At 37.5% G+C, this 72,089-nt stretch overlaps 1 long non-coding RNA gene across 1 annotated transcript; it reads right to left on the minus strand.

Moving 5' to 3' along the window:
- Positions 1-13,931: 13,931 nt before the first annotated feature.
- Positions 13,932-30,545, minus strand: LOC120319472. Its single transcript, XR_005559769.1, has 3 exons — positions 30,424-30,545; positions 15,140-15,227; positions 13,932-14,192 (listed from the first exon to the last, which is right to left on the minus strand). It is a non-coding gene; the product is annotated as an uncharacterized LOC120319472 (long non-coding RNA).
- Between the last annotated feature and the right edge of the window lie 41,544 nt (positions 30,546-72,089).

Genomic DNA, 72,089 nt, shown 5'->3' on the forward strand with positions numbered 1-72,089 from the left:
GTAGCTGGTCCAATCAAAAGATGTACAAAAGAGATGGTTTGGGACTTAGTTACTCGGCTATAAATTCACAGATTTTCTGGAGGAAAATTTAAACTAAACAGCGGGGACAGGGAGTTAATTGATACGGAACAACCCTGTCCCCGGCAATTTAAAAAGTATAGGGCTATCAGTGCATGTAGCACAGATGTGTGTGTGGACAAGAATACCAACCTTGCTACCAATCAAATTGAAGCCTCTAATAGCGAGTGCCATATAAAGTGCACTAACCAAATAGGTGGTAAGACAATAGGGGAACTCAGGCACCACACAGGTTATGTAGAAAGGAAACACAGGGCCACCCACAAAGGACTCAAATGGTTATACACCAATGCACAGAGTATGAACAGCAAACAGGGTGAACTAGAAATTCAGGTTAATGAGGGCAGATACGATATTGTTGCCATTACGGAAACATGGTGGGATGAAACTCACACATGGAACACATAGCTAGAGGGATTTAAATTATTTAAAAGAAACAGACCAAATAAAAGAGGAGGTAGAGTTGCTCTCTATATAAGAAATAACTACATCTCCACAGAAATAGAGTACAACAATGATAAAAACTGTCTTCAATGCATTTGGGTCAATATAAAAGGGGAGGGGGAAATGACATTGCCATAGGTGTATACTACAGACCACCCAACCAAACAGAGGAAATAGATGAACTTTTTGCTAGTCAGCTAACTAAGGTATGTAGGAAGCACATCACAATAGTAATGGGGGACTTTAACTACCCTGACATCAACTGGGAGACAAACTCCGCACCAAGTGGAAGATCAAACAGGTTCCTGGCAAACCTAGCAGACAACTTTGTCTCCCAAAAAAGTAGAGAAGGGAACTAGGGGATTAGCCATTTTGGATCTAATTCTCACTAACAGAGATGAAATGATAGACGGTGTTGAAGCCATAGGAACCCGGGGAGGAAGTGATCATGCAATATTAGAATTCAACATTATAGAAGCACAACCAATAGAACACAGTCAAACTAGAGTCTTGGACTTCAAGAGAGCTAATTTCAATAAACTTAGAGAGGGCTTAGGAAGGATTCCACGGATGAGAATCCTCAAGGGAAAACAACTCAAGAAGCTTGGGAAATTTTGAAAAATGAGATAATAAAAGCACAGTCTAGCACAATACCAACAAAGAGGAAAAACAACAGTTCTCAAAAGAAACCAGCATGGCTGCATAAAGAACTCTCTGACAAACTGAAAGATAAAAAGGACAAGTATAGAAAGTGGAAAGAGGGGAACATAACTAAGTAAGAATATCAGCAAATAGCCCGAGCCTGCAAAGATGAAGTGAAGAAAGCCAAGGCTCAAAATGAACTAAGGCTTGCGACCAAAGTCAAAAATAACAAAAAAAGCTTCTTTCAACATGTAAAAAACAAGAAAAAAGTGAAGGAAATGATTGGTCCATTAGTGGGTGGAAGTGGCAAGAAGGTGACAAGCAACAGCGAAAAGCAGAACTATTTAACTCATTTTTTGCGTCTGTCTTTACACAAAGGGAAAAAACAGACCAACCTATCAAAAATAGTGCCATAAAAAACAAAACAGAAACACAAGTTAAGATAGGCAAGAAAATCGTTAGGGAGCACCTGTCCAGCCTAGATGGGTTCAAATCGCCAGGACCAGATGGATTACACCCCAGAGTTCTCAAGGAACTGGCAGATGTGATATCGGAGCCACTGAACTATATTTTTCAAAGATCCTGGAACACCACCAGAGGACTGGAAAAGAGCTGATGTAGTTCCCATCCTCAAAAAAGGAAAAAAAATGGATCCAGGAAATTACAGACCTATCAGCCTGACCTCAATACCTGGGAAGATCCTGGAAAAGATAATCAAACAACGAATCAACGAACACCTAGAGGCAAACAAAGTCATTACTAAAAGCCAACATGGGTTTGTCAAAAATAGATCATGCCAGACAAATCTTATTGCATTCTTTGACCAAGTGACAAAATTAGTGGATCAGAGGAATGCTGTGGACATAATTTACTTGGACTTCAGTAAGGCATTTGATAAAGTAGATCACAACCTACTACTTGACAAGATAGAAAAATGTGGGGTAGACAGAACCACCACCAGATGGATCCGTAGCTGGCTGACCGGCCGTACTCAGCGAGTGGTCCTCAATGGAACTGCATCTATATGGAGGGAAGTTGTGTAGTGGGGTGCCCCAGGCTCTGTTCTGGGCCCAGTACTCTTCAACATCTTCATCAACGATTTGGATGAAGGGATAGATGGGGAACTCATCAAATTTGCAGATGACACCAAGCTGGCAGGAATAGCCAACACTCCAGAAGACAGGCTTCAGATACAGAAGGATCTGGACAGACTTGAACACTGGGCACTAACTAACAAAATGAAATTCAATGGTGAAAAAAGCAAGGTTCTACATTTAGGCAAGAAAAACCAAATGCACAAGTACAGCATAGGTGGCACCATGCTCAATAGTAGTAACTGTGAGAGGGACCTCGGAGTCCTAGTAGACAATCACTTAAATATGAGCCAGCAGTGTGCTGCAGCTGCCAAAAAGGCCAACACAGTGCTAGGCTGCATTAACAGAGGGATAGAATCAAGATCACGTGAAGTATTAATACCACTCTTCAATGCCTTGGTAAGGCCACACTTGGAATACTGCATCCAGTTTTGGTCACCACGATGTAAAAAAGATGTTGAGACTCTAGAAAGAGTACAGAGAAGAGCAACAAAGATGATTAGGGGACTGGAGGCTAAAACATATAAGGAACGGTTGCGAGAATTGGGTATGTCTAGTTTAACGAAGAGAAGGACAAGGGGGGACATTATAGCAGTATTCCAATATCTCAGGGGCTGCCATAAAGAAGAGGGAATTAAGCTATTTTCCAAAGCACCTGAAGGCAGGACAAGAAGCAACGGGTGGAAACTAATCAAGGAGAGAAGCAACCTAGAACTAAGGAGAAACTTCCTGACAGTGAGAACAATTAATCAGTGGAACAGCTTGCCTCCAGAAGCAGTAAATGCTCCAACACTGGAAGTTTTTAAGAAGAGACTGGACAGCCATTTGTCCGAAATGGTTTAGGGTTTCCTGCCCGAGCAGGGGGTTGGACTAGATGACCTCCAAGGTCCCTTCCAACTTTACTACTATATATATATATATATATATATATATACAACCAAAGACATATATATATATATATATATATATATATATATATATATATATATATGTGTGTGTGTGTGTGTGTGTGTGTATATATATATATATATATATATATATATATATATATATATATATATATATGTAGGTCTTTGGTTGTTCGGGTTTTCTCCCGCGTAAAATTGGAAGTGTCTTGGCGACGTTTCGACGAAGTCCCATTCGTCATCTTCAGGCTGGTGTTTTCAGCTTCGTGCTTCGAGCAGCAATGTGTGGTCTTAGCTGTTTCTTCCTTTTAACTGCCAGTGGGGGTATGAACTGATTGGGTGGGAGCTTGGCTGTGTTCTGATTGGGTGGAGGTGTGTTCTGATTGGTTAGGGGCGTGGCTGTGCTCTGATTGGCTGGGGGGTTGGCTGTGCTCTGATTGGCTGGGGGGTTGGCTGTGCTCTGATTGGCTGGGGGAGTGTTATGTTTGGTTGTGCTCAGGTTAGTCTGAGTTGCAGAGGGGTTTAAGATTTTGGGCTGCCTTGCTATTTTTTGGCTTCGCGTTTGTGGTCGTGCCTCATTTTCATGGAGGGTGTCAGTTTGCTTCGTGTATGGATTGGAGGGCTTTGAAGTGGCTAATGATGCAGCTCTGGTCTGGCTTCTGGTTTGTGGTCGTGCCTCATCATCGGTGTGGCTTTGGGTTTGCGTTTTGCGTGGATGTGTGGTGGTGACATCCTGTGTGGTTTTTGTGAGTGTGGGTCTGGTATCATTTTTTGTATTAGGGAGTCGTTTGTCAATAAGGGCGGGTTTCCAAATGGCTGGTAGGCGGGAGGTATCATCTCGCTTGTTCATGCTGTGTGGGCGTTTTTCTATCTCGATGGCTTCTCTGATTATTCTGTTATTAAAATGTTCACTTTTGGCAATGGTTCTGGTATTTTTAAAGTCAATTTCATGTCCTGTGGCTTTAAGGTGTTGGACCAGGGAAGATGTTGGTTCCTCTTTTTTGACTGAGTTCTTATGTTCTTCAATGCGTGCACTTATTCTTCTGTTGGTTTGTCCGATGTATGTGGTGGGACAAGTGGTGCATGGGATTTCGTATACTCCTTGATTTTCTAATTCAATTTTATCTTTGGGGTTTCTAAGGATGGTGGATATTTTTCTGTTTGTGCAGAATGCTGTTTTGATGTTGTGTTTATGGAGGATCTTACTGATTCTGTCTGTGGTGCCTTTTATGTATGGGAGGAGGGCTTTGCCGTTTTCTTGTTCTTCGTCTTGGATTTTAGTGGGGGTTTCTTTTTGGATTAGGTTTGTAATCTTATTTCTTTGGAATCCATTGGATGTTAGTACATTGGTGAGAGTGTGTAGTTCAGTTTTTAGGTGTTGTTCGTCAGCTAAGCGTTTTGTTCTGGAGATGAGTGTCTTGGCTACAGAGTTGATCTGTGCTGGGTGGTGGTGTGAGAGAGCGTGCAGATAGCGGTTTGTGTGTGTTTTCTTCTGGTAGATGGTGTGTCCTAGGGAGCCATTGGATTTCTTGTAGACTAAGACATCCAGGAAGGGAAGTTGGTTGTTAGCTTCTGTTTCCATGGTGAACTGTATTTTGGGGTGTAGGCTGTTGAGGTGTGTGAGGAAGTTGTCCAGTTTTTCTTTCCCATGTGGCCAGATTATGAAGGTGTCGTCTACGTATCTGAGCCAGAGTTTGGGTTTGTGATCCGATTTTTCTAGAGCTTGGGTTTCAAAGTGTTCCATGTAGAGGTTATGAACACATCTGACTACCAAACCAAATTAACCAACCTACTCCAAGACTCCACATACAAACCCCTAAATACAGATCCCACCACCTACCTGGAAAAAACCACCAGATCCAAAATAAAAGCCTCCCCATTAGCGAAGAGATCCAGCAAAGAATCATTCCCAGAGAGAAATCATCCAGATGCCCCAAACTCTATGGTCTCCCCAAGATACACAAGGAAGGAATCCCACTCAGACCTATAGTCAGCTCCATAGGCTCACCTCTACAAAACCTAGCCAAATTTCTCGCCAAACAACTACAGCCCTATGCAGAATCCATCACCTCACACGTAAAAAACTCATTCCAGTTTATAGAGATCATAAAGAAACAAAACTTACAGCCCAGCGACCTACTAGTGAGCTTCGATGTCATATCCCTCTTCACCCAAGTGCCTATCAAAGAAGCCTTGACAGCTATCCAAAACAAATATAACCCCCCCAAACACATCTTAGATCTGACCAACCACTGCCTATCCAACACATACTTCATCTATAATGGACAAAAATACAAACAAACAGAAGGAGCACCCATGGGATCACCCCTCTCACCTGTCATTGCCAACCTCTACATGGAACACTTTGAAACCCAAGCTCTAGAAAAATCTGGATCACAAACCCAAACTCTGGCTCAGATACGTAGACGACACCTTCATAATCTGGCCACATGGGAAAGAAAAACTGGACAACTTCCTCACACACCTCAACAGCCTACACCCCAAAATACAGTTCACCATGGAAACAGAAGCTAACAACCAACTTCCCTTCCTGGATGTCTTAGTCTACAAGAAATCCAATGGCTCCCTAGGACACACCATCTACCAGAAGAAAACACACACAAACCGCTATCTGCACGCTCTCTCACACCACCACCCAGCACAGATCAACTCTGTAGCCAAGACACTCATCTCCAGAACAAAACGCTTAGCTGACGAACAACACCTAAAACCCGAACTACACACTCTCACCAATGTACTAACATCCAATGGATTCCATAGAAATAAGATTACAAACCTAATCCAAAAAGAAACCCCCACTAAAATCCAAGACAAAGAACAAGAAAACGGCAAAGCCCTCCTCCCATACATAAAAGGCACCACAGACAGAATCAGTAAGATCCTCCATAAACACAACATCACAACAGCATTCTGCACAAACAGAAAAATATCCACCATCCTTAGAAACCCCAAAGATAAAATTGAATTAGAAAATCAAGGAGTATACGAAATCCCATGCACCACTTGTCCCACCACATACATCGGACAAACCAACAGAATAATAAGTGCACGCATTGAAGAACATAAGAACTCAGTCAAAAAAGAGGAACCAACATCTTCCCTAGTCCAACACCTTAAAGCTACAGGACATGAAATTGACTTTAAAAATACCAGAACCATTGCCAAAAGTGAACATTTTAATAACAGAATAATCAGAGAAGCCATCGAGATAGAAAAACGCCCACACAGCATGAACAAGCGAGATGATACCTCCCGCCTACCAGCCATTTGGAAACCCGCCCTTATTGACAAACGACTCCCTAATACAAAAAATGATACCAGACCCACACTCACAAAAACCAAACAGGATGTCACCACCACACATCCACGCAAAACGCAAACCCAAAGCCACACCGATGATGAGGCACGACCACAAACCAGAAGCCAGACCAGAGCTGCATCATTAGCCCCTTCAAAGCCCTCCAATCCATACACGAAGCAAACTGACACCCTCCATGAAAATGAGGCACGACCACAAACGCGAAGCCAAAAAATAGCAAGGCAGCCAAAAATCTTAAACCCCTCTGCAACTCAGACTAACCTGAGCACAACCAAACATAACACTCCCCCAGCCAATCAGAGCACAACCAACCCCCCAGCCAATCAGAGCACAGCCAACCCCCCAGCCAATCAGAGCACAGCCACGCCCCTAACCAATCAGAACACACCTCCACCCAATCAGAACACAGCCAAGCTCCCACCCAATCAGTTCATACCCCCACGGGCAGTTAAAAGGAAGAAACAGCTAAGACCACCCATTGCTGCTCGAAGCACGAAGCTGAAAACACCAGCCTGAAGATGACGAATGGGACTTCGTCGAAACGTCGCCAAGACACTTCCAATTTTACGCGGGAGAAAACCCGAACAACCAAAGACCTACATACAAACACCCGCGAAAACCTCAGAACACATATATATATATATATATATATATATATATATATATATATATATATATATATATATATATATATATATATAAATGACCCTCTACATGTCTGCTCAGGTTTCAGAAGCATGTTTTACTGAGTTCAGTGTGAGCTATTCACAGGTAAATGTAAAACAACAACAACAACAACAACAAAAACAGTTCTCAACATTCCTAGCTGAAATTGCTTTGGCTGACACTGTTGCAGGTTGGTGCCTCTGTGTTTTGTTTGCTTCAGGCTGTATCTAATTAGATGTTACACTTAGCAAAATATTACAGAAAGGCCAGGCCTCCATAGCTGTTTAATTGGCTTTGAGGCTAAGACCACTGAAGGACCACCAAAATACTAAAAGTAAAATAGCATTAATAACAGAGTATATTTCTCAAGGTGTCTAATTTAGCAGAAATGGCAAAGATTTCCGCTTATTTGAAGGACTATTCACAAGAAAGATATATTTTGGTTTGGAGAAGATGGATAGATTATATTCAGAATAAATATGAGACAAAAAGTGTTATCTAGTTTATGAGTAAATCTCAAATTATTACTAATAGTTTAATATGGTAGAATTTATATTACTCTTAGTTTTATGGTTTAATTATATTATTATTTTTGTATTTAATTTGTTAATATTTACTTTGAAAAGGAGTTAAAGCATGTTATGGATTTGAATATTTGTATAGTTAGGTAATGTTAGTTAGACTATGATTGTTTATTTGTAACCCTGTAATCAGCTCTGGGAAGTGGGGGAGGGGTGGAGGCGTGGGAGGGATTTGGGATATATATTGTATAAAATTTTTAAAACTTTTAATAAAAAAAAATAACAGTATATTTGTAGCTCAGGGTTGAAGTGAAAGGTTCTTGGTGTTCTCTGAGCTTCGTTGTTTTCTTGCAGACATTTAATTACCCATACTTGGTAAACATCATCAGTACTGAAATGAAATGAAATGTCTGCAAGAAAACAACCAAGCTCAAAGAACACCGAGGACCCCTAAAATAGCATTATTAGTTTGATAAATTCTATAAGTAAAAGCTCTGCTTCCTTTGTGAATCTACTTTGATGGATATTCAATCAAAGAACTACACTGAAACTTTGCATAGCCCTATTCAGTGTATCTACTAAATCTGGCATATTTTGGTCACCATCTTTCACTATTCTTTTAGCTTTGCTATTCCCCCAGATCATCCCCAGAAGAGTTTTGATTCAGCACAACTGAATGGTAGCCAAATTGGCCCAGTAGGATACTGTGATGACTATTGCAATGATGATAAGAAACAAAACATGGAAATGGAGCAGCAAACTCATTAGTGAATATACATTCTTTGGAAAGGAGGTTGAATCAAGAGCCTAGGCACAATGTGAATAGCAAACCTGAAATCTATGTGGATTTAATATAGATTCAACATTAAGCTGCTGTAGGATAGATTCACCAGCTCTGGACTGCAAAGATAGCAGCCAAAAAAAAAAAAAACTTTTTAAATCTATTTTTTGTCATCTAGGAGGCCCTCATTCTAGTTTGTTTGGTTCATTTTAGTTCAGTCCTATAACGTATGAAGAGATAAAAGCAATATTTTGGAACAAAATGCAAGAGTCTCAAGCTTCTATAAAAATTATAGATGAGTTATATCTTTGGGTTTTCATTCTTTTCTATATTTCTTATCAATATCTCAATTGGAATCCTGTGGTAAAGCTTGGAAACCTTGCTTAAACACATATACATAGAGCTTTATTAAATACTTGGCTTAGACCAGTGGTTCTCAACCTGTGGGTCGGGACCCCATTTGGGGTCAAATGACCATTTCACGGGGGTCGCCAAACAATGCAGTCCGCCATTTTTTTCCCCTTTTCCTTAGCTGTGCTACTCCCTTTTATTCTATTGGCTTTTGAAAGCCAATAGAATAGACTCTCTTGAATAGAGTCTAATTCTATTGGCTTTCAAAAGCCAATAGGAATTGTCCAGGCTGTCTCTGCCCTGTTGAGCCCACCAAAAGTCCCGTTCTGCAAACGGTGCTGCACCAGTTGAGTAGTCCTCGACTTACGACCGGGTGGGGGTCACGGCATTAAAAAGGTTGAGAACCACTGGCTTAGACTGATCTTCATTTTAATATCAAATAAAACATTTCTTTCTCAATGTTGCATAACAAAAAATGCTAAATACAGCAACTGAACTGTCAAGAAAAAGGAACATAACTTTAAGGAATATTTTCAATGGTCAATAGAAAATAGGAGTATATTGTGTCAGTCAATCTCTTCTTTTATTCTTACTATTTACAGTCTTCTGTATTTAGTGAACTGCAAATTCAGGAACTGAGATAACAGAAGACTAATGTGATACTTATGCTGATGCTAAATTAAATAATTCTTCCTAAAACAAAATAAGACATTGCTGTCTTTCAGGTTGAAAGATGAGTGAATTAAAAGAAAGCTATTTACATTCTGAAATTCGTTGTCAACTGGTAACCTTGATCATTCTATGTTAGCTCACACTTAGAAAGAGCATCTAGAATAAAGTTTGATTAACTAGAAACAACTTCGCAAATGTAGCCCAAAGGAGAACTAATAGCCCGTAATTACAAAAGTAAACCTAAAAAAGGAACAGATAGAAAGTCCAACTTGATGTAAAAGTTTTATATAGACAAAAATAAGCAAGTTGATAATACATTAGACCAATCAAGGAACATACAATATGTAGGGGAAAAAAAGAACCTTTTCTTTTTACAGCCCTGTAATCCCTTAATTTGAGGTAAACTCAGGGTGACAGGATGGAGCTGAGCGTTTACTGGCCAGATGCCCTTCCTGGCACCATGCGGAGTTCACAGTAGATAAGGAAAGAAATTCAATTGAGATTGAACTCTCAACCTTCCTAGAATTCAACATTGATAGTTATACATATCATATTTAGCAGTTGATTAATGTAATGGTTTTATAATTTTGCTGCAATAAAGCTACTCACTGAAGCCTTCTAGAGGTAGGAATATATTCTATAACATTTTTTCTTGTTATTCAAGAGAAGGACAGTGCTATAATATTTTCATTGTTATGTGAACCACCAGCGAAACAATTGACCTATGGCTGAATTTGCATCTAGCAATTCCATTTCCTATTCACCTATTGCTTTTCAGGTATTTTATTTATACAACCTATGTCCGTTACTATTCCCCCCTTCCCCATTCCTAAGACATCCCAATTTCTACAGTAACTTCATGCAACACATTGATCCTGCTTTCCTGGAGCAGCTGGTTCTTTCTCCAGAAGTCCTACTGATCAGCAGCAGCAGCAGTAGCAGGAGGAGGAAAGCACACACCCATTGCTGTGAGAGGTTGTGGATGGCTCTCTACCACAGACTTCCCACAGTAGCCATCAGAACATGGAAGATTTATTTCTTCTTTCTGTATGAGCTTGGATCAACCCAGACACATTTCACCTGAAACTCCCAATAATTATGAAAATGCACACATTTTCCTGTCCTTTGCTTTTGGCCCTCAAATGCCACCCATGCCCCTTTTATGTTCCTCAGTCCTACCTTCTCAGCTGGAGAAAGAGAGAATTCAAGGTGGGATTTACAGTATTTTGGAGAGAAAGCAACAAATTTTTGTCTCTGATTTAATAGAAGGAATACCCAGGAATACAAACATTTGAGAATGACTGAAAATGTCAGTGCACTTCCATTTCGTCACTTGTTCCACTTGAAAGACCCATACAATGCTAAGCCTTTTACTTGCTCTCCAGTCTTCCAAGCCACTTACAGAGCCTTCAGTCTCTGAAGGATAAGGTGACTGCTTATCCTCTGAAGGATTAGGTGCATTCACCTAGTCAGAACTAAACACTCTAATACTAGATCAGGTCATTTCTAAAATAAATATCAGATAGAAATCACATCTCCAACTCAAAGATATTTGCTTGAGGGAACAAAAAAAGATGTGCAGAAAACTTATAGGGTGATTGTTTTACAAGTAGGCATATTAGATGCAAAGCATTTCTTGGAATACTTTTATGATGGCTTCATAGTTTTGCCACAATGAAAATATACTCTGCATAAGAGAGATATAACAGATATTTAAAAATTCTTGCCTTATATGAATGTTACTTTTCATCAGGTCTATGACCTTAATGTGATATTATGACAACTAGATTCCTATCCTCTTGCATATGGACTAGGGTAATCCAAAATGGAATATATTGACATGAGGACAAGAAAGAATGTGTCAGCCATAGATTCAGGGTTGTAACAGGACTTAAACATCTAACCTTGGACCAAGGCCTGAGTAAGTTAGCACCAGTAATTGATTTGGAAGGAACAATTACAAAATCCATTTCCATTATTTTTTTCCTTTAAGATCTCTCTTAAGACATTATTTTCTGAGGAATTCTGAATGCAAATTAAGAGGAATTATTCAGTAAACCTCTGTTAGCTTTATTCCATTGTAAAAGGAAAAACAGCAACAACATAAAGCTCAGAGATGACCAAGAAAAATAAAGGTAAAAGTACTGGTATTGCCTGCCTCCTGGAGATATCAATATTGTTAATATCAACTATTTATTTATTTGTTTGTTTAACATGCCACTAATCTCCCTCTGCAAAGCAAATTCTGTTAATTTCTTCTGGTGCTCAAGTACTGAAGCAAAAGGGTTAATGAAAATGATAGCCCGAAGCCATGAAAAGTTTATTGTTCCTGATTCATGTCATGTATTGGATCTGTGCCATCTCATATCCAATTATTTAAATAGAGTATATTTTCCTATTATATATTTAGAAATTCTGCTGGCTGACCAGTTGCTTTCTCTCTTGCCTTTCGTAAATATTTATTGGATTTCTTTCAATATCCAGCCTCTTGGTTTTGAACTCTGAAATGATCAATGTACTTTTTGATGCATAATTGATTGTTGCTGTGAGAGATGTGATCAAGGAATCTTGGATACAGTGCAGGACTGTCACAAAATTGTTGAGATTTATAAAAGCAAAATTCCTGATTCATTATTAGTGGATTTCATGTAAAATGAAAGAGATCTTCAGAAAAGATGCATTATTAAAGAACTCAGTTGCTATGAGCCTTTTTAGTTCTCAATACTTTCTATGGTAATTTTATTAGACATTAAAATTAAAAAGATAAAAACTAATACAAACTAAGAAAAAGAAATGAAAAAACTAGAAAGTACAGAAAATAAAAAATACAAAAAAGAAAAATAAGAATATAGTAAGGAAAAGGAAAGGACTATATAATAAATGACTTTCTCCTTTATCACAAGTATACATAATTTTAGTAACTTTCCATCTTCCCTTAAAATATAACAAATTATCTCTTTTCCCATATTTCAATTATTATTAATATTATAAACAAATCCACAAAAGCTTGTCATTCAGCCCTAGTCAGCAAAAGTCTATTAAGGGTTACCATGGATAACAACATATCTATTGTAAATTTGATCAAATAAACCAACTTTATACTCTTTCCTTTTGCTTCTAATAATCTCAATCTTTAATCCCTTCAAATAATGTCCTAAAACAGTGATGGCGATCCTTTTAGAGACCGAGTGCCCAAACTGCAACCCAAAACCCATTTATGCATCATCGAGTGCTGGGTGGGTGTGGCCCATTGGCTGGGTGTGCCCAATTGGGTGGGTGTGGCCCATTGGGTGGGCATGGCTGCAGTGGTAATGGAAGACTGGGTGGGACTTAAAAAGTTCAATTAATCAATTCCAACTTTGCAAGATCTTTTTTTTCCTGAAAGAAGTTGAAATTGACTGATTGAACTTTTTTTTTTTTTGCACACGGCGGCGGAGGCCTAAAGTGAAAAGGTTTTATAAAACCCAGCTGAAGGCCTAAGACTGGGGCGATGGCGCACATGCCCACAGAGAGGCTCTGAGTGCCTCCTATGGCACCCGTGCCATAGGTTTGCCACCACTGTCCTAGAACTTGATTTTTTATTATTTTTTTTTCCTTTGCTTCTTCTCACAAAATTCTTTAAGACTTTAACAAATCTTTTATATTTTTTCCAATATAAGAAATTGCTCAGGTTTCTTTCTCTCCTACTTCTCTTTTATCTTTCTCTCTCTCTCTTTCATCCATATAAACACACACAAATCCCTTTTAATTATTAACACATCAGCCAATTTTATTTGTATATTCAATGCAGTATCATTTAACATATCATTTTTGTAGCCTGTCATTTCTAACATGCTGGTCTGTGACCAAATAAAGATTTGATTGATAGTCTGTCATTTCCAAATTGACTTTTTAAATCTGGTCAGTCTCAATCTTATTTGATAAAACGTGTTCCTCTTCCGTAACATTTTTAAACACAGTCTATGTATAATGGCAGCCACTCTTAAAATTAACTTCTGAGCAAACTGTTCACAAATATTTCTCAATATGTCCAGTATTAAGTATTTTGTTCCATTCTGTATTAATAAGTCAAATTTAAGTGTTCTTCTTCAATAATTGCAATGTTTAGTTCCTTCTGGTGTCCTCTAGGGGAAAGTCCAAACTTCAAAGTCCCATTCTAACTTTTTAAAAATAAATAAATAAATAAATAGACATTTAAAATTACAGGATTTTCCTACAGGAAATATTCTTATAATTTCAAAAAAATATTTAAAATCTGACTGCTTAGTTAATTTGTAACATTCCTAAATCAATGTTCTAATAACTCATTTGCAATTTATTAAAAGAAATGTTAATCCAAAGGTGTCTAATAGTTGAAACAGTTAACAGTTAAAGCAGCTGATAAGAAATTTCCAAAAGTGATTAGAAAAGGTAGTATACAAACCCAGTATTCTTTTAAAGATGCCAACCATATTTTGAGCAAGATGGCTATTCCCTCATTTGCCAGACCTCTAAATCCACCAGAAATTACTGCCTTGTAGTCTCCTTACAAGGAGCAACTATCTGGAGGTCATGAACAAATCCTCTTCTTGTTCTGAGAAGAATTCCAAATAGCTGATCCACTTGTTGGCTTTTCATTCCACCACGATCATCACCTTTGTTCTCATTGGAGCCATCTTCAGTTCACCATTTCTTCCTTAGAAGTTTAAATGTTCTATACTTTTTTATGGAACCGTTGATAACAATTTATTAGAATGATATATATATATATATATATATATATATATATATATATATATATATATAGAGAGAGAGAGAGAGAGAGAGAGAGAGAGAGAGAGAGAGAGAGAGAGAGAGAGAGAGAATAAGCATTCAGCAGCCAACTGCATCCTAATTTTAGATCATCAAGTAAATCTCTTGTACATAAAATCCTATATTTAAAATATTTTTGAATTATACATTTTTATTTAAGAGGATAAACTGTGAATAAAACTCAAAATATATTTTGAAATATGATGCAAATCCACAGGATAGCGAAGTAAATATATAAAGCTCAAGATACAAAGATGATTGCATTGTATTGGCCGTCAGTAAAAAAAATAAACACTGCCACAAGAGTGGAGATTCACAGTCTATGGCCCCAGGCTGATTTTGGTCTCCTAGTTATGGGGATTCCTCCAGATGATGGCCTTCATAAAATATAGCTCAAAAGCTAGATTATCTCCTGTTTGAAAGAAGATGCTCATGAAGATTAATTTTAATCCAGTGTGTTTTATTTTTCTGATGTTGAGGAAATATTATTTTGCTTTGTGTCTTATTATTTCTTGTGGAGCTGTCAAAAATCATGGGGAGCTGATTATAAACAATAGTCTAAAAAAGTTAAAAAAATTATAGTGCCACAATCATTGATTGAACAATTCCAAAGGATGTGATCACTGTTTCATCAGAGTCTTTATTTTTACTGAATCTCCTGACTCTCTCTTGGAGGCCCACTGCAGTTGGTTATGGCTTTTTTTTCTGAGATGTCTTTTAATTCTGGTATGGGAGAGCTACTTGTTCTGATCATCACTACTCTTAATATAAGTTTGGCACCTCATGAATCCACCCTCTTTGCACGAGCTTTTAACAGTGGTATTTTGTAATGTTGTTTATGTATATTGTACTACCTTATTGATTAACTGCTGCTGAGTGCTATTTTTCCTGTTCATACTGTTGCACAGGAGATTGTTACTTCTTGCTGTGTACTTTAGACTCCTGTGAAAATGAAAAACAAAAACAAAACAAAAAAACCCAGATAATAAATATTGGAAATAAATAATTTTATGGTGCAAAACCGGCCAGCATTCCAAAGCTGAAATCTCAAAGCTTTTCTGCCTTAATTTGACTCTCCAGTTATTTCTTCCCTGCCACTTATAATGGCCTTGATTTAAAAATAAAAGAGAAAACAAAGCAAATGCAAATCTAGATCCTCTTAATTCCTAAATCATGCTGTGCCAAATGCATTCTAAAAGCACCTTCTAATTAGGAGGCTCACAGAGCCCTAAAACTCGGCTAAGATGCAGAGATCTTCAGAGTAAGGACTGGAAGGCTCTTTGTCTGGAAACTGACACAGCTGATTCACCCAGCAGATCTATCCTACCCAAATAATACAAAGCAGCCAACAAGTTCCAAGGGGGAGGCATCATTTTCAGGTAGGTTTCACAATGGATCATTCCAGCCTTCCCAATCGATTTTGCACGCAAATTCTGCATTGTGCAGCTGCCAGGACTGTCACTCAATAACCCATTCAGAAAGAAAGAGGTCCAAATCAGAAACGAATACAGCCAGCAAGGGCACTTTATAAATAGCAAAGGACATGTATTATAATGGTTTTCTCTCTCTGGAATTGTTCATCAGTAGTTGAACAGTTTCTCAGATGGTATCAAGAGATACCTACTTTCCACTTAACAGAAAAAAAAAACTTTTAGCACCAGGTTTCATAAGCAATTTATCTCTCCGTCTCTCTCCCCAAATGTATTTTGTTTTACTTAGAAATATTTGGCAATCAGGTAGATGATATTTTTCAAAAGCCACCCAACATCCAACTACATGTGACTGCTGAATAGTCTGAGTTCATTAAAAAAAAAAGGTGTTTGTTTGCTGTGGGAGGCATTGCTAAAGAGAAACTTTGAGACAGGGGGGCAAAAGATAAAACAGCTTTGCAAATGAGTTACTGAGAACATTGCCAGCACACTGACCATGCTTGTGTGATGTTTTACTCTGGGACCTCTTCACGGGATTCTGATGTCTCACAATATGACATCTTGGTAATACACTGAATATGCATTATTTAAAGAGCCTATACCACCTCTGATATGCCTTTGCTCACGTTGGGCTCCACAGGTATCCACCAAAGCTTTACAAAGCTTGAGGGTTTTGCCACGTGCACTGCAAGTTCAAATCTGTTTAAAGAAGAAGATCGTAGCATAGCAACTCCAGAGTTCTTTGGCATCACACAAGGCGAGAAAACTTTAAGTCTACTTTCACTGACTTCTAGTTTGGAAGAACATTAAAGGCCAGCCAGTCTGCCATTGTTTTTAACAACTTGGCATGCCAGCAAGAAGTACAATCAATACTGTAGTTATTGAGTAATTATGGGATATGCCCAGAAATATAAACATTGGGGTATTTCAGTAAGAGCTAATAAGTAATAATGGCACTTGATGAAAAAGGAGATAATCAGAAAACAAAACAATCATAATGTAGCTGACTGGCAACAAAATGATTGTGGCCAGGAATCAAAACCACTCTAATCAAATGCAATTATCAAAATAGTTGCTTAAAAGTGGAATCTAACAGCATAACTCTAAAGAGTGATATCCCATTTTCTGCTTCCTTTTTAGCCCCATTCTTCAATAGTCAATGAATGGCCATTTATATGCTAATCTTCACAGAAACAGTTTTTCCCACTCAAAGTCTTAATTTCTGTTTAGTGATAAGTAATAGGGAAGCCTAATTTGCACTAGAAAAGTTAAACTTTTGTAATGCACACATTGCTCAATAGAGCTATTATTTAGCAGGTGCCAGGATAACAGATGCCACTTATGCATGAAGTGTTAGATACTCTGCACACAAAAGAGAGTCTGTCTTGCATCTGCTGTATAAAATGGCTACAAATTCCCCGGTAAGCTCTCCCATCTGAGAGATAAAACCTCCCACTAATATGGTCAAGTTCTATAACAGAACTACTTACAGTGTCCTAGAGAATCTGATGGTCTGGCTAAGGTGGCCACTGCTTCAGTGCAGCTTAGCCTACTGTAACTAATTGATATCCTATATTGTTCTAGCAGCAATGTCAAAGCAATGTGATGATCCGGTATCATCATTCAAAGTGCTCATTTGGGAAAGGAGGCAGGGAAGCTTTCAGAAGCAGGATAGGTGATACATTGTCTTTATTGTCCAGTAGGAATCTGCTCTGGTGCTGAATTCCATCAATGAGGTTCTCCTAAGTGTCCTTCCATTGTCAGAACTGTGCATAGCAAGAATATACCAGGCAAAACTACCACAACTTTGTTTTTGTTGGCATTCTGTTGAGCCGTGAAAACATTTTTGTGCCTGGTTATTTCCATGCTTGCTCCTGGGGAGGAAAGCTATAGCAAATCTAGACAGCATACTAAAAAGCAGAGACATCACCCTGCCAACAAAAGTGCGTATAGTCCAGGCCATGGTTTTCCCAGTTGCAATGTATGGCTGTGAAAGTTGGACCATAAGAAAGGCTGAGCGCCAAAGAATTGAGGCCTTTGAACTATGGTGCTGGAGAAGACTCCTGCGAGTCCCTTGGACTGCAAGGCGTTCAAACCGGTCAGTCCTAGAAGAGATCAACCCCGACTGCTCTTTAGAAGGCCAGATCCTGAAGTTGAAACTCAAATACTTTGGCCACCTAATGAGAAGGAAGGACTCACTGGAGAAGGGCTTAATGCTGGGAAAGATTGAGGGCAATAGAAGAAGGGGACGACAGAGAATGAGATGGCTTGATGGAGTCACTGAAGCAGTAGGTGTGAACTTAAATGGACTCCAGAAAATGGTAGAGGACAGGAAGACCTGGAGGAACATTGTCCATGGGGTCGCGATGGGTCAGACACGACTTCGCAATTAACAACAACAATAAATTTCCATGCTAGTGACTCACATCATTTCACAGCATCACACTGTCCTATTGAAGCACATATAAAGCACATCCTTATTGCTATTTATTATTATGGCACAAGGATGGTTGAACAACTATAGAAGACATTCCAAATTACTAGTGAGAAATTACTGCTCTGTGACTAGTGTTTACTCTAACTCACCTCCTCCCTCTCTTTTCCAAAGTTTACTATGTATCTAGTATACTAGTAAGTTTTCCCAGATCCTTCAAATCGTGGCCTGTGGAATGTCAATCTTCAGGCATTGAGAAATGTATTAATTCCTGGTGCATCCAGCTAATTTTTATTGATCTTGAAAGCTAAAATAGGATTTGATCTGTATTTGGAAGGATTAAAGTGTATTGGGAGAAAAAAAAATGTCCTGAAAGAAGTCAGTGTTAAACTACAGGCAGTTCTATGAACTCACCAGGAACCAAGCTCTAAATCTAGAGAGTTCACTTATTAATTCCAGGAAAAGACTGAAACAAATTCTGCACCTAAATAAATAAATAAAAAGTTTACATAGTCTCGTTGTATGTATAGAATATCACTTCTCAGCCTGTTTCTCATTCACTTCAAGGGAAAAAGCAATGTTTGGATGTGGAGACTGAGTGTGCCACTGGATATGCTAATTATCATGCACCCCACCTTAAGATTGGGAAAGGACAGATTAGACAGCTTCTTATACTATTAAATTAACAATCAAGCAAACAAATTCATATAAGAATATAAGCAGTAAGGTAGCTGTTTGCAAACAAGAGTTTTCGAGGGCACACAAGAAACACAACTATGCTAAATTATTCAGAAATTCCATTTTAAATTTTTAGTCTAAAGGTTCATCTTTTTTCCTGCCAGTGAATTTTGTAATGACATGCTTTTATCAGGAACAAAAAAGGTGACATTTACAAATAAATAAATGATACTGTGATGCAAAAATCAGGTATTCAACTCTTCCATGACATTCAAGAGGCAGAGATAGCATTCATAAACTTTCAAGCTTCACTGTTACTTATCTCTATTTTAAAATAGTATTTTTTCCCAGTCAATCTATGTTTTGACCGGTCAGATTTCTTGATGGTCAGCATGCATTGAAAAGAAAAGATACACTGGCAGTTCATATAGATTAAATGCTTTTTTGTCATTTATTTCAAGCCCTACATCCAGACTGAATTGTATGTGTTCTGGGAGAAACTCATATTATGAAAGAAGCAGAAGGTCTATCCAGAGAAGGAGAGCAAAAAGAAGAACAAGGAAATTTGGTTCCCAGGCCCAAGGTCTGCTTGTCATGCATTAAAAACAAGGTGTTAACATGGGATAAGATGCTCTCCCCAAACTTGCTCACAAACCTAGGGCAACATCTTTACACACATTATGTACTATGATGTGTTTCCTGAGATTGCCTACTATTTTTCCTGCTATTATATAATAATCCTAGCTTCAAATGGATCCAATATGTCTATTGGCTTTTATGTAAAGCTAGGAGACAAATGTTTGTCAAGTCAACAGACAGCCAACAATTCAGATTTACTTGATTTACTTAGTTTAGTTTAATTAACATTCAAGTATAAAAATTGAATTCCTTTGTGGCTTAGATGAAAATGTGGATCAATCCTGTTCTGACCAAGGAGCAAAATCATTTTATAACTACAAGATTGATATTTTTTTCCTATATCTCCTCCCTTCCAGGAAAAAAAAAACTCTGCATAATTGATAAAAGATGAATCGAACTAGGAAGGATTGATGTTATTGCTGAAGGCAGCATCAGAGATTGAGTACCCATTTGGCTTTTCAGAAGGCCTGATGAGTCATCCCACATAAATGAAGTTTGTGATATGTAATGAAAAGCTTTTTATCCTCACTGCAATCAAATTAGCAGGTACTTTGAAGGCGGAATGCTTGATGTTACCTCTCATTTGTTTCAGATCAGGGATATTTTAGGAGAGGCTTTGGCTCCTATTTGGGTGCTGAAGGTATTAGATCAAGGTCACCTCTGGAAAATAATGAGTGAGAACTCAGTTATAAACATGCAAACCGAAAAATATCATCAGTTTGCTTCACTGCCTAAAAGTAATAGAGCATTTCCCCCAAATTGGTCATTCTCTTTTTCTGAGAATAATGTTCATCTGCCCTGTTTTAAATAATAGGATAAAATATGTTTGTGGGAGACTGTGATGGGGAAGAGGAAGGTTAAGAAAAGTAATCTTCTTCCATTAAGGCAGAAAAAAATCAGGCTGCCTTACAGCTTTTGTCACTGAAGGCTGCAAAAGCATGGGATTATGTAGATAAATGGGTTCTGCCTTCATGGTTATCAGAGCCAATCTGCAAAAAAAGACTGCATCTGAATTAGCAAGGATAATTATGGGTGCTTTGAGAGTAGAGTTCACATCTGTAGGAGGAGCAGATGCAGTAAGCTGCAACCTAACCTTCCCTGACCTCTGCAGATATAACAGGTAAGGGGGCTTCCTTCCCCACAGTCCTCATATATGGGCTAGCACATAAGCCCCAGTCCATCTACTCCCATCATTTACTGTGTTTCCCTGAAAATAAGACAGGTCTTATTTTATTTTATTTTTTTGCCTCCAAAAGAGGCACCAGTTCTTATTTTTGGTGTTTGTGGGGGTGTCTTTTCTACTCACCTCTGGCACCGACAGCCCTGCCCAGCTGTCCCCTTCTTCTGCAGCTCAGGATAGAGCTTGGAGTTAGGTCTTTCCAGGAGGCCACTGCAGATGAGAACCAAGCAATGGATTGAACCCATAGCTCGGATATTGGCTGCAGAGCCCTTGCAGAACTGAGCTATGGATTGAATTGATAGCTCGGTTCTTAGCTGCAGTGGCCTTCTGGAAAGGCCTGTAAAATGTAGGCCTGGGGACGCCTCAGAAGAAGTGGGCCGGCCAGGAGAGGCCTGGCTGCAAGGTAAGTGGGTGCGGAGTGCATGGGGCAGTTCCACTCCCCACCCTCACCCTGGCTTGATTTTTAGATTTGTATCTTGCCCCCAAACTAGGGCTTATTTTTGGGTTGGGCTTATATTAGGCCCACCCCCCAAAATCAAGCTAGGGTTTATTTTCGGGGTAGATCTTACTTTTAGGGAAACAAAGTAGAAAAGTGATTCATTCCATTTCATGGAGAAAACAGTAGGGTTTGCAAAACTTTACATCTGAAGACTGAAATATGTTTTGGAGCAGAAAAAGAACTTAGGCAATCCTTGCCTTCAAGTCATCTTTTCCTATGGTTGCAGAGCTTCCTCCTGCTGCTGCAATATAAACAGAGTTTCTCAAACCACACAACTTTAAGATGTTTGGACCTCAATTCCCAGAATTCCCCAGCTAGCCTTGGGAGTTGAAGTCTACACGTCTTAAAGCTGCCAAGTTTGAAAAACACTGATGTATAGTGTTGCATGCAAGTGCTATGTCCATACCCCCACACACTTTGAAGCTCTTTTATATTTGAACCTAAGTATTGGAGTGGAATATTTCCATAGGAAGAAGCAGCTATGGACTACAACAGACAATGGGTTAATGTCATGGTTCCGATAGATGAAACCAATTAAAAGAACTTCAAGGCAAGGATTTCTTCCTTAAATAACATTTTATTCAGGAAACAAAGTATCGGCGCTTATATAGTTGAACCCAAGACTAAAGTTTCCTCCCCGATACAAAGTAACAAGTTACAATTCCCACCCCAGAAAGGCCGTCATAAATCACATTCACCAATTAATCTAAGATCCTCCCCACTTTACAGCCTGCAAAACTTTATCTAGAATTGACCTTGATGCTCACCAAGCTGCAATTTTTTAGGCTAACTTAAAAAGCTCAAGCATTCCTCCCACCCTCCTTTCTACATGTGAGAATCCCAAGCAGCAGAAAAAGCACAAGTAAAGTAAAAGGTAAAATGGCTGCAATTTCTTAATTGTCACAGGGTTGACATCCATCTCCCCTCCCCTTAACAGAAAGGAGAAGTCCTGCAAATCATCAACACATAATAACCATTTTGCTTGGACTATGATGATTCATTCTGGCCCTTTGGACCTAAAGCAAGAACCGTTTCCTGAAGCATGCCTTTCCCAATTGTCATCTGCCTAATTATGTTGTGCTTTAGCCCCATTCTTCTCTTCAAGAAAGAAGAGAAAAGCAGGACAGGCAGGATGAAGATGATACAAATAGATAGTACCGATATACCAATAGTACTGAAGGTGGGATCTACTCTGCTTTGTTCATCTATTGTCCATTCCATGGAACAGGAGAGTCAACAATAGAGGCACTTTGCAAGATCCTGATCCTGGGCAACTTTGCTCCAATCTCATATTTGTCCTGCATATATTCAGGCTCTCACTCTCAGTATCTGGAACAAATATATAATTTCATCTATGCTGGTTTTCATATGATCCAAGGATATGAAAGTTTTCCTCTGCTGCAGGTATTCAGAAAGTGCAAAATCTCCCCCCCCCACAATTGGGAAAGAATACCTGCAGTGAGTACTCCATATGTGTCAAAATTTATTAATACAGTAAGAGAAAATATGTACTGCTATGACTATATGATGGTCCTGCAAGAAAGAACTCCAGCCATTTTGTGCTTCAAAATGGCCCCAGCAGATCTACTTTCAAAACAAAGAGGAAGAAAAATATGGGAAGGCATCTCTGAATTATTTTTTTACAAGGCATGTTCCACCATAAAAGCAATATGATATGCTTTATTGGGGCAAAGGGGGAATTTGATTTGTTACTGAAACAGCTTTGTGGGTTCTTCTTAGCCACCTCTGGGAGGTACCAAAGCTAGAAGCAGCAGAAAGGGGTTGCTTCTCTTGAAACTTCCATGCGAGAGATTCCCTCAGAATTAGCACTCCTCTAGAAACAAACAAACACTCCCCAAAACAAAACAAAAACACAGAAAAGAGGAATAGAGATTCAAAGTAACTCTGCAGCGGGAATTGATATGTTTAATGGACCTGTGTTATTTTTTTTATGATCTGTAAAAGTAATTGCAATCAAAGTGATTACAATTACACTATTAAATTGGCCTATAAGTGAATATCCCTTCTTTCAGTAAACAAAGTTTAATAAAATCTATAGTCTCTCAACTATCTTAGCACAATGCATTTTCTAAATGGTTCCAAGCACCAAAACTTTTCCTGGAGTTACTACTACTAATAGAATATGCTATACCAAAGTGTCAAACCTAAAAAACTCTGTGGGATAGAGTTTTAACATTTTATCACTGTTCTGTTTATCTTTGTTTATTCTCATTACCATGATCTAACTAATCCTTTTATAATATACTGAGGAATAATTTCAATACAAAAGGTGTTATAAAAAAAAGAAAATTATATATGTTTCTAATCTACTGTGGATTATTTCTTACCAAGAAAGTTATATGCTCTCTTCATCTAGCAGCAATGAAAATGTTTATTAGCAAAGAAGAGATCATTCTCCTGGTATGACTCCTTTGTGAAGATACCTAATGGTGTGTTGAAAATGCTTGGGTAGCATAAGTAGTTCAAAACAGCATCATTACAAAAACGTAATATAATTGATCTTGATGTACTTTCGGATGGTAAAATGTATCATTTCTGTAATCTCTTATAAATAGCACAAAAATAAGACTTCTTGTAAAAAGTAATACAAAGTAATTGAGAGAACCAATGCCAGTTCAAACCAAAGAATGAATTTTAGTAAAATATGTATCATATTTTAACATTATTAATTATTCTCTGTTCACAACAATGTGAAGTTAACTGGTGCTGACCTTCATATGGACTGAGATTTTCCAAATAACCTAGGAGGTCATAATGCAGTGGTTCTCAACCTTTTCTTCACCATGGACACCCTTTAAATATCTTTTGTGGTCATGGACCATGGCCATGGACCCCCAAGATTTAACTCAAGATTTAAATCATAACATTTCTTCATGGACCCTGTTTATGCCATACTCTTTCAATTTTAATTTTCAGATCTTGGTGCTTTGTCATCTTCTCCAATTCTTTTTTCTTATTTTCTATTATTCCCTGATGATGCCATATCATACTTTCTTTTTTAAAACCATATATCTGGTGTGTTATGACCCAAGACTTTATCAATCTATAGTCAGAAATCCCATAATATTTAACTTGCTACTTTTCAACTATTTTTTTTGATTCCACATCCCCACCAATTTTTCATTACTGCTACATGATCATTTTTAAAGATGTCCCAGTAAATTGTTTTGATGACTTTGTTATACTGTTGTTTATACTCAGTTTGTACAATCTTCTTGCACAAGATAAGTATATAATACACAATTTCTTTTGTTTCTTTGCACAGATCAAGCTTTTGATTTTTTTCTTTTAATATTCCAGTTGTAAGCTGTTGCCAGGTTTCACCTTTATCCAGGTTCCCCTCAATCTTTTGTAAAAATTCACCATGTAATGCTTGTCCTTGCCAGCATTGTATTCATGCTTTTATTACATTATTTGGATATTTACTTTTTGTTTACTGTACATTTAATAAGTTCCAATTTTTAACTTCATCAATGCTTGTTCTCGGATGTGTTTTCATCATCAGACAATGCTCACTCTTCTCTGACTGTTTGACTTGAAGTAAACCTCAGGTATAACTTATCAATATCTCTATACAGATATAATTTATGGTAAATAGTCATCAGTTTTATTATTTTTTTGGTCTAAATTAGCTAGTTCAGCTTGTGTCCAGTTCAATTCCAGCAGTGCATCATATCATAGGTATGGGTCAAGTATTTATGGCTTTGATGGTGTTTCCACCATTTCGTATGATTTTCAACTTTGGAATTGGATATGATATTGCTTTTGGTTTTCTAATCAATTACTTTTGATAGTCAGTTCCTCTCTAACCATCATAGCTGCACTGCAGGTAAGCTGATTCATTTGTTCAATAGGTGTTATTTGAATCCTAGCAAATGGAACCGCATCTACATGGAGGGAAGTGTGTAGTGGGGTACCCCAGGGCTCTGTTCTGGGCCCAGTGCTCTTCAATCTCTTCATCAATGATTTGGACAAGGGGATAGATGGGAAACTCATCAAATTTGCAGATGACACCAAGCTGGCAGGAATAGCCAACACTCCAGAAGACATGCTTAAGATTCAGGAGGATCTGGACAGACTTGAACACTGGGCACTATCTAACAAAATGAAATTCAATGATGAAAAAAGTAAGTTTCTACATTTAGGCAAGAAAAAACAAATGTACAAGTATAGTATAGGTGGTACCTCACTCAATAGTAGCAACCGTGAGAAGGATCTCGGAGTTCTAGTGGACAATCACTTAGGTATGTGTGCTGCAGCTGCCAAAAAAGCCAACACAGTGTTAGGCTGCATTAACAGAGGGATAGAATGAAGATCACGTGAAGTATTAATACCACTTTACAATGCCTTGGTAATGCCACACTTGGAATACTTGCATCCAGTTTTGGTCACCACGATGTAAAAAAGATGTTGAGACTCTAGAAAGAGTACAGAGAAGAACAACAAAGATGATTAGGGGACTGGAGGCTAAAACACGTAAGGAATGGTTGCTGGAATTGAGTATGTCTAGTTTAATGAAGAGAAGGATGAGGGGGGACATGATAGCAGTGTTCCAATATCTCAGGGGCTGCCACAAAGAAGAGAGAGTCAAGCTATTCTCCAAAGTGTCTGAAGGCAGGACAAGAAGCAACGGATGGAAACTAATCAAGGAGAGAAGCAACCTAGAACTAAGGAGAAACTTCCTAATAGTTAGAACAATTAACCAATGGAACAACCTGCCTCCAGAAGTGGAGAATGCTCCAACACTGGAAGTTTTTAAGAAGAGACTGGGCAGCCATTTGTCTGAAATGGTATAACAGTCATGTCAAACACAAGGACCGGGTCCCAGATGCGGCCCGCAAAGTGGTTTCATGTGGCCCGTGAAGCCATCCTGGAAACAGTTAGGGAACAGCGCCAGCTGCCTTGGTCTGGCCCGGGCCAGCGGGAGTCACTGTACAATTTTGTGGTGGCCATCTATACTGAAACACATTCAGTCTTAGCTCACAAGGCCGTCTGGAAACAGTGAGGAACCAGCCCCTGATGTGTCAGCCCCACCCCGTCGGTGCATGCTAGTGAAGTGTCACCCTTTGTGAGGAATGAAGAAATGCACCATCTCCTGGAAGTGGCCAGCAAATGGCCCTCATCTACTTCACCTATCTGGTTTGATGGGCTCTGGGGGAGGGATTTTGGCAGGCAGTGGGGCGCTCTCCTCACAGTTCCAACAGGCTGAGCCAGGTGACATGAATCCAAAAAGAAGCACAATGCCGCACAGCCCTTAGCCTGCCTGGTTTTGGCAGGCAGCAGGGCACTCTCCTCACAGTGCCAAGAGCTGAGCTGGGTGGTGTGAATCTGATGAGAAGTGCAATGCTGCCTAGTACCCAGCCTGCCCAGTTTCATCAGGGAGCAAGGTGCAAAGCTGACAAGCTTTGCACCGTCCAGCTCAACCTCTCGGTGCTGTGAGGAGAGTGCCCCAGTGCCTGCTGAGATGGGGCAGGCTGGAGGCTGGGCGGCATTGCACAGGTAATGTTGACTCTCACGCTGCTCATGGCATCCCCTCTCCCAGAGCCCACCAAGCCAGATATATGAAGTAGGTGAGGGCCATATGCTGGCTACTTCCAGATGATGGAGCATTTCTTCATTCCTCACGAAGGGTGACACCTCCCCAGCTGTGTTTCTTGCCTGTTTTTCTCTCTCCCTCATCTCAAATATTTTTCCACCACACTGTACTTAGGAAGGAAGGAAGGAAAAGAGGAAAGAAGGAGAGGGAGGATCTGGAAGAAGTCCTGCCTTAGTCCTGCCCTGCTGCTCTTTCACCATCCCCTTTCCCCCTCCTCCTGGCTTATCTTGGGGGTCTCTCATCCTATTGCTAAGGAAGCTTTGGATACAAAGCCGGGTCAACTCCTATGGAGAGGGAATGGGCCTCCCTCTGACTTTGCCGTCATACCCATCATGAGCAACCTGGCTAAGGAGAGCAAGCACAGCAGCAGCAGCCTTAAGGAGAAGATAAATGCAGCTGAGTGCCCCCTTCATGAAGTGGGGCTGGGCTTGGTGCTGCAGGTGCTCGAGGGCCAGGCTAGACATTTGATCTCTACTGCCCAGGGCTCCGGGCAGCCTACACCACTATCCATCCCCCCCACATGATCTGAGAGGAACAGTGAGGCTCCTCCAGTGGACCATGCCTTGGCACTTGTCCTGGTCCCATCTCCTTCTACCAGAGACCCTCAGATCCATCTCACTCCTGCCCAGGCCCCCACAGGCACCCTTGACGCGAACAATGTAGAGCTGGCGATGCCCACCCAGTAGGGCACATCCACTCCATCCATGCCCACCCAGTAGGCCACACCCACCCTGGCTACACCCACCAGCCCCCCCAAGGGCAACCACAATGCTGATGCGGCCCTCACTGAAATTGAGTTTGACACCCCTGTGGTATAGGGTTTCTTGCCTGAGCAGGGGATTGGACTAGATGACCTCCAAGATCCATTCCAACTTTATTATTATTATTATTATTATTATTATTATTATTATTATTATTACTACTACTACTATTGTTATTATTATATGCCTTACTCACATCCTTTATGATAGGTGCCTAGTCTTTGGGGGGGCACTACTTTCAATGCAGAATGTTTTGTCTGTTTATTGGCAATTCTGCATATGCCATAGTATTCATTTTTAATTTGTCTTGTATGAGGGTCAGTTCATAGGTTGTTTCAGTATTGGCAGTACTGATTATGTTCTTATTACTTCTTCTAAGTTATCATCTGTATAGTTCATATAAGTTATTTCCTTTATATTTGCAATTGTTATCTGAGTTTTTTCTACTGTTGTACTATTGTTTTGGGGTCTTTCATCTTCATAATTTTTTTCTGAATCTCTTCCAGTTCTGTTTCTCTGAATATTTTATTTCTGATAATGAATCTGCTTTTATCTGCTAACTGTGTTGCAGTGATATGAGTCTGAACTAATTCTTTCCCAGTGCTCAAACATTCACTTTAAATAGCCCCACTTTGTTGTTTCTGATTTATGTAGCAGATCAATGCTATGATCTTCAAATACAGTATACTTTTCTTTCCCCCATGGTTATTGTTTTTTTCCAGTAATCTAGTAATCCACAGAGCTAGCCTGATTTGTGTGGTCAAAGCTCCTGAGTCTCATTGTCCTGTTGTCAATAGATGCTTCGGAAATCTAATATCTGATGTGATCCTTGTTGAGCTTGGCAACAACAAACCTGATATAACAGTTCTCAACCTGTGGGTCGGGATCCCATTTGGGGTCGAACAACCATTTCACGGGGGTCGCCAAACAATGCAGTCCACCATTTTTCCCCTTTTCCTTAGCTGTGCTACTCCCTTTTATTCTATTGGCTTTTGAAAGCCAATAGAATAGATTCTCTTGACTAGAGTCTAATTCTATTGGCTTTCAAAAGCCAATAGGAATTGTCCAGGCTGTCTCTGCCCTGCTGAGCCCGCCAAAAGTCCCATTCTGCAAATGGTGCTGCACCAGTTGAGTAGTCCTCAACTTACGACCGTTTGGGGGTCACGGCATTAAAAAGGTTGAGAACCACTGTGATATAAGATACTTTTCCTGTTTTCCCATCATGGTTAATGGTTGTTGGAAACACTTAATCTGCTCTTCTGCTAAGACCTGGTGTGGATGTCTGATAAAATATGCTACCACGAACATAGCTCTCAACCTGATTAGAAGATTGCAAGTCCTTCCCCACAACAAGGGTATCCATGAAGCAATTATTAAGTATTATTATTATCATCCTGTTAGGAGTCAAACTTATGCAACCCAAGTGATTATCTAGTTTGCTTCACATTCTTTAGCTACTATAAATAGATGTTCAATGATACTTGGGCAATTCTGCTTCTGAGATGGTGCTCCTTAGTCTCTGCAGGGCTATGAAAAGGAAAAAAAGCTTTTGATTCTGATCTTTCCTCCTACATCTTTTCCCACAGAAATTTTCTCCAAACAGTTAATGTTCTCTGTACAGAAGCTTGATTAGTAAAGAGGGGCAATAAATAATTACCTTCCTACTTTCTGTTAGCAGAATTTTGCACTAGATTGAAGTGTCTATGGAGATTCTCAGTCATCCAGGTCATGATTGTCCCAAAGGTGCTTTCTTTCAAAATATAACTGGACTTTCTTGTTTTGCTTGAAGACATTTTACATCTCATCCAACAAGCTTCTTCAGTTCTGACTGAATGGTGGAGAATGGAAGGACTGCAAGGAATATAAATCTTCCATTCTCCACCATTCAGTCAGAACCAAAGAAGCTTCTTGGGTGAGAAATGAAACATCTTCAAGCAAAACAGGAAAGCCCAGATGGCGTTTGAAAGAAAGCACTTTTGGGACTACTGGATTGAAGATCCATTGTTTCCAAAGAACACCATGTTTCTTATTCCTTGATCAACCTTGCTATTATTCTTCCACTGCTAATTGTAGACACCATTTCTTGATCTAAAGCATCGTGCGGGTTCCTTAGAATCTCTGGTCTGGTTAATTTCATGTTGCCTCAGTGTTATATCCTTCCAATTCTTTCTTACAAAACTTAGCTTTCATCTGTCCTTTCTACAAGTTTTAATTATAACAATTAAAATAGTTAATCAACTATAGAATCACTGAGCTAGCCAGTCTGCAGGTGTCCATCCTTTCCCCATTTTCTAAGAGGTGATAGGAAATGATTTTCTTTCCCCAGATTTCTTAGTCTCATTTATTTGTTTTATTATTATCTGTGGGTCTTCGACCAATGGAAGCTTAATTATTCAAGTCCTAACTAAGGGTCTAAAAATGATTAAGTAGCATTTAAGAATATAGGCAGTTCCAAGCAAGGTGGTTTGTTGTAAAATTAGGATGTTCAGGTCTGTTAAATTCAAGATTTCCAGATATTGGGGAAGTTTGTTAGGCATCACTCCAAGGGCTCCAATCACAATTAGTACAAAAATGGATTTCTTTTTCCATTATTTTTATTTTATTTTATATATTTCTCATTGTGAATACGTGCATGCCTACAGATATACTCAGTTGGAACAGTAGTGGGCAGAACAGCTTGTCTGCAAGTTATGTTACTTATTTTTATTAACTAAATTATTTTTTCTCTTGCCTTTCCATTAAAATAAAATTTACCTGCTGATAAAAGAAAATGTGTTGTCTCAATAGTAAGCTGCTTAAGAATAGAATACAGTCAATCTGTATTGGAAGCTTAACCCCATAGCTTCGAGAATTAATGACATACAAATATAGTAAGTAGATAAATAAATAAATAAACTTACCATAAGATAAGTTTAGATCAGCTTTTTTCCCCTCCTTACAGATTCTGATCCTTTTCACCTCCACTTAGAAAGTCAGATTAATGTGCTGCCATATTCATTATTTCCGTCCTAGGTTATTAGCTGGCTTAAGTGTGGAGTTTATCTGTATTTGCATTCTGAATATTCAAGCATATTTGTCCAATTAAAACTTCTGCCAAGCCTCCTGGCAAACTAATGTGCTAACAAAATTGAAAGATATTTTGGATAAACAGTCATAAATAATAAGCAGCAACAGTCGGGGTTGTTTTGACAGATTCAGCCTTCTTAAAGAAATATGCAGTTCCATATTTGACACATATGTGCTTGTTGGAATTCCTGCCATGCTCAGGTTTCAATCAGATTGTATGCTAACAGCAATGTTGGAACATTTATCTTTGCCACCACTTACTTGTTTCCAGTGGTGGGTCTGGGCCTCCGAGGCTTAGAACGGACTTCCGGAAGTGGCATTCACGCACTTCGGGCAGGCTGTTCTAGGCCTGGGAGGCCTCCTTCAGACATCCAAGGTCTAGACTGGAGTTCTGGAAGCAGTGTGCATTAAGCCGGTTCTCTGAACTCAGCAAAATTTAGCTACTGGTTCTCCTGAACCAGTGCAAACCAGCTGAATCCCACCACTGCTTGTTTCCATATAACAAAGAAATACTTGGAAGCAATATATATTTTATACAGAGTAGTGATGCACTAGACTTTGCCAATGTGCCCATCTTTATGTCACTGCACTTTGTCTTATCTTAGCAGCACCTTTTTATTTTGGTTATCTTAATGCCTAGAATAAGAAATAGCTTCTTTGTAGAATGCTGAAAAGTGTATCTTGCATGACTAAGTCCTTTTTGTCTTTAGATATGAAGGACACCTCCCTAACACAGAAACATTTTTTTTTGATAAAGAAGTCATTCCTTTCAACATATCATATAATATCCACTACATTTCTACCAGCATTTGTATATCTTAATTAACATTCTATCAAAGAACGCAATCTGCTTGCTGCAATTTTTTACCGTTGAATTGTAACCTGCAGTAATTCACTTCATTTTTTTCTTCTTAAACACAACAGTGTTGTCTTTGATACATTTTTATAGAATTTTTTTTACTAAAGGTTGCAATTTACAACAATGAAAAGTAATATAAACTAAAGAAATAATTCATGCAAATTATTTGCAAACATATAATCACATTAGAAAGAAATACGAATCCTCTTGACCCAGTGCCTGAGGGAAAGGCTATGTATGGAAAGCTTTATAAAAAGTAGGCAGGGTTGGGGTTATCCATATCTTGGGGGAATCCTTTTCATAGGGCAAGTGCAGTTAAGTCACACCAACTGAGTTCCAAAAGATGAATTTTTTTAAAGAGATGGGACTCAGACTTGCTAACTCTATTGGATCTTTTTAGATGATTGGAGCTGATCTGAAACAGGTGTTCCTGCACAATAATCTTTCCCTGTACCATGAAGGTCTTCAAAATAGTGCTTCTTTTTCATCAATTTCTTCTGGACCTTAGCATTTATAATATTCCATTCCATTATTTAGGTGTATCACTATAATCCCCATATTAATCTGTGAAATACTCATTCCAGCAATCCATTTTCATCCCAAATAATTTCATCAAATTTCTTTTTAAACTATCTTGGAAGCTGCTAAAATATGAGTTGAGTTGGGATCTCCTCTTTTTTTTCCATTCAGTGTTAATGCCTTCACAAGATCTATGCTTGACACTACTAAACTTGGATGGTACAACATTCATAATCTCTTATCTCATTTACTCAGTCTCCCATAGACAATCAAACATAAAATAAATCAAATCAGTCATACTTTGATTTATTTTTTCCACATATACTTATGAATACATTATGCTTAAACTTTGCTTGGTTATCTGAGAAGAATTTGAGACTCTGACTCCTGAGAAAGTAGACAGGATTGTGTTTGATCAGTCACCTGTATATTAAATCCTGTCACTTCTGGTTGGTTAAGACCACATAGTATGGAGTAGGCAGTTGTGTCCAGTTGTGATGGTGGAGGCCTCTTTGAAAAAGGGGATGGTCCTGACCAGGGCTTTTTTTCCTCATAGAATGCCCAGAACAGAGTTCCGGCACCTTTTTTGGATGGAACCTTGTAGGGTAGGCAAGGTGGGTTGTATGACATGTGGGAGTTCTGGCACCTTTTTTTTTTTTTTTAGAAAAAAAGCACTGGTCCTGCCAATCTTGAGGGAAATGTGCTATATTCTCTTCTCAAGAGGCCTTCTACAGATCCAACCAAGATAGAGGTCTTTCACCCAGTCTCCAACCTTCCTTTTTTAGGGAAGGTCACTCAAAAATCCTTGAGTTACAATTTCACAGGGCTGTAAAGGAAATGGATTATCTAGACCCTTTTTATTCAGGTTTCAGGCTGAGATATGATAAGGACTGATCATACTTGCGAATGCCCAGTAGCGAAGCCAAGATGGGTACAGGAATGCTTAGTGTATAATTTACCTTCTTTACCAACATTTTTAGCAGTGTATTCCCTTATGTCTGAACTGGGATTTTAACTCAATGCCTTCCTATGGCGAGCTTCCAGGTCACAATCACAATAACATCTGTTTTCTTCCGTAACTAGATGGATTAAAACTGAGAGTTAAGCTGATATTCATGAAATTGTCACAATTCCCATTCATTGTTGGGTTTCCAAATGACTCAGTTGCTTTTTCTGTATTCTTTCATCTCATTCTGTTCTTTTAGTGACATCATTCATATTACCAAACACATTTTTTTCTGATGAATCATATTTATTCAGAATTTTATATTTGTTCTCAAAACTCTGTTCTGCTTCTTTCGTTCACTAAAACGTAGCATGTAATTACTACCAACCTAAGAAAGCCATCAATAGATCTTCCATTTATATTGACCCCTAGCATCCATATTATCTTTGGGCAAGCCAGACACGTAATACTTTTTATAAGACAGAAATTTCAGACTAGACTACCAGCCTCATTCAAGTTAGGTTCTCTAATCTACAGACAACCTTGCAAATCAGTATATTCTTGCTTTCACCCTATAAATTAATTCTCGTACATAAGGAGACAGTTTAGAAAAGAAATATTAAGTTGGAAGATTAGTCATTGAGGTAGCTGGTGAAAAAGTAGGCAGATAACAGGAACCAGTATGTTTTATGCAAATATTAATTCCTATTTTTTATTGAAAGACTGATCATACATTTTTTGTTTTGTTCCCTATAGAAATGCATTAATTGTTTCCACACATTCTTGTCTTTATATGCAAAAAAAAAAAAGACCTACTGTTTCATAGAGCAGTTGAATTTTGAGTAGAGTCATAATGACTCTGTACCAGTTTATGGGTTGATTTATAAATGTATAGAACTTTAGCTCTAGGAGTAAGATTCAAGAAAACTGGAAGTCATTCTGTATATTCGTTAAAGAAATGACCCAAGAAAAATGTTTGCATTCAGAATTATACCCTATGCATCTAGCGGGTTTAGATTTTCTGTTTTCTGAGGGTTTTCTTTTGTTTTCTTTTTAAATACAGAGCAGTTCTTATATTGTTTCTCTGATTTTTTGGTACTAATAAAGATACTGAAGTATGGTTCTTTTTTAGAACTATTCTCCGAATGGCAAAATATGTTGTTGTTCAATTGCTAAATAATGTCTGACTCTTTGTGCTTCCATAGACCATAGTATGCCCTCCCCCATCCTCCACTATCTCCTGGAGTTTGCCCAAATTCATATTCATTGCATCGATGATACTATCTAACCATCTCTTCGTCTGCTGTCCTCTTCCCCTTTTGCCCATTAATCTTTCCCAACATCAGGGACTTTCCCAATACATCCTCTCTTCTTATTTGGTGACTACTAATTAATTCTTTGGGGGATGAAGAATTAGGAAAGCATAAGTTAATATAAAGAAGTAGGAAAGTATAAGTTAATACAAATATCAGCTACATCAATGTTGCAGGGTGAACGTAAGACACCATTCCAACCTGTCATTCTAAACTGCAGGAAAATCTGCTTTCATTATTGTAGTTGCCTTTCACTAGTATTTGAAGCACTGAATAAAACAGTCCCTTGTAGGTGGAGTTTTGTACCTTGTAGCTTTACTTTTCCTCCCAACATCCCAGTAGGATGAATTGGAAGTCGCTGGGAAGAAAAGCAAGCCATGTAACTTCCCCTTGTTTCCTGTTGATGATTAGAACAGGATCTCTGGGGAGAAGGCACTTGTAAGTTGCTGAGTGCAAGTTTGCTGGAAACAGTTGGTAGGCCAGTGATCCCTAGTAGCGTTGATAAGAGGGAGTGAATCTAGGCTTTTTAGCATCCCCAAAATTATTTTGCTTAAGCACTATCATTGAGCAAAAGAAAGAAACAACTACCATCAGAAAACCATAATCTGGTATTTGCCTAATTACACTGATCAGTTTGTACAAAATGCCATCTGTTTTCCTGATGATCAGCTGATTGCACAGATGCTAGTGGAAAACATGTTTGGGTACTCTGCATCTCCAAGGAATTTGAGCTTTTTATCAATAACTTATGCAACTGCCCACTACTTGATATAGTCAAATTGAAGTTCTGAATATATTTTTGAATAGCAGATTTCAAAGCTTAACAGCTCATCTAATACTTGGACCCAACTATGGATTTTGAATCCCCCCCCCTCAAAAAAAACCCATAACAGTAATGTTTCCTTTCTATGAACTACTTCTGCCTTCGCATGAAATTAAATGGGCAATATTCAGTCCTGAATAGAACCACATCAGATTAAGCCATCTGTTCTGTCAGAATGTTATTTAAACCTCCTATTTTGAGTTTTTCATCCAGATGAACATAGAATAGAAGAGGGCTTTCTCTGCCATTGCCTTATCCTCTGGAAACTTCTTACTCCAGAGGAGATGTCGGCCCCCTTTTTCTTGGCCTTTTGAAGAGTTTGAAGACCTGGGCAACAGGCAAACCTGGGGTTAGTTGGTGCCTTGATGGCCCTTTCCCTACCTTTTAAATTATTTTATCCTTGTTATATCTGGCTCCTTTTATTCATGTGTCATCTTTTTAATATGATTTTTGGCCCACTCTGTCACTTAAACGAGGAGTAACTAAATTTGATCAATAAATATTGTAGATATGAATATGCAACAGTTGTCACTTGCCAAGGAAATTCTAAATCAAATTTCTCAGCAATGAAAAATTCTGGGGTTATGCTGTTAGGAAACTGGATTGAAAAACCATTCCCAAAGGTACAGGAATGCTTAATGTTAGAATTTACCTTCCTTCTCAACTAAATTATTTAACAGGTTATTCCCCTGTCCTAAGTAGACTGAAACTTTCTACTAGGAGATTAATTGGGATCTAAACTTGATGCCTTCCTATGGCAAGGTTCCAGGTCATGATCACATAACAGCTGCTTTTTTTCCATAAGTAGATAGATTATAAGAGAGAATTAAGCCAGCAAACATCTTAGCATAAGATCAGGATGCTCTCTGCCAACTGGAGAGGAAACACTGACAACCATTGCCTTTGATGAGCTGGCATTTGTTCCATTACTAGCTTTTGGTAGCAATATGTATCGTATGAATCAGTGCAGTATTGAGATCATAGTACTGACTATAAGGAAGAAGATAACTAGGAACAACAATATTGTCATCTTCAGTGGAAAAAAAATGTTCAAAATGGAGAGTCATTTAAAAAAAAATCCCACAAAATTATGCTACGCATCAGGTAAACAGTGATTTCAGAATGATCATCAGAATCAGAAAAAAATACATAGTTTTTCCCTTTTCCTGCAGCACTATGAACGAAAATGAGATTGAGAATTTTCTGAAGGTCAAACTGGAGCTACTGCAGTTCATGAGTAGGAGATCTACTCGTAAAGATCCATCACTCTCATGTAGTTGTGTGCTGATTAAAAGGCTTAACTTCCTTCTAAATATGTATTTAATTGTCAAAAATGTATGTAATTGTCAAAAATACTATTGAATTAACTATGTCACACAAATTATTTCATAAGGTCCATTTTAGCATTAGCATTAGCATTTAGGCTTATATACCACCCCATAGTGCTTTACAGCACTCTCTGAGAAATTTTGCAATGTAAGCATTATTTGCATATTGCCCCCAACAATCTGGATCCTACAACACAGTCCTTTCAACAGTTCCAAGAAGGCTCCACATCCATTTGCACTACTCAGGTGACCCTTATGACACACATAAACCTTCAGGTGGCCTCAATGACTCTCTAAAAGAATGCAAATGACCAGCTGTCTGCAAGGAGTATAAATATTTCCATTCCTCACCATCCAGTGAGAGCTGAAGAAGCTTGTTGGATGAGAAAAACAAAAAACAAAGAAAAACAAGAAAGTCCAGTTGCCTTGTTAAAAAGCATCTTTGGGACAATCTGGTTCCTCATTTTGCCGACCTTGGAAGGATGGAGAATCAATCTTAAGCCTCGTCAGGATCAAACTCCAGGCTGTACAGGCTGTACAGAAAAATAGGTATTTTTTTACATGAACACACTCCGTCACCTTACCAGCACAAGTAAGGAAAGTGAGGAAATTACAGCTTGCAACACAGAAACTACGATCAAAACGCAGGTGGATTGGCTGGGACCCATGACGAGGTCAAGAAGCCGGGCGCAAAGAACGCCAGATCTATAAATAGCTTCTCCCATCGACTGGAGACTACCCTGATGATGCTGGCAGATGCCAGAGAAAGCTTGGTTTTATTCTGGTTTTATTAAAACTTTTTATAGTTTTATAACTTCCTGGTGTTCATATATTTTATTATTTAATATGAGTCTACCCAGGAATCACTGTTTTGTTTTATATTATATATATATATATATATATATATATATATATATATATATATATATATATAGTTAATAATGCTAAAAATATGAACCCTGGGAGTATTCATATCGAGAAATAAAATGAACACCAGGGTAGTAAAACTATAAAAGTTTAATTAAAAAGTGCCAAGCTTTCGCCGTTATAGGTAAGTCAGAGTCTGCACCTGGCTCCTCGATCTCGTCACCGGGCCTAATTGATTCAACTGCGCTTGATTGGTTTGTTTCTTCCTATTCCTCTTAGTTACGTGTGTGTTGTCGTCTCTCCTCCTTTCTTTCGATTCTGGGGTGGGTGGGATAACTCCCCTACCATTCAAATTATCTCTGTTCTTCAACCCATCCTCCCCATCAGGTTTGAGTGGTAATGTACACTTCCCCTTCCTTTCCCAATCATCATCCACTCGGCTGTTCTTTTTGCGATAGCCTTCTCTTTTAACTTTACTAGTTTCTCCTCTCATCCAACTGTCATCTGGGCAATCCTGTAAGTCGTTCTGAGTTGGCTGCGATATGCTGGTGATCTGGGACAGGTTGATGGATTGTTTGTCTACTGGGGGGGCGGTCCCCTGACTGTGATTACATTCAGTCGTCTTACTCCTCCTCCCCCTTTCCTGAGCCTCCTGTGTTCCTTTCGCACGCGTTATAATTCGGAGGCTCGGTCTGGGGGAGGTAGTGGAATTACGATCTTCTCGAGTGCCGCCGTGCTTCTCTTTCGCTCTCCTCTCCCTTCTAACGTCGCTCGTGCCCATGTGCGCATCGTGGGGGTCTTCGGAGTCTATGGGTAGAAGGCGCAACAGTTCGGTCTCGTAAATGCCACCCTCTCGCGCATTCTCCCATCCCAATTCACCCCTCCCCCTACTCTCTAAAGGGTCCGTGAGTCCGTCGCTGGCTTCGCTCCGCACTTCACACATCCTCAATCCAGCCGTCTCAGCTGAGTGGAGGGGTCGTCTCCTCCTCTCCAGATCAGTTGCCTCGCTTCTTTCCAGGCGCAGGCGAGCTGCCAGATTCATTCTGCTGCTCCTTTGGGTCCGTGCTAGCGTTGTAAGAGTGGTAGGAATGCTCCGCAATTGCTCTTCCTCATCTGGCCTACACCGAGCCAGTTGGGGGGTTGACATATTCTCCTTGATATTATTAGGGCTGTTATTAGGTCGTCGGTAATGGGGCAGCTGGTTGGTCGCATTCCACGATCTTAACGCCATATATGCTGGGCACAGGTCAATGTGCCGATTAATAGAGCTGTTATTAGAGAGCCACGCCTCCTAATAACAGTAAGAAGGGGGGACCAATATTCCCAGATATGGGCTCACATGGCAGAATTGGGCCATAGATTCAATTTCAGTGAAGTTAGCGTGCTGGCAACTGACAATACCAAGGGAGGCCGCTTACTTAGGGAGGCGTGGCTCTCTAATAACAGCTCTATTAATCGGCACGTTTGAAAGAGAAGCACGGCGGCACTCGAGAAGATCGTAATTCCACTACCTCCCCCAGACCGAGCCTCCGAATTATAACATGTGCGAAAGGAACACAGGAGGCTCAGGAAAGGGGGAGGAGGAGTAAGACAACTGAATGTAATCACAGCCAGGGGACCGCCCCCCCCCAGTAGACAAACAATCCATCAACCTGTCCCAGATCACCAGCATATCGCAGCCAACTCAGAATGACTTACAGGATTGCCCAGATGACAGTTGGATGGGAGGAGAAAGTACTAAAGTTAAAAGAGAAGGCTATCGCAAAAAGAACAGCCGAGCGGATGATGATTGGGAAAGGAAGGGGAAGTGTACATTACCACTCAAACCTGATGGGGAGGATGGATTGAAGAACAGAGATAATTTGAACGGTAGGGGAGTTATCCCACCCATCCCAGAATCGAAAGAAAGGAGGAGAGACGACAACACACATGTAACTAAGAGGAATAGGAAGAAACAAATCAATCAAGCGCAGTTGAATCAATTAGGCCCGGTGATGAGATCGAGGAGCCGGGCGCAGACTCTGACTTGCCTATAAAAAAACCTCTCACACTTTCTGGCGCTCTAGCCCTGATGATGCCGGCAGGGACGGCGAAAGCTTGGCGCTTTTTAATTAAACTTTTATAGTTTTACTACCCTGGTGTTCATTTTATTTCTCGATATATATATATATATATATATATATATATATATATATATATATATATATATATTCCGCATAGATGCCTATATCACCGTGACTTTTTGCGAGCGAACGTGTTATGAGCATGCCATATGCACTTTCCATACTGTAACTGTTATAACTGTTATATAAGTGTATGCACAGGCTCCCTTGTTATTCAGCCCTTTCTCTGATGATGTCAACAACTCGTTGACGAAAGCTTAGCAATAAAGAAGCCTTTTTTCTTATATCCCAGAGCTCATTATTTTATTTTACTAATTTTAAATATATATATTAGAAATACTAAGTTCGACTTCCGGTGGTTAAAGCGGTGGAGATGGCGGCTACTTTGTAGCCGTCCTCCTGAGAAGGTGTCAGATCCGCGGAGCACAGCGTTTACCAGCTGGCCCGCGGCTCGCAATCCCCTTCCCGGGCGAAGGGAAGGGGTAGAGATCGCATGAATAGAGGTAGAACCTCTTAACTCTCCCTGGATTTTTATTTTTAGGGGGGTAGAAAGAGGGTTCCCTCGGAGTTCATTGCCTTCTCCGCCTCTCAGCTGTCTTTGTTTCTTCGGAAACAAAGCGAGACGCCGCTACCATCTCCGTACTTAAAGAAACCGTGAGTAATCTTAAACCGGACAGAACTGTTTAAAGGATTTTATTTATAGTTTAGCTTTATTTTATTTTTTTTTAGTTTATTTAGTTTATTTAGTATCTGCTGATTTTTTTTTTATTTTTTTGAGCTTTCTCTTTTTTTTTTGGGCGGAAAAGTGAGAGTGAAAGTAAAATGGCGTTTTGAAAGTTTTTTCCTTTAAAAGACGGATCGGCTGAATTGTTGTTTAATACTGCTTTTTTTTTACTTTTTTACTTTTTTATTCTTGGGGACTTTTAGATTGATCTTATTTTATTCTATTTTATCTTATTTTTAATTTTTTTTTGGATTACTTATTTTTATTGGTATTTTTAAGAAGAAAGGAAGATAAATTAAAATGGCTTCAAAACGACAACCAGCTACTGCAGCTTCTAAAGTAACTTCTTCTCCTGCTACTTCTACTGTGCAACAACAACTTAAAATAATACCCTCAGTGCAGCAACCTAAATCCACTCCACCTTCACCTCCCCCATCTGGCACATCAGCACAAGACATTAAAGAAATAATGGTAAGTGCCGTCTCACAGTTTAGGGAGGAAATGAAACAACTTTTGGACCAGAATAAATCTGAAACTAAGGAGGAAATGAAGAAAGAGATGAAGGAGCTTTTAGAACAGAATAATGCTATTTTGAGGGATGATATACTTCTAGCTCTATCTGGAATGGCCTCAGTGGTTGTGAAGCTGGACTCCAGAGTAGAGGAAATTGAAGAAACAGTTGAACTTTTGGATTATAAATTTCAAGATATGGAGAAAAAAGTGGAGACTTCACAAGATGATATTCTTATGTTCCAGTATAGACAGATGGAATATGCTTTGAGAATAAGGGGTCTGAAAGAAGATAAAACTCAAGATTTGATGGAAATGGTGATTAATGACTTGGCTGTTATTTTGAATATTGATAAAGAAGAGTTACGTGGGGATGTGGAAAGAATTTATAGAGTTAATTCTTGGATTGCAAAACAGAGGAATTTGCCTAGAGATGTGGTGATATATTTTGCTAAGAAGTCTCTGCGAAATCAGATTCTACAAATTTTTTATAATAAAAGATTTCAGATTGCTGCCCAAGATATTATTATTTTAAAGGAAATTCCACCTAAAATTTTAAGAAGCAGAAAAGATTTTGCTTTTTTAGCAAATGAACTTAAAGCAAGACAAATGCCATTTAGATGGGAGATTCCGATGGGCATTGTTTTGAGCCATGCGGGGACACGTTATAGACTTAATACAGTTGCTAAAGCTAAGGAATTTTATAAAACGGTCCTGGGAGCAGGCTCTCCTTTGCCCATGATGCATAAAGTCTTGAGTGACAAAGAGATGGAACAGAAATCTGAAGGTACAGGGATGATGACTGCTGGACAGGTGGTATGGATGTCTCAACCAGAGGTTAAAGAACAGAGAATGACCCGTGCAGCACATAAACGTAAAGAAAAAGAACAACAGAAAAAAGAAAAAGAAAAAGAAATTGAAGAATCTACTCAGCAAATTGCTTCAGTGCCGGTGGGAGGAGCAAGACCCAAAAGCTCTGCTACATATTCATCAGCAGCAGAATTTGAGCGGATCTTCTCCAGGCTGAAGGCCAAGGGAGATGGCAAAGCTCCTGTCCTGGAATGTTAATGGATTAAACATTCCTCAAAAGAGAAAAAAAATTTACCACTATTTGAAACAACATAACAATGATATTATTTGCTTGCAAGAAACTCATATTACAGCTAAAGATCAAAAATATTTAAATAATCCTCGCTTGGGATCTCATTTTGTATCTCCCGCCCCTGGGAAGAAAGGGGGTGTGGTAATCTATGTTAAACAGAATTTATCTGCTACCTTGTTAGAATCAGATCCTTACGGAAGATATGTTATGCTTGAACTTGGTTTATATGGCAAGAAAATTCTTATTGTGGGGTTGTATGCACCAAACCAGCAACAGGAGCAATTTTATAGGTTACTACATCAGAAAATAACTTTGTTGGACTATAGATCTGTGATTTTAATGGGAGACTGGAATGGTGTCTTAGATATACAAATGGACAAAAAAGGCTCTTCTACCTTTTTTAAACAGGCTAAATTACCTAAAGCCTTTTTTGATATGAAAGAAGATTGGGAATTGAGAGACTATTGGCGTGAACGTAATCAAGAAGAAAAGGATTTTACGTTTTTCTCAGATAGACACCAATCTTTCTCAAGAATTGATTTCTTTTTGATCACAACAGATTTATACAACAGGGTGAAGAATGTAAAAATCTTTCCTAGGACATTGTCCGATCATAGTCCAGTTTGGATGGAACTGTTTGTAGAGAAGGAAGATAGGAGATCCTGGAGGGTGAATGAGAATTTATTTAAACAAGAAAAAAATGTTCATAAATTAAAGGAATGTTTAAAGGAATATTTTACTTTAAATATGAACAAGGGAACATCAATCAATGTCAATGGTCTGGGATGCAAGTAAAGCTTTTATGCGTGGTATTTTGATAAAAATGAATAATTTGCATAGACAGAAACAGACTCAGAAACGGAAAGACTTGGAAGAGGAGATTAAATTAAAAGAGAAACTTTTAATTTCAAATCCCTTAGATGAAAAGGTTAAAGGAGCTTTAAAATTGTTAAAAACACAATTTAACATGCTGATGGCTGATCAAGCTGCAACTAATTTGCTATTTATGAAACAAAATACATTTTGTAATGCTAATAAACCAGGGAGATGGTTGGCTTATCAGTTAAGAAAAAAACAGAAACAGAGGAATATAGATAAAATAAATTATAATGGTAAATTGGTTTATCAGAAAGAATTGATTAAGAAATCTTTTTTAGAATACTATCAAAAATTATATAAGGGTACTAATATTCAAATTACAGATATAAATAATTATTTAGGCAAAGTTAACTTTCCTAAATTAACAGAAGATCAGGAAAAAAAGATTAACGGTTTAATTACTAAGGAAGAAATTGTTACAGCTATTAAACAATTGAAATTGGGCAAAGCGCCGGGTACGGATGGGTTGACATCTATTTATTATAAAGCTTTAGTAGAAGAGATGATTCAACCGTTGTGTGAACTGTTTAATAATTTATTACAGGGGTTAGAGATCCCTCCATCCTGGCGTAATGCATTTATATCATTGATTCCAAAAGATAGTCAAGATCTTACTTTGCCTAAAAATTATAGGCCTATATCTCTTTTAAATGTGGATTATAAAATTTTTGCAAAAATTTTAGCTAACAGGCTTATGGGGATCTTGCAGCAGTTTATACATAGGGATCAATCGGGTTTTATAACTGGAAGGTATATGAAGAATAACGTTAGACAAATTATTAATTTATTAGAGTATTTAGAAAAGAATAACCAAGTCTCTGCAGGCCTGATATTTTTGGATGCTGAAAAAGCCTTTGACCAAGTGAATTGGCAGTTTATGCTGTGTTTAATTAAGGAGATGAATTTTGGACAAAATATATTACAAGTATTATCCAATATATATCAAAAACAGACTGCTCAAATTATTGTAAATGGGGGTTTGTCAGAGGCTTTTGTAATAGAAAAAGGAACAAGACAGGGATGCCCGTTGTCTCCGTTATTGTTTGTTTTAACACTGGAAATTTTGTTGATTAAAATTCGGGAGTCTCAAGAAATAAAAGGAATAGAAATTAATAAAAAAGAATATAAATTAAGAGCCTTTGCAGATGACTTGGTTGTTACTTTGTCTCAACCTGTTTCTTCGGTGGTGAAATTATTACAATTGATTCAACAATATGGACGTGTTTCTGGCTTTAAAATTAATAATAATAAGACCAAAATATTAGCTAAAAATATGACTAATGGTGATAAACAGGCTTTAGTTAACTTAACAGACTTTGAAATCGTTGATAAGGTAAAATATTTGGGGGTTACATTATCTGCTTCTAATGTAAAATTGTATAAAAATAATTATGAAAAGCTGTGGATGGAGGTACAGAAGGATTTAAAAAACTGGAATAATTTACAGTTATCCCTTATGGGCAGAATTGCAGTTATTAAAATGAATGTCCTGCCAAAGTTTATTTTTTTGTTTCAAATGTTACCTATTTTAAAGAACGAACGTAATTTAGATGAATGGCAAAAAGGTATTAATAAATTTGTTTGGGCAGGGAAAAAACCAAGGGTGAAACTTAAAATAATGCAAGATTTTCGTGAGAGAGGTGGACTCAAGGTACCAAATATGAAATTGTATTATGATGCTGTAGTATTGACATTGATTAGCGACTGGGTGAATTTAACAAATACAGAAATACTTCATTTGGAAGGCTGGGACCTACTTTTTGGATGGCATGCCTACTTAATATTTAATAAAAAAGTGGATTGGGTTTTTAAGTCTCATATTATAAGAAACTCTTTGCTAAGAGTGTGGAGAAAGTATTATAAAAGTGACTTCAAAATACCATTATGGGCTATACCTCGGCATGCCATAGAAGGTATAAGGAAAGGGGTAAATATGGACAAGGTCTCTTACGTACAGTTATTAAGATGGGATGGCCAAGACTGGCAGTTAAAATCTTTGGAAGAATTAACACATGAAAATTTAACTTATTCATGGTTCCAATATAGACAAATAGTGGATAGATGGAAGATGGATTGTAAAATGGGCTGGCTTAGAGAAGATGAAATTTTTTTAAAACAAGTAAGAGATCAAAGGCCAACCCATATTAAGAGAGTTTATGGGGTTTTAGTGGAATTAGATTCAGAACTTGAACTAGTTAAAGATTGTATGATTAAATGGGCACAGAATATTGGTGAAACGATTTCAATGGATACTTGGGAACTTATTTGGATAAGAAATGTTAAATTCACACAAGCGCAAAATTTAAGAGAGAATTTTTATAAGATGTTTTATAGATGGCACCTTGACCCAAAGAAAATGTCCATTATGTACCCTAATCTACAGCCGAAATGCTGGAGATGTGGATATTTGGATGCTACCTATTACCATATTTGGTGGACGTGTAAGCATATAAAAGCTTTTTGGATTAAGATATGGTGGAATATTCAAAGAATTTTTAAAAGGAGGGTAAAATTTACTCCGCAATTATTTTTACTAGGTATTGTTATTGACTGTGATGCTAAGGAGGTTATATTGATGTTAAATTTGATTACAGCCGCTAGGTTGTTAATAGGACAATATTGGAAGAAGGAATCTTTGCCTACTTTACAAGAATGGTTTCATAAAGTTTCGTATTTGGCAGAAATGGCAAAGATTTCGGCTTTCTTAAAGGAGCAATCTCAAGAAAAATTTTTTGCGGTATGGGAAAAATGGATAAATTTTATACAACATAATTTGGATATGGAAAAATATTATTTAGCCTTTTTATAATTTGTAATGATTGTTTTTTCTTTCTTTCTTTCTTCTTTTTCTTTTTTATATATATACATTTTTTACGTATTATTATTCATATTTTTTTTTTTTTATATATATATATGCTTTATTCTTCGTCTACTTTCTTCTTTCTTCTTTCTCTCTCTCTCTTCTTTTCTTATTTCTTTTTTTTCTTTTTTAGTATATATTATTCATTTTAAAGTTTATGTTATGTATATTATTATTATATATATTATTACTGTGATTTTTATTATTATTATTAATTATTTTATAAATTGCAAATGTTATTTTTAAAATATTTGTTAAATAATCCTATATTCAGTTCTGGGAAGTCGGGGGGGGGGGTGGGGTGGTTGGGGAGGGGGGTGTGGATTCTTATTTGTAAAACTTTTGAAAAATTTCAATAAAAAAAAAAAAAAAGAAATACTAAGTTCAAAAAAGTCATCCCTAAATCAGATGTTTAGTGATGTGGTGAGAAATGATTGGAGTTATTGCACAATGCAAAGATTAATGAAAGTATCTCAATAATAATGTCATTTCGTGACATTTTAATGTCTATTGTTTTTCTGGAGGATGCTGTATGGGATATTTGCAAAGGGGATTTTTTTTGCAGAAAGGTTATTCAGTGAGTACCTCATGGTTCAATCAAAAGCAGAGATATTGATAGAACTCAAGCCTCTACAGCAGTCAAGGGAATTATAGAGGCTGTATTAAATTTTAAACGAAACACTGTTATAACCCATTTTAGCTGCAGTCCTATATTTGAAATATTTCTCAGACACACTTTTATAGCCACTAAGGTTAGGAAAATACTTTGTAGCCAATGTTTTCACACAACACAATTTCCAGATGAGGATCCCCATACCTGCTTTTACAGAGATCTTTCCTTTTACCAATGGATATAAATTGTGGGTCTTTTTCTTTGTGATATCAATATTTTTTTATCTTTCTAGAAGTAGAGTGAGTGAGCTAGATGGTCTTGGTTCATTACATTACCTCTTCAACAATTCTCTTCTTTTTTATTCCCTTTATATACTTTCTTTTTCCTATAGCTACATTTGTTATGTCATCAGTATAGAATAGAATAGAATAGAATAGAATAGAATAGAATAGAATAGAATAGAAGTTTGAAGGGACCTTGGAGGTCTTCTAGTCCAGCCCCCTGCTCAAGCAGGAGAACCTATACCGTCTCAGACAAGTGACTGTCTAGCCTCTTCTTAAAAATCTCCAGTGATGGAGCACCCATGATTTCTGGAGGCAAGCTGTTCCCCTGGTTAATTGTCCTCACTGTCAGGAAGTTTCTCCTTAATCCCGGGTTGCTTCTCTCTTTGATCAGTTTCCAACCATTGTGTCCTGTCCTGCCCTCTGGTGCTTTGGACAATAACATGACCCCCTCTTCTTGGTGGCAGCCCCTCAAATACTGGAATACTGATATTATGTCTCCCCTATTTTTTCTTTTCTTTAGACTAGCCAAACCCAAGTCCCCAGCTGTTCATATGTTTTAGTCTCCAGGCCTTTAATCATCTTAGTTGCTCTTCTCTGATTTTTTTCCAAACTCTCAACATCTTTTTTGTGATATGGTGACCAAAATTGGCTGCAATATTCCAGGTGTGGTCTTACTAGGGTTTTATAAAGCAGTACTAAGACTTTGCATGATCTTGAGTCTATGCCTGATTATACAACCCAGGATTGTATTAGCTTTTTTGACTGCTGCTGCACACTGGTTAGAATCTCCAAGTAAATTATAATTTAGTGTTTTTCCCAAACTTTTAAAGACAAACCTTTACAATATAAAAAGATTAACAATCCATTCATGGACTATGTAATGCTCCAATTCATTCTGTAAAACCACTGGAATATGGGACTGAGATCCACAAAATTCCCAGGTTCTTAACTTATTGCTTTATATTCTGGACTTGATAGCTATTTGAACTCTTTCTTTACCCCTTTTTTCTCCCAATTTCCAAATGATTTTCTAGCATCTTTCTTCTCTATTCCTCACAAAGAATTAAGGATAATTTTAGGGATAGCATCTAGACCTCTGACAATAACTTTCAATGTTTTTTGGAGGGGTAGCTTTGAAGTCAATGTTCACTCCTACCAACCACCTGGACAAATCCATGCAGTTTTCTTGGCAAGTTTTTGGAAGTAGTTTACTACTGCCTTCTTCCTAAGGCTGAGAGAGAGAGTGATTGGCTCACAGCTGGCTTTGTATCCTTGAAAATGGGCAGCCAATAATTATTTACTAAGGCAAAACATGGTTGTGAAGAATTTTGGGGCATGTGCAAACCTGACTGGAAGCTCAAAGTGACATCAAACATCTAAAACAGCAGTTCTCAACCTTTGTGTGATGGCGACCCCCGCCACACGGACGTGCCGCGCATGCGCAGCACCACCCCCCTGAGGGGGAAAAATGGCGGATCGCGTTGTTTGGCAACCCCCGTAAAATGGTCGTTCGACCCCAAATGGGGTCGCAACCCGTAGGTTGAGAACCGCTGATCTAAAACAAATTGGCACAGAATATTGGACACTATAAATTTCTTTTCCACCTAACAGAATTTTTGCCCTAGTTTTAGACCTTCATAAGTGAAAGGCTCCACTACAGGGATCCTTTTCTACTGTCTCTATCAGTGCCTTCCCCTTTGCATTAATAGTTAAAAGCTTGTTTTCCCACTCCCCATAGCAGCATCCATTAAATCTCCCTGACCAGATCAATTCTTAATCTTGTACCAGTAAAAGTGTGTTATCCACACTCATATGGCACAAAGGGGAGATTGTAGGAAGTCAGCACACACACACACACACACACACACACAGAGAGAGAGAGAGAGAAAAGGAAATATTTTGGGAGATATTAAAAAGGCAGAATATTATATTTCCCAAAGGAATAATGGGAGAAAGTCTTAAAAGGCAGAAACTTCTCCCTCTCCCCCAAGCAGAAACTCAGCAGGCCAGCTCTGTAGAAATGCAGATTTGATAATCTTATCCAGAAAGACTGGGCCACCTATTCACAAGTAAAATGTCTTTAGCCATAGCCCCAGAGAAAGTTTGAGCTGATGGGATTAGAAAAACAAAGACACCAAAGAACATTACCTTTAGGAGGATTAACTCACCACCATTAGAATACTAAAAGGACACACTGAACCCCAGGTCAAAGTTCATTGTACAGGAACGGGACAAGTTTCAAACACAATGCCACAGAAACAACTCCAACATGAAAGCCCCAAAATGGTATAAAAAAGCACCACTCCCAGCTCCATTTTGTCAGCTTTCCCAGAACTGCATGCTATTGCTGTTCTGTCCTTCAATAAACTGAACCTTCTTTCCTAAGTAGCCTCCATTTTGTTTATTCCCAGCTTGGACTGGACCCTGAAGATTTTTCTTTCAACAATGTAATAAAATAGTGTTACATAGTTCTCTGAGTCTTTACAAGTAGTCCTCAACTTATGACCACAATTGAACCCAACATGTTTGTTGCTAAGGGACAAAGTTGTTAAGTGAATTTTGCCCCATTTTAAGACCTTTTTGCCACAGTTGTTAAGTGAATCACTGCAGTTGTTAAGTTAGTATCATGGCTGTTAAATGAATCTGGCTTCCCCGTTGACTTTGCCTGTCAGTAGGTCATAGAAGGTGATCATATGACCTTGGGACATTGCAACTGTCATAAATATGCCAAATGTCCAAATTTTGATCACACAACCATGGGGATGCTGCAATGGTCATAAGTGTGAAAAATGGTCATAAGTCAATTTTTAGTGCTGTTGTAACTTTGAATAAATGAACTATTGTAAGTCAAGGACTACCTAGGGATGGCAGACAGTGTCTGGCCCAAGATCACCCAACTAGCTCTGTGACTAAGATAGAATTAGAACTCATGACCTCAAGGTTTCTAGACTGATGCCTTAACACAACACCAAATTGGCTGTCCAATAATTTTGATTCTCTTATATGGCAGTTCAAATTTCTCTGTTTCTCTCTCTCTCTCTCTCTCTCTCTCTGCCTACTTTCTGATTACATGTTTAAATTTAGTGTGATAACTACTAGTAGAAACTTAATGAGGTTAATCTAATTAGCTTCACAGTAGGGATGTGTACAAATCTTTAAATGTGATTTTAAATTTGTTTCAAAATCAGAATAACAACCAAATGGGAACATTCTGTTGGAACATTCTAGGTTGGTTGCATTCCAATGAAACAAAACTTGAAACAGCTTGAGTGTCAGTACAAAACTCAAAACATTTCAATTATTCCAGCTAGATGAAACAAGGGGAACTCAAAACAAGCTTCCTTGTTTTTCACTCCAGGACCCAAAAATCAAATCAAATCAAATAAAATAAAATGGCAGTCTCTAATCAGTTATCCAAACTGCAGAGAAATCAGCCAAAACATTTTTATAATATTTTTTTAAAAGTCTCATTAGACAAATTAAGGAAACAATTGTTTCTTATATAAAAAAATTAGATATAACAAATAATCTTGTTTCATAACAAATACAAACACCATCTTGAGCTGAGTTCAATTTCTGAGGATTACATGAAATGACTATGAAGGTGTCTTGGCAACTACTGAAGTGATTTGCCATTTCCTCTTTCTGGGATAGTTTTTCAACTTCCATATATAAGATTCCATAGATTTTTCTGTTTATCTTTTCTGAGGTCAGCCAAAGTTAATTAAGATTACCACCTACAGTAATTTTACAAATTGTACATATATTTATTAGTAAATCTATTCCTAGATTTATACCTTAAGTTATACCTTAAGTTTAATAGATAATAACATCTTGATGTAAGTATAAAGCACATTTTAGTTGTGGTGCATTTTATTTCTATATCTAGCCCCGTGTACACTGCTACAAAATGTATGGATATTTATCTTTATTAGGTACTTAACTTCTACATGAAGCCACCAGGAATCATATATTGGTTTATGATGAAGCACACTAATGATATTCAGTTGTACATTGCTGCCCCCAGCTGGATCGGGGGTTGGACTAGGGATGTTCTCAAGGTTATCTGAAAGTTGGATGGGTCCAAATAAGCTCAAATTAAATCCTAAGAAGATGGAGTTTCAATTTTTGGGGTGAGTCATCTCAGTTGACCCTGATTTCAACATTGACTCTGGGTAGGGTCACACTTTCTCTAAAGGGAAAAGAGTATGATTGGGGGGGGGGGAGTATCCTCTTGGATTTGCAACTTCTTATTGTGAAGCAACTAGAGTTTGTAGACAAAGGGACATTGAGCAGGATTAGGTTCTGCTCCTGATCTCTGATCCATGGGTGTGTTTGTGGGAGAGAGAGAGAGAGAGAGAGAGAGAGACAGAGACAGAGACAGAGACAGAGACAGAGACAGACAGAGACAGACAGAGACAGAGACAGAGAGACAGATTCTCTAAATATCATATGAACCAGGCCAAAATCGTTTCCTTTAGTGCTATTTCTTGATTGATTTCTACAGCTACCACTGCTCTCTCTATTGCCAACCCAGGAGAGGCAGAGAGCCAGTAGGCATCCTGCCAGCAACTGTTTCATTATCTATTATAGGGGTGTCAAACTTGCAACGTCACGTGATGTGTCGCGACTTATCACAAGTTTTTTTCCATTGTTGGCAAGGGGGTGGGTGCAGTTTTAGCATGACGCATCCAACCCACGGGCCGGCAGTTTGACACCCCGGTCTATTACAAATGATGTTGGAATTAGTAGCACCTGACATGCCAGCCAGGCCTGGTGACACCACTTTTGAAGTAGTGGTGATGATTATAGCAGTTATTCCCAGTTTCCTTTCCAACACCCTTCCCTCTAAATGATGTGCCATTACTGCTAGCTATTTTGATATTATAACCATGGTTATTATTGTTATTTTTAGATACCACCCTTCATTAAAAAAGAATAATCAAAATATCAGCTAAGACCTATGATAAGAAATTGGTAAAAGAGTGCTTTTTTAAAAACACTGAAATAGTGAAGATAACAGATATACTTCTAAAGGATGAAGGTACACATTAAAGGAAGTTCAAATCTGAAAAGAACCTTTCTTGTGTAAATGGGATTCAGCACTGTTATCCCTGCTTCCCAAATGTTAGCAGGCCAGGCTGATGTGTATCAGGAGAGATATTTCAGCAAATGCTTTAGGCTTAGGAACTTCTAAGATAAGAATAAACATCAAAGTGGACTTGAAGGTAACTGGGTGGCCAGTGCAAACATAGTATAATATGATTCCAGCATTGAAATCCACCCAGTAACTGAGCAGAGGCATTTGGTCTCAGCTCTGAAGCCTCTGGATTACTTTTAAGGAGAGCACTATGCAGGACAGCTTATTTTAATAGTACTGAAGCCAAATGAATTCATGATCTTAAACATTTCTATGTGAGTTATTTGATTCAAACATGACAGCAGTCATGTGAATTGTTCATGATCAATTTCCATTTTAGCTATTAGCATCAACCTTCATTTATTTTAGAATGAATGTAAATAAATTGATAATTAAAACAAGTTTTCCTGCTGGTGAGTGTGAGATCATTAAGAAAAATTCTGAAGGTAAATGTCTCTTTCAAATACTATGAAAACATATTTAATTTAATTCAATAGCAAATGTCAACAAAATAATAACTTTTTAAAATGGAGAACACATTTCTCAAGAAATATTTCCATTCTATACATGCCTTGAGTAGAGCACATTCTGTAAAAAAAAAAAGAAGAAAAGAAAGAGTACATTTACAATAGCAATAGCACTTAGACTTATATTCCGCTTCATAATGCTTTACAGCCCTCTCTAAGCGATTTACAGAGTCAGCATATTGCCCCCACAATCTGGGTGCTTGTTTTACCAACCTCAGAAGGATGGAAGGATGAGTAAACCTTGAGATGGTCAGGACTGAACTGCTGGCAGTCGGCAGAATTAGCCTGCGATACTGCATTCTAACTTTTGCGCCTCCATAGCTCAGTTACAGCAGTAATTATTCTAACAAAATTGAATATCATTTTTTAATATGGATTTATCCTGAATGGAGTTGTTTATAAGTTTTGTCAAAGTACTAATATGTCCAAAATGAAAAAGTTTCAATAAGACCAAAGGAATAGTTTAGATAACTATAAAATTTCACTGAAAAAGAATTCAAAGTTCATTTGGAGGTTCTTGCTCAGGCATAAAATGAAATATTAAGTGTACAAAAATGTCAGTACTTTTTCAGCTTCTCTGTTCCTGTGCTTTTATTACTTGAACAGTCAATATTAACAGTTTCAAATGCCAACAACAAAGTTGGCAGTCTTGTTGAAGTTGTAAGTCCCTTTTTTATTGCAATAATGTTACCAAATTTGTTGATTATTGCATTCACTGCATTCCATTAATGAAACAATTGCTAATTTAAACTGAAGTTAAGATCTATTTTTTTTGCACCCAATTCTATATAAATCTCACTGAAAGGGCATCCTGCATTGTAAACATAGCTCTTTATACCTATGGTAATCAGAAAATGATTGTAGAAACAATGTTGTTTAGAACAATAAATTAGAATAAACATAAACAAAATATCATCATGAAAGCCATGAAAAATATTTTTAAAAATATTGCATTACTCAAAATATATTTTACCAGTTTCAGTTTATATTTACATCTTTCAGCAAAATGTATTTTGTTGTTTGCTGGCTGAAGAATTCAGGGAGTTGAAGTCCATAAGTCTTAAAGTTGCCAATTTTGGAGACCTCTGCTTTACAGAAACAAAATAAATAGGTATATTTATGATTATAGCATTAATAGCAAAACTTAGGCACTGAAAAAGATAGTAACTTCTATTTTCTTTTTAAAAAATTAAATTGAAATACCCATGAACCTACTAATTTTTTTTATTCTTGAATAGACACATACTTCCCTTCTCTTCCTTTCTCCTTAGTTTCTCTGATGGCTTCTTTGGCATAAAGGAAATATGCTTTTGTTTTCTCTTTTTCTAGCTTCTCCTAGTTTTTCTTTTTTTTAACTGTCTGTCCCTACCCCAGCTAAATCCACTTAAATAACAACAGGGAGAATTGAAAGGAGACGCAGAAAAAGAGAAGACGATAGCAAATGTAGGGAAGAAAAGAAAGTACAAGAAAATTATTACTGTAGATCTCTGATGCTGGTCCCAGAGAAGGGGCAGATGAAATAGGAATAGTAATAAGGGAGGGAGATGACACGGGAAGTGGAAAAAATGAAGAGGGAGGCTTTCTTCTCTGGCCTGGATTAAAATTGGAGTCAGAAAAGAAAATGGAACCTGAATTTTTATGGCCAGGATTATTATAAGTTTTCATTGTCCATACTCTGAGCCAAGTATTATAAAGTTCACTGACATCTCTACTTTAAATTGATTCTTACAGAATGTGATTGCTGTGGCAGCAGCTAGGTGAGTTGCCATAGTGATCTTTGGACTTGATAATTGCAACTCCTCTCAATGTCAAGCAATATGCGTTGCAGCTGTTTTCACACACCTTACACATCGCAGCCATTTACTATCTGTTTAATGAATCCCTATGTACATAACCGAGAATGGAACTGGTTAGCTCCTACCCATATCATATGCATAAAAATACATTCTGAAATTACCCTGCAATGGACTGGTGTATGTATGAAGCATTTTTCTTAAGCATTTGTGTTGCTAAACAAAGAAAATACAATTCCATATATGAAATATATGAAAAAAGGACTATCCCAAGCTTGCAAGAGGAAATGCATAAGTCACATCTGTTTCATCTCACTTCTGCCTGTTGACAACAGCTAAAGATTTTGTAAATACAGTTAAATGAAAGTGAATTTGGGAAAGTTGTGTCATCTTTTTTTTTGTGACAAGTTGATCTATCTCAGGTGTGTCAAGCGTGCAACGTCATGTGACATATCATGATGTATCACAACTTTTTTTCCATTGCCGGTGCAGTTTTGGCATGATGCATCCAGCCCACGGGCCAGCAGTTTGAAACCCCTGATCTATCTGGATAAAGACATTCACTGAGAGATAGGTTTATTGTAAAAAAGAGGTTTTCTTTGCAAGTTTAGAGTTACAGTCCCTCTTTTAAAGCAAAGCCTCAATGCAGACTTCATCTTTGCCTTAATAATGCTTAAGTATGAGTTTAACCAGCAATGTGAATTTTAGTAAAACAATGTCATAGTCATTAAAAAGTTATTCTGACATCGAATGGCAAATGCCTTCGCAATCTCCCTCTTGCACTCTGTTCAATTTGATAGGAGAAATCACCTCCAGCAAGGTAACAGATTTGAAGATGGAAGTGAAGTCATTTCTGTTTGCCTTCCTGAAGCTATTCAGTGCCAGACCTCTTGAAATATTATCATGATGCCCTATGTGATGGTAATTTAGGCTCCTGGATGTGAATGGCTGACGTGCATGGTTTCTACGTAAGTGGGTTCAGTTGAGCATACCTCATTGCCAACAATTTTCCCCCAGACTGATATTCAACACACAGTGAATTCAAATGAGTTTTATACACATTCTCTTGATTAATAGAAAATGGCAGAGTGTAGGAGACTGAAACAGTCCGTGCTTTGCTTGATTAATTAATAAGGGACTCTCTTTTCCCAGCTTCAACTCATTATGCTAATGAAGTGTCATCAATTAAGGCTTTCCCCTGATTATTGAATCTGTCAAGGAGTGTTCAGTTTAAAAACTGCATTCCTTTGCTATCTTATTCTTTGTGGAATTGCCATTGCAGCTTTTTATAAAATGCTCCATCCATTAGCTATTGTTTGTTCTACTTTTTCATTATTGTATCTTCCTTCTGACCTTGAGACCATTGGAATACAGAGTGATATAGCAAAATGATATGGCAACAACCCTATCGCTTTCAGCGTGGGTCAAGATAGTGCATTAACATCAAGACAAACTGTATTTTCACTCCCAATTTCTTGATAATTATTAATGACTTGGTTGAAGATAAACCTGAGACAGCATGTTACTTTTAAAAGAATCTATATGGCTACAAGAGGCAGTTATGATAGATTAGTTCTCCACTAGAATGATGTTTTAACTCTTAGGATACTGTCTTAGAAGATAAGGTACCAGAATATGGTTGTATCAATATTTGGAATTTATCTGCCTTGTGCATAAAGTGACCACTTTATGCACAAGGATTTTTTTTATGCATTTTGGATTTTTTTTTACCAGTGGTTAGAATGCAGTACTGCAGGCTAATTCTGCTGGCTGCTGACTGTCAGCAGTTTGGCAGTTCTAGTCTCACTGGCTCAAGGTTGACTCAGCCTTCTAGCCTTCTGAGGTTGGTAAAACGAGTACCTAGTTTGTTGGGGGCAATATGCTGACTCTGTAAACCTCTTAGAGAGAGCTGTAAAATATTGTGAAACAGTATATAAGTCTAAGTGCTAAGTGCTATTTGCTTTGACATAGAACAGAACAGAACAGAATAGAATAGAATAGAATAGAATAGAATAGAATAGAATAGAATAGAATAGAATAGAATAGAGCTGGAAGGAAACAGCCCCCTGCTCAAACAGGAGAACCTACACCATCTCAGACAAGGGACTGTCCAATCTCTTCTTAAAAACCTCCAGTGATGGAGTGCCCACAATTTCTGAAGGCAAGCTGTTCCACTGGTTAATTGTCCTCAGTGTTAGGAAGTTTCTCCTTAATTCCAGGTTATTTCTCTCTTTCCAGCCATTGTTTCTTGTCCTGCCCTTTGATGCTTTGGAGATTAATTCTACCTGCTCTTCTTTGTGGCAGCCCCTCAAATACTGGAATACTGCTGTCATGTCACCCTTATTTCTTCTTTTCTTTAGACTAGCCAAGCCCAAATCCTGCAGTCGTTCTTCATATGTTTTAGTCACCAGGCCTTTGATCATCTTAGTTGCTCTTCTCTGAACTTTTTCCAAAGTTTCAATATCTTTTTTCTACTATGGTAACCAAAATTGATTGCAGTATTCCAGGTGTGGTCGCACTAGGGTTTTATAAAGCAGTACTAAGACTTTGTGTGATCTTGATTCTATGCCTCTATTTATACAACCCAGGATGGTATTAGCTTTTTTTGCTGCTGCACACTGCTTGCTCATAGTCAAGTGATTGTCCATTAGGACTCCAAGGTCCCTCTCACAGTTACTGTTTTTGAACCAGGTCTCACCTAATCTGTACTTATATCTTTGATTTTTCCTGCCTAAATGTAAAACTTTGCTTTTCTCCACATTAAAACACATTTTGTTGGATAGGGCCCATTGTTCAAGTTTGTCAAGATCTTTTTGGATCCTGAGATTATCTTCTGGGGCAATTGGCAATTCCTGCTAGATTTGTGTTATCTGTAGTACCACACTGCTTATTTCTCTCTATATGGATGTAGTACCATTGAGGACTACTACATACATAGGAACTATGCATTTATTAATACTCCACATTTATCCAAGTAGTTTATGTGTGATCCACACCCATGCTTGTTCCAGCATGAGGATAGGCATCCCCAGCCCTCCCTTAACCTTCTGGGAACTTGACTACGAATTGAGTTTTCTTTCTTGGCATCCAAAGAAGAATTAGTTCTTCTCCTCTGGTATCAACAAGGCAGTCCAATCTACCTGCTGCACTTTATTCATTTGTAAATTCCTTCATTCCAATTGGCTGGTTTCTACCCTGGCAGGTACTGTCCCCCTGGCTAGTCCCTCCATGCCCTGCCTTTAATGGCTATTTAATACTGAGTTTTTGGACTATGGAGTCCTTGGCTGGTCTTTTCATGCAGGCATTTCATTACCAAACTAAATAACCTCATCAGTGCACTGATGAGGTTACCTAACTTGGTAATAAAATATCTGCAAGAAAATAGCCAAGCCCGACTTCCGGTTCCAGAACACAGCGACGCCGGTCGCACCTGGAAACTTCTCTCCAGGCCGTCTGGAGTTTCCTTCACCAGTAGACCCCTAGGGGGTCAAAAGTCACCCTGGAGGGGCGACCACCGAGGAGGAGGCTGGCTGGTAGATAGGGGATGGTGGCAGCTTCCCCAGAATCTCCAGCTTCTCCTTTAGGCTGACGGAGCAAAGATCGGTCTGCAAGATGGCCAATCACCCTGCTGCACCAGCCGAAAGTGACATCGTCATCTAAGCGTTAAAGACCCACCGCGGATGATCCGGGTGAGACCACTTTTGTTCCTCTCTGTACCCCTGCTGTTTTTGCCTGTAGAAGCTGTTTGTGCTATTATTTCCCTGTCTGGAGAAAGCGGCTTTAGTAATCATGGGAACAAACGCGTTTTACAAAAAGGACAGAAAAAATAAATAAATATTCATTTAAAGACTATACTCTATTTCAGTGGTTCTCAACCTTTTTAATGCCGCGACCCCTAACCGGTCGTAAGTCGGGGACTACTCAACCGGTCATAAGTCGAGGACTACTCAACTGGTGCAGCACCGTTTGCAGAATGGGACTTTTGGCGGGCTCAGCAGGGCAGAGACAGCCTGGACAATTCCTATTGGCTTTTGAAAGCCAATAGAATTAGACTCTATTCAAGAGAGTCTATTCTATTGGCTTTCAAAAGCCAATAGAATAAAAGGGAGTAGCACAGCTAAGGAAAAGGGGGAAAAAAATGGCGGACTGCGTTGTTTGGCGACCCCCATGAAATGGTCGTTCGACCCCAAATGGGGTCCCGACCCACAGGTTGAGAACCACTGCTCTATTCCTACTTACATTGTGCTGTAGAAAAAACTTTTTTTTGTTTGTTTGTTTTTTGGAGCAGTATTATATTGGCAGAGTATTTATTTTTCTATTCTCCCTTTAAAAGATAGAAAAAAGGAAAAAATGGCGTTTGAAGAAGTCTTTTTAGCTCACTGAGGACACCTACTGGTCAAAAGTTAATATTGGATTGTTGTTTATTTGGAGATGAGAGCTTTAGCCTTCAAACTGTTTTTCAAGAAAAAAGATAATTTGAGTTATCTGTGTGATCTGTGGGGGTGGATAAGGTTCAACTGTAACTTTCACTAAAAAAAGAAAAGGATTCTTCTTCAACTATTGCTAAAATGGAGAAGCCTCAATCACATCTGAATTGTAAACTTATACTGGAAAAGATCTATGAGGTTAAAGAAGAAATATGTACTACAATAAAAGAGGCTACTACAGAATTAAGAGCCAGAATCTCTACTTTAAAACTTAAAACTGACTCCAGGATTACACTTGACTACTCTACAAAACAGATTATACAAGAAGAGGTTTTAACTGAGGATAAGGAGAATCTTATTTTGCCTTACAAGAAAGACCAGGAAAAGCAAAGACCAAACTTTGGACTTCTTAAGCAACGAGGTAAGAGAAACAGAGGATTAAATCAGAGATCAAGATGGTCGATATCGAATCAAGTGACACTACAAGCAACAAAAAGAGACCTATTATCTAGAAGGGAAGCCCTATTATGGAAACCTACCTGGCAAAAAAGGAAAGTTAGAATAAGAATGAAAAATGAAATTTAAAATTTCTTAAATTGGATTAAAGGCAACCTAGAACTATGGACTGATGTAAGGACTGAGATTTTGAGTTTGAAGTAAAAAGATGTCTTAGAGTTGGAGTGAATCAATAATTAATTGAATGTTAATTAAATAAGATGACTTGTTTGTCCTATAACATGTGAAATTTAAACTTTACTTAAAGGATTGAAATGATTTAAGGTTTGATATTAATTTGTTAACTCAAAGAGATTGATTAAGTGAAGGATTAGATATCTATAGAATAGTTTTATAAATACATACATTTAGCTGTGTCTCGGATAGATTAATATTTTTGTTTAAAAACAAGATATCTTTCTATATAGGATTAAAGACAGTTTAGAATACTAGGAATGTTCCTTTTAGAATGTTAGGTTTATTTCTATGAAAATTATGATGTAATGGAATGACCAAAATTGAAGACATGTTTCAGATTTGAAGTGAACTAATAGCTAATTGAAATTTAATAAGATGATATGATTTTCTGATGATATGGACGTTATTAGTCATGATAATTAACTGGAGATTTGAATTTTGTTTAATGGAATGACATGATTTAAGGTATGATATTATTTTTTTTAGCTTCAAGAGATAGATCAATTGATAGATTTGATAGGTACAGGATAGATTAATATTTTATTCTAAATAAGGGAGATTAATGGAAAAAGAAACAAATAAGATTTTGATAAAATTAAGAAAGTAGAACATATGTGGAAGGGATATTTGAATTGAAAATGTTTTTATTTAAAGTTAATTTGATTATGGTAGAAATTGATGAAGCTTAAAAACAGGTTCAGGTTGAATAAATTTAAGCTAGAATTGGATATTCTAAATATACTATGCTATTTGAGGGAAAAGAGAGGGAATATTTGACGTATTGATTATATTATGTATATATGTTTTGTTTTAAGATGTTTGATTACCCCAACACCATGGTGTGTCCTGAATATGTTGCTTTAAGAACTTAAAAAACCAATACAATTTGTTTTTTAAAAAAGAAAATAGCCAAGCCCAAATACCACCAAGGATTTTACAGTTCAACCCTGAGCTACAAATATATTCTACTATCAGTTGCTAGACTGCTTGCCATAAAAGGATGGATTTTTCTCTCTTTCAGATTCAGTAGTGGAAAAGTGAAATGTTTGCCATTTATTTGTTTATTTTAACAGCTTCAGCAGAGAAAAGTAAAACATTGAATAACAGAATAATAGAGCTAGAAGGGATTTTGGAAGTCTTCTAGTCCAGCCACCTGCTGAAGCAAGAGACCCTATACCAGGGGTGTCAAACTGCCAGCCCCCAGGCCAGATGCATCATGCCGAAACCGTGCCCACCTCAGCAATGGGGAAAAAGTCATGATACGTTGCGACATGTCACATGACGTGGTGAGTTTGACACCCCTGCCCTATACCATTTCAGACAAATGGCTCTCCAGTCTCTTCTGTGTTGGCTTGCCTTCCCTTCCTTCCTCCCTTCCTTTTCCCCTTCTACTCCAAGTAACAGGAAAAAGTGTAAAACTGTCTCCAAAACATCTTACAGAAAAGGAAGCAACAGGCTCTTCCTTTCCTGCCATGGATGTGAGGAGAAAGGATCAAAAGAGTCCACCATTTGAAAACCAGGTTAACTGCAATCTAGACCAAACCTCACTGTAGCCAAAATGAAGCAATAAGTTGAAATCCAAGAAATTATCTCTTAAGGAAAATTCATTTCCAGGCAGTTTATGCATGGGAGACATCAACTGAAGGCTGCAGTCCAGAATAGGTAACATGGCATACAGTTTTTCTCACATCAATATTTTCAATGGCAGAGCTCAGCCTAACAAAATAAATACAAGGAATAATTAAGGAAGTGTCACTGAGCATATTCAGAATACATTTGCTTTGGTGACAAGAAAAAACATCAAGATTATACTGAAGACTAATTTTCTTTAGAAAGAATTCTCTGAAGAAATCTATTTAGTCACAAACATGGAAATAAGAAATATTCAGTTATTACAGCCAGAATGGAATTGCAAGATCCAATCAGAATTAATAAAATCCACAAATTTCCTGAATAATTAGAGTCAAAGAGCATTTGTTTCATAAATTAAAGTAAGTTGTCGTACCTCTAAAACATCAGTGATCTGCAGGTGCTTGGCTGACTCCTTTTTTTTACAGAGAAAAATAACACATAGAACTACACTAAATTAATAGGGTATTAATTAACATCTTGGATGACAAAAATGTTGTTGTTTTGTCCTTTTTGTCTGTTTAGCACAGAATTAAGTATTTTTCCTCCTAATAACTTTCTAAGGTCTTAGCAGCTTTTCTCATTGTGTACCACCTGATATTTCTTCTCTTTGGAGAAAAGTGGGATCGTCAAAACATTTATCTGCTACATACAATCATATATTTTACTATGATTTCACTGATGGCAAATAAGCTGATTGTAAAATAAATTAAATATTGAGAAGATTTTCTCCATGGCTGAACAATATAAAATTACTATTGAATTTTCTCTAATTAACATATAAAGGCAATTTGGAAAGTGACAAACACAGATGTGGAATTCAGCGAAAGCATTTTGTTGCTGTTGCTGTTTCCTTATTCCCAGGAGTTCCTGAAAACTATATGATGCCATTAAAATGTATGGAAAAGAATTTGCTAACAAACATTGAGATTTCTGTTTCATGACAGAAAGTAAATAACCACAGCTTCCATATAGTGGTCATAATAAGTAACTATTTCCTTATATTCCCTGTGTAAAATGATATTATAAAAGGTTCCCTGCTGAAATTAATTTCCAATTACTCCGTTCCTCAAAGAAAGGAATTTTAGTTTTTATTGCTATAAATGGAGGTTGCTGTTGTTATCAAATGGAAAGCTGCTTTGGGAAGTTTATTGTATGAACAAAATACCATTTAAAAAAAAACTTGATCTATACATCTTCAGCACTGAATGAACCTAAGACAAATTGTTAACTATTAATTATATTATATTAATTTAATTTTTTAAATCTTATTGAGAATATATTTTAAGGATATAAGAGCACCTGACCACAAGGTATGAAATGGATGCTGAAAACTTTAAAATTCCATTTAAAACATGTGTTATGAAATTTCTTCTGTATCTTAAGAGAATTGATCAGGAAACTAACTTACCAACTAACACCAGACTTTATCTAGTAAAATGTGGGTTTTTAACTTCTTATTATTTATAAAAGAAGGAAGCAAGTGATAAAAAGGAAAGAAAAAATAGTTGATGCTGAGATAAAATGTCAGTAAGTTGGCAAAAAAAAAGTTACTATTAATTTTCAGCCTGTCTTTTTCCAATGAAAAACTCTAGACTGTTTTCCAATATGGTCTCCTATTTTGCTTTTAGCAAACATGTTGCATCATTTGTCTCCAGAACTTATCCTGGGACCAAGAGATTGCTAAAGGTCTATATTCCTCCAAGAAATGTTATGTCTTAAGGTAATAACATTTGTAAAGGTAAGATAACAATGCAATTACATAATCAGACTTCAAAAAATTGCATTTTGGAGCACTCTCTCTCTCTCTCTTTCTCTCATGTTCCTTCACAGGTTAAAGTCAAGCTATCTGCAAGCCTTGGGCAATTATTTTAGTTGCAAAAGATGTGATAGATATTTCTCTGTTTTTTCCTGATACAGGGCATCTATATTTCACTTCACATTTTTGACTGACAGAAATGTAAGTCACCTTCGACATCAAACTGTAGTGTGCAATAAAGTAGTGCAAGTTCTAGCTTTGCTTTCAGGCTTTTACATTTTTTTTAACTTCAAAGTCTCCATTTTGTGACAAGAAGGACAAACGTATATGATTAAGTCATAGCTGGGAGATAAGTACAGATCTCTTGGCTTTCATTCAACTTACTGTCCTTTTAGATCAGTTAATAGTTCAATATTTTCTTGCTCAGTGCCCTAGTTTCCAAGGAGTAAGTAACTTAATTGCTTTTCATAGCCAGAAAAAGATCCCTCAATATTGGAATTATAAAAATAAAGATATATGGTATTTCATCCTTAAGAGATTGTGACTGAGAGGCAGGCTGAAATATTTTTTTCTTGAAATCCCAGAGGAAGGATGGGCAAACCTTTTGGCCCTAAGGATGACACAAAATGCTGAATCAAGGTCAAATGCACAGAGATATTCACACACAGTTTCCTACTTATGCTTCAGCAATTTCAGCACAAGTGAAGTTGTAAGAAAAAGAAATTAGAGGCAAATTCACCCTCTCCTAAGTGATCTACCTTGAAGGTGGTGAGATATTCTGGCCACGGCCAACTCACCACAGCCAACTTGCTGAGGGACAACTCACTTGGGACAAGAGTTACACTAATATCAAAGAAATGGTGAAATAGAATCATTAAAGAAAGGATGCAAAAGGAGAGGCAGAATGGAAGGTGAATGACAAAAAATAAAATAGTTTTTTTTAAAAAAAATAATTGAATTGTTAAATTGTCCCACAGCAAGTTGTCCCATGGCAAGTTGGCTGAGGCAAGTTGGCCGAGGTGAATTGGCCTTGACGAGTTGGCTGTGGTGAGTTGACCACAGCCCAGTGATCACATCGTTTTTATTCTATATAGACCTTAAATTCAATCTGGTTTCTGCACTGGAGGACTCTGTAATTTTTGGGCAAAATGGAAAGCCTCACTAGCTGCTATAAATCAGAACAGGAAAAAGGGAGGCGACAGTGGATAATGGGCATCTTTTTCCTTAAGAGAAGCAGTATAGATGGATAATACCCGATCAACTATCTTTTGTGGGTAGTTTTTCAGAGTCCCCATCATCTTAGCTTTCTTAAATGCAAACCCTCAAACCCCTTGCTGGACACAGAGTGAGGCTGGATCCCGGGGATGGTTTTGTTGGATGACTTGGAGGAGGTTGGCTGAGGCACCAGGTTTTTACTTTTTTGTTTTTACTGTTTTTGTTTTTTAATTGCTGTTGTGAGCTGCCCAGAGTTGTATTTCTTAAGATGGGTGACCCTATAAACCTTCTAAATTAATTAAGCTAAATAAATAAACACAAACATAAACACTGCTATCAGAAGGGTTTATACTGTTGATTAAACAAATTGTGTTTAATTGTTTAAGATTGTTTCAAGTTGTTATTGAGAAAGTTGTTATATATATATATATATATATATATATATATATATATATATATATATATATATATACAGGAAGTGTCTGTCTAATTGATTACACCTTGATATTTTTTAACTGAAATACTGCAGTTTTACTTTTACAATCTCTACCCCTTGCAGCTCCCAATAGGGGCATATATATATATATATATATATATATATATATATATATATCCAAATTTCTTTTTCTGACAAAGAATTAAAGAATTAAATTGGGAGACTAAGATGGCCATTTCGAGCTCATTCTGCTCTCGTCAGTTAGCCACACCCTTTATGGGATTCGAACCTGGGCAGTTTACATACTAGGCAGTGATTTAACCACCAAGCCACAGGCTCTCCTCCCTCTTTGCCAGCTGAGTCAAGGGAGTATATGCAGGAAGTTTTTCAGACAGATGTCTAATTGATTATATATATAAGATTTCTTTCTCCCATATTTGGGCTGACAGGGTGCATCAAGAAACACTCAAGGTAAATCTCCTCCTCCTGTCTCTTCCCTCCTGACACAGCTGACAAAGTGAAAAAGAGCCTGTGGCCTAGAAGTTTATACAGCTGCCTAACATGCACACAACCCAGGTTCGAATCTCAGAAGGGTAAGTCTGGCTGAAGAGAGTTAAGAAACCCAAAATAGCTATCCCAGTTCTCCCTTTATTCTTTGTTAGCAATCTAACATATAACTGAAAGTCATTTTTATTCTATATATCTGCTTAAAAACAGCCTTTCAGTGAATACTTGAAGTAATTACTGCTTAGAGGCAGCATTCATGTATCAATAGTATCACTCATATATTACTCTGGAATCAATAAATATAAGAAATTAAATGTTTCTTTCAAAATGTTTAATCAATAGAATCTATCCTTCTGGCTATTTTTAAAGCAGTATGGTTTTAATGAACCATATACTTTCATGACTATTGGATATCTGTGCTTCTGGAGTAAAAAGAGAGAAAAATTGTGGGAAATGCCACAAATTAGATCACATTTTGAAACAAAGACCAGATTTTTTAGTTCTTCATTAATTAATTGAAACACAGCCCCTACTACATTCTTCAGCCTGATGTTTGTAGAACTTAGTCTGTAATTTCAAACATCCACAGGAATCATTGTCATATCAGATGGAATGAGAGAATGTTATACTCTAAAACATTTGGAGAGCAATCATAATGGTGTACAGGTATTCATTGACTTACAACTGTAAGTTGTGACTGTTCAAAGTTACAACAGCACTGAAAAAGTGACTTATGACCTTTTTTCAAAATTATGACCATTGCACGATTCCCATAGACATGTGATCAAAATTCATATGCTTGGCAATTGATTCATATTTATGAGTGCTGTAGTGTCCTGGAGTCAAGTAGTCACCTTTTATGACCTTTTGACAAGCAAAGTCAACAGGAAAGCCAAAATCACTTAACAACTGGGTTACTAATTTAACAATTGCAGTGATTTACTTAACAAATGTGGCAAGAAATATTGTAAAATGGAGCAAAATTTGCTTAACAAAAGCTCATTTAGCAAGAGAAATTTTGGGCTCAATTACACTGTCTGTATATGGTTTTTCTTGCATGGGCTTTCCTTCCTGATACTGGATGGGAATTATAAGAGTTATAGACTTGATAACTCTTTTAACACTGGAAGGTTCATTTGTTCTCAGAACAAATATTGATATAACTTGTTTGGAAGAAGAAGATCTAACAACCTTATCACAGAATACTCTGTGCTTCAAAACATGCCTTTATTTCTTGCGATTGAGAGACCAACCAGCAGTCCCAGAGGAGTCTTATAAATGTTTACGTAGCTGTCTCCCAACTTTTAAATGCAGCTTATTCTTGACTTTATTTTTCTAAGGGTAATGGTTAGAAGAGGGAATTCCCAGACTGATAAGTCTTCTGCATGTGATTTCAGTCTTTATATGATTTTTTTATATGATAAGAGTAGTTAGAATATAGTATTGCAGGCTAATCCTGCCAACTGCCAGGAGTTCAGTCCTGACTGGCTCAAGGTTGACTCAGCCTTCCAGCTTCCAGGTTAGTAAAATGAGACCCAGATTGTTAGGGGCAATATACTGACTGTGTAAACCACTTAGAGAAGGCTGTAAAGCACTATGAAGTGGTATATAAGTGCTAGTTCTATTTACTATATATCATACATTTACTCCAGTAGCTTATTTAGAGATCTCTCTTCATTTTATTTTCATAACAATAATTCTGAGAAGGATCTTGAATCTGGTCTTCCAATACCTGGTCCAACATATTAACTATCATGCCACCCTGTTCTCAATTGTATAATAGAACAATGCATGAAAATTCCAAAGTGGCATTCCATTTTTCTCTCCAAACTAATTACATCACCGCACACAGGTATGTGCTCTCTAATGTTCCCCTGTTTAATATCAACATCATCTTTGAAGGGATTGAGTTTGATCTGGTCCAATCTAACCAATTGTTCCAGATGGGATCTCACTTATTGCTTTTGATTGACCTGCACATGGCATTGCTGTTGATCTATGCAACTAAATGCCACATTAAATTAGTCTTTCAACTAGGAAAAATCACTTTGTTTTCATATGATTAAGTAGAAAAAGTATACTCTCTCTTTTAACATGCCACAATGCCCATAAAGTCCATTTTTACTTTTTTTTTATAGAATCACAGAATTGTGATATCCACAAACACAGTTGGGTCCAATAGTGGTGGACATTTTATTCTGTTTCCAACCTCCCCATTTTTAGAGAAGCTTGTTGAGAAAATGGTAAGATTGCAGCTGAAGAGGAGCCTTGACCAAGCAACAAGACTCTGCAGATACTGCTTCCCCCATCTTACTTCAAAAGATTTAAAATATTAGAAAACTTAAAATGAAGATGCAGTGCAGAATGCTTCCTGGCAATTAATCCAAGTTAAACATGCATTATCCCACCACACTTTTTCAAACTCTGCCCTGTGGAACTGTAAGGCTCTGCAAGAACTTGATGGAGGTCCATGAAAAATAAGCTCCTCCTACCCAAAAAAATCTACTTAAATGCATCAAGATTTCTGTCACTAAAGCTTTGCCTCTTGATCATGGGTTCTGATAAAAATATATTAATGAGCTCTACAGATTGAAAAAGTCTGAAAATCCCTGATATCCTCTGTGCCTCTTCCTTCCTCCATTCTGCCCTGCTTGACCACGGATTGAGCAGGGAAGGCAGCTGTTCCTCATGAGAAGTGGTCTAGCCCTCTGCAGTTGCTTTCCATCCAGTCATCCATTCCCCCACCACACTGCCATATTGTCCTGGGAGTGCCTTATCCTCAGCCTCTGAACTCTCCACTCATTCAGAGAGGAACCATGCCCTCTCCATCCGACGGTCCAGGTTCCACCTCACCTTCTGAACCAGGATCTGATGAAGCCATGATACAGGGGAATGGCAAAAAATATTATAATCCTTTTGAATTATAAAAAAGTTAAATCCATATTTATTTGTAGCAGTAAATTGCTAATGTATGAGGGTTGCCAACATTATTTATGTATTTAACCATTTAACTATCTATTAACTATCTATTAATGGAAGAGAGCTTTTAAGTAATTCAGTAAAAATGTTGGATTGTTATATTTATGATATAATTTTATAGATCTTTTTTGTTATTTTTATTAATCCAATACATTATTATATATCAATCCATTTACAAGCTAATTTGAAGTAATAACATAACTACAAAATACTATGGAAAACTGGGCCAGAATTATAGAGACTTTTATTTAGAAAATGTAGATAAATAACAGACACTGGAAATCTGTAGGCAATCCACAAAACCAGACCAATGGAAAAATTCCATATGTTTTGTTTTTTAAATGATATTTAAAAGTCTCAACTTATATGTTTCTAAAATCTGACTTTAAATGTTAATGGATAAAATAAGTATTGGGATTTGGGATAACAATGTTTATTGTAATATGCAAATTATGTTGGTAGTTGAATAACATAATGTCTTTGTATAATGTTAATATTAAGAGCATCCTTTGCTTTGAGATTAATACAAGATACAGTAATTAACTTGTTCTTTAGATCACTTTCCAGTTTGATTTCTTTTCATCTACAATATTATCAGAACTTTTCTTGTGGAAACAGAGGAGAAACATACTATCTGAATTGTAATTGAACTGAAGAAAAATGAGATGGACCGAGATCGAAACAGTTTTTCGATTTCAGTCTGATTTAGCCTGATTTTATGGTGCACCACAGAGAGTGCCAGAATAGGGAATGGAACCACTTTCTGGGATGGCTAAGACTAACACCCTTTCTCTTTTATACCAGTTTTTGGGTTTCTATAAAGCATATACATAAGGCTGAAATGATGAACAAAGAATTTGTATCTCTCTTTTAGCAAAAGTATGTAACTTGTCACTAACTCAACCTCCTCACCAGGAGATAATAAGATAGTCAATGTAACAGCAAATGTTTTAAAAGAGATTTAAAGGGAGGACCAGAAAATTACAGTCCTTAGAGCCTAATAGCCCTGAAAAATTGAAGTGAAAGGTGCTTTGGGAATATAAGGTGTGAAATGGCCTAAATGAAAAGAGACTAATATAGCAGTGAATGAGGGAATTATATGAATGATTTTTCAATAAGAACAAATCTGGACATGGAGTTAGGGGAGACTTCCCCTATTAATGTACAGAAAATGCATAACCAGATTTAAAAAGAAACATGAATATAGTAAGGCTCAACACTCCACAGGCTATTAAGTAGCCATTACCATGGAAACTGTAGAGAGAGGCTGACTAGAATTCGATGGAAGTAAGAATTACAATCAGCAAGCAGTTTTGGTGCCTGCTTATTGGTATATGTTATGATAAGCTTGTATTTAAATCATTAGAGTTATAAAATAAACATTCTTATAGTAGGGGTCAACAGGTGGTGACTAACTGCAGAATATAACTTGAAGAAGTCAACCTTCTATTCACAACTGTTAGTTGACTATAGATGGCAATGACATTGTTTACGATCTCATGACAAAGAGGGAATAGCAAGAATATTGAGAATGTGGTCATATGGTGCTGAAAATTGTCAAGGAGGCTAATGTAGACTGTAGTTACAAAATCATTTCAAACATCGAGAATGTAATTTTCAATATACTCATAGTGATAATAAATAAAATTCCATGGCAGGAAAAGCTAATAGGAAAGGAGCTCAATATAATTGTGCATCCCTACCATCTCCCATGGCAGGGAGAAATGCTCAAAGCATTCTAATAAGAAGGCAAAATGAAAGACTGTGGAGAAAGTCAGAAGGAATGCTCAAAAATTTGAAAACTAGAGATCTGTTTTGAAAACAAAACACATGGGAGGAGAAAGGAAGATCATTTTGTAAAAGTGATTTCAGGAGCATTGTACTGCAAATGGTAAAAATACATAAGTTCAGGATCAGTTGAGGCTAACAAAGGATTAAACTAACAGGTCCAATCTTTCTTATATCATGCTCAGAGTGACTTTCCCAATCTGGGAAAAGCTTATAGTGGCTCCCATAGGATGCTGCATAAATCTTTCTTGGGCCTTGTTCTTGTTTTTCCAGGAACATCTGTATCACACACATTGTAATTTGGAAAATTTGATTGCAGCTGATTAATTCTCTTACCTGATTGATCAATCTTCCTTCATTAAATATCTATGCTCACTTCTATCCACAGAAACATGTAAACCTGCCTTGCATCAAATATCATAATGTTTCTTCATGTTCTATTCATCAATGTCCATGAGAAGACAACAGGGGGCAAATGTCACAATGTGCGTTTATTTATTAAATTGTTATGCCATTCATCTCACTGATACTGTGACATCATAATGCAATATTTGTCCTTTTTGTACATTAATCTGTACACACTTTCTACAATTCATAACAGTTCAGAGTAATAGTGTTTTATTCAGAAAGGAAGTTAATGATAACGAAGTATGATATTTGGGTTCCACGTTCAGCTTTAGTTCAAAATGTGTTATATGACTAATTGCTAGATGGTTCACTTTAAGTCCTATCATGTTGCTTCATCATAGCAAGAGGGATTTCTTGGGAGGGATGAATGAAAGATTCTGGGAATGTACAACAAGAGTATACTGAACAAAACTATATAAGGCTGATGTTACCATGTAGGAAAGAAGATTCTTAGTTACAAAAATAAAATTAAAGTATAACAAGGAACATAAGTAGAATGAGAAATGTCCATAGAGTGAAGTGGGAAATTAATCAACTTCACGTGGACATTTTAAGAATCAGGAAACTGAAAGTGAATGGAATTGGACACTTTCAGCCAAAATATTTTGTTTGTTAGTCAGGAGATGAAAACAAAGAAGGAACAATGCTATTTTCATAGTAACAAAGTATATAACATCAACAGGATTTGGGTACAATGCAGTCAATGACTGAATGATACTAGAAACTCTTTAATATGATAGTTATCCGAATTTATACTCCAATATCTGATGAAGAATAAACAGAGGTTGATGAATTTTATGATTAAGTTCAATCCAAAATCAACAGAACATACAAGCAAGATATGCTGCTTGTTAGAAATCGGAATGCCAATATTGGAAATAGTAAGAAGGAAAACTTTATTGATTGTATGGCATAGGAAACAGAAATGAACCAGACTCTGCCAATCCAATAATTTCTTCATTGAAGACAACAAAATGACACCTATATACATGGACATCACCAGATAGAGTACAAAGACATTAATTATATTATTTTACAATGAGATGAAAAAAACTAAGTTATAGCAACAAAGACAAGGCCAGAGACTGACTGATAACAAATCACAAATTGCTCATATGCAGGTTCCAAGTCAAGCTAAGGCAGAAAAACAACAAATTTCTTATAACATAATCATCACCTTACATAAACCATTTTGAAAGAGAACATTAGAATTTGCTTTGAAGTTCTGAACTTTATCTGGAGAATCAGAAATACTGTGCAATGAAAGAAGTTGTTAGGGATAAATGTAAAGAAACAAAAGAAAACAAACTGAATGAACAGTGGAAATACATAAATGAAAGTAGAAATAAAGACAAAAATGTTTCTGGAAGGCTGGCAGAGATGGGGCTAACTTGATGTTGGTGCTATTAAATTATAATACAAATATATTTATAAACATAAAAAATATGTATATTTACCATTTCTTTTTCAGTTACATTTTCCACAGTAGGCTGTATTTGAAATAGCTCATGAAAGAAAATGTTGAAATATAAATATCAGCCAGATTCTTGAAAACAGTTCATGAAAACATGCTATATTTAAGTAAGATAGATGGCATGTGAAATATTTGTAGTAAAAATAAAAGCATCAACATTAGTCTAATAGTCTAATATTATTCCATTTGCTTTGAGCTAGTACATTTTCACATGCTTTCTAGGATCTATAGAAGAGACTGTATGGTATGATAAGATGGGTCTCTCTTTGACCATTGCCACACTTGAATGTGTGGATGAAGTGCCTCCATTCAAGAAATCCTCTTTGCTGATCACTGTGTGCTCCTGGTGCATAAAGACAGTGAACTACCATTGTTGCTGAACAAATTTTCAGTTTTTTAATCTATCAGTCTGAACAAAACTGGAATATTTTACTAGCCCAGGGGCTAGTATGGCTCAGCTTGGAAACCTCTCCCTTTCCCCTCAGCATGGCTGGCTCAGGAATTCTGGGAGTCCATGAATCATAAAAGAGCCAAGGTTGCCTACCCATGTACTAGCCTATACCAAATACCAAGAATCAAAAATCACTGTTAATGATACCAAATTGACAAATGTAAACAGCTTTGAATACTTGCCAATAGTTCCCAAACATGGGAAGCATAATTTCAAGTGATGGGTGTTTGGACAAAGAAATTGACTACATGATCAGCAAGGCCAGGTAGGCACTGGCACAGCTGTATGCTAGATTGGTCAATCAATAAAACCTCTGTATCTCTTTAAAGCTAAAAGTCTACAGATATACTGTATGGTTATCCCTTCACTCTTATATGGATGTGAATCCCGGACTCTGTACTGAAGGTACATTAAACAAACTGAACAAATTTCACATGTGCACTCTTAGAATAGCATCAACAATTACTATAACAATGAATTTCCACTGCCCCATAGTATTAGACTCTGCTTCTAAACTGGGACAG

This window comes from Crotalus tigris, unplaced genomic scaffold, assembly GCF_016545835.1.
Source record: "Crotalus tigris isolate CLP2741 ecotype Arizona unplaced genomic scaffold, ASM1654583v1 scf7180000020766.1290978, whole genome shotgun sequence".
NCBI lineage: Eukaryota > Metazoa > Chordata > Lepidosauria > Squamata > Viperidae > Crotalus > Crotalus tigris.